Genomic DNA, 60,948 nt, shown 5'->3' on the forward strand with positions numbered 1-60,948 from the left:
TCAGTGCCGGCCCCCCAGTGCCCCCAGCCTGGGTGCAGGGGGGAGACCCAGCTTCAGCCTGCGAGGAAGGCATAGGGTGCCGTCTGCAGGCATGGATCTGGCTTTTTAAGTTACTAAATGATGCCCAAGGGGCACGCTCTTCAAGCTTACGGTATTTAAGTTACAAAGACGGGTGAGAGAGATTGTCGGCTCTGTTCAAAACACTGCTTAATTCTTCCCAAGCCTTCTGGAACCATTTGATGGCTAGTCCATGGACTTGGTGGGTGCAGGGTGGGCGGGTGGGCTCATGGGGGCCACTGCCCTCCCTCTGGGCCGGCCGCTACTGTTTCTTTAGGTTCACGCCCTGTTTTTTGGCTCCCGACCCCCTCTCCGCACGAAATATCTGAGCGGAGGGTCAGAGGCTGGCGTGTTGGTGGCAAGCAGTCATGCCTGGTGGGCGGTGGCATGTCGGAAGGAGCCCCAGCTGCATTGTCCCCCCGCACATGGGATGGGCTGGGCCACCCAGACCCCTAGGCTGGACCCTCTTCAGAGCCCACCGCATGGGCCACGTGCTGTGTGACGCAGGGCCCGCTGTCCCATCTGGGAGGGCGTCCACCCAGCCCCCGCCCAGCCCCCGTGGTCCTGCGGCCAGTGGGGCTGATGGGGCCTGGCTGTGGGTGCCCCTGGGCCCTCGGGGGGCTGGGGGTGCTGTCTGGAGGGCCGGCAGGGAACTTAGGTGTGTGCCCTGTCTCTCTGAGGACCAGCCCTGCATCTGTGGCTCCCTCCGCGGTGGCAGGGGACGGACTGATAAGCACATTTTTGAATTTGCAGATTCTGGCAGTCTGCCCTTAAAAAAAAAGCTTCTAGGCAAACATTTGTTAGTGCAGTTAAAACCGGCTTTTATGCCTGATGCCGGTCCAGGCCGTGGTCTGGGTGGAGGCTGCCCAGGTGCCTGGCTGAACACAGGAGGCCTCTTGCTGGGGCTCAGTGAGCTGGGGGGCGGGGTGTATTGGAGGTGTGGCCACAGCCCGGGACCTGAGTGGCCCTGAGGTTTCGAAGGCCTGTGCGCCCCCTGCCCCGGGCACAGGGGACTCCAGGACAGCCAGGCGCAGAGGCTGAGGTGGAATTCTCATCTCTGCAGCCGAGTCCTGGAGGCCCGGGGCAAGTCCAGGCCTCAGCGCCCCTCTGTCCAGCAGGGTCAGTCCCCACCCTCTTGATGACCTCGGGTGCCCGGGATCATGGGTGTTGCAAGCAGGCAGCGGGGGAGGGGGGTGCCTGGGCAGGAAGCTCATCCTCTGGGTACCTCAGCCTCCTCTTCTGCACCCACCTGGAGGGGGTGGGGCTGGGAGGCGAGCACGCACGTCGGGACCGTGGGGAGGGGCTCCGAGCAGCTGAGACCCTACCCTGGAGCCCTGGTTCCCTGCCCGGGGCCTCCCATTAGCAGCCTGGCCCCCTGCCCGCCCAGCCCTGCTTTGTGGTGTATTAAAAGTTTAATGCAAACCTGAGGCTCAAGCAGGCCGGTGCCTCGCCCAGCTTTCAGGGGGCCTGGCACGCCCGAGCCGGGCAGCCTTGCTTCAGACAGCCACCTGGACCTCCGAAGGGTCAGCCCCCAGACCGCTTCCCCTTGCCCCTCGGGGGAGCAGCGCTCACAGCTGGGCCGGAGCATCGACGGGGGACTGCAGGTGGGGGTGCCAGAGAGCCTGGTAACTGGAGCCTGCGCCGGAATCGGAATCGGAAAGCAAGGCCGTCGCTCCGATGGCTGCTGTCCAGAGCGACACCCCGCCCCGCCCACGCTCTCTGGACAGCCTCCGCGGGGCAGCCTGGGCGGTATTCCTGACGCCCCGACAAGCCCACGTGTGTTCGTGCTGACTCAGTAACCTGCCCACCTCCCTGCAGGACACGGCCCTGGGGGATGTGGCCGCTGGGGCCTGGCTCCAACTCCGGAGCGCCCTGCCTTTTAGGGGGTGGCCTTGCTGCCAGGCCGGCTTCTCCCGAGGTCCTGAGATGGCAGGGCTTGGCGGCCGGGCAGCGGGGCTGCCACGGGGATGGGCCCCCAGCTGGGGGCTAGGTGCTGGGGGGTGAGAGGGGCTCCTTCTTCTGCTGCCAGAATGTTCCCTGGCACACCTGCCCCGTTCTTCCCCTGCGGTGGCTGTGTTTAATGGCTGTGCGTTTGCCGAGGTCCAGTCCGCTTATTAGATTGGTAAAATTAAATCCTGCAAAATAATTTAATTTAATTTAATTTGTCTCGCCTCCTTTTCCCTCGCTGGTGGTGCTCCTGCAGAAATTACACGCTGCGTTCCCGCGCGGCGCCGTGCCCCTGCCGTAGCGGGCCCTTTAGGATCGGGGGTGGGTGGGGGAGGCTGGACTCTGACGCCCCCTGGCCCCTGTGTGCATGCGTGTCTGCAGCTCTTGGGGATCATAGCCCCACATCCTTCTCTCGGCCACCCGTGGGTGCATGGCCCGCCGGGGGCTGGGAGGCATTCTGGTGGACAGCCCATAATCCCAGCCGTTCCTAAGGGAGGGTCCACAGAGAAGAGACAACCCCCCCCCACTGTTCCTGGGGAGGTCTAGAGTCTGTGTGGAACAGGCCTCCCCTGAGGCTAGCACAACTGCAGGGGCTGGACTCTGGCTTTGTTATGTCCCAAAGTGGGTTCGCTTCTGAAGGGCATTATGAGGGGGAGGGTTCCGTGGTGCAGTGGCTTTGAGGATGGCCAGGATGAACAAAGATAGGATCTCGGATGCTCCCTCCGGCTCTTCAGGACCTTCCGTGAGTGGACGGCACAGGAGTCTTGCTGTGGAGGGAAACAGAAGAGGTGGTGCTGCCTGGGTAGCAGGGGGTGGGGAAACAGAGGCACAGAAGGGGAAGGAGGTCGTGTAGGGCTGGGCAGGGGAGGCCAGCTCAGGCCCCTGGCCCCTCTCCTCTCCAGCCACTGCCCATGGGTCAGCCCTCGGCACGTCCTGCTTTCACAGTCCTGGGTGTGTAAGCCAAGCCTTTATTTTATTCTTTTCTCCTAAAGTTCAGCTTTGTTCTCGCTCCGGCCGAGGCTTCTAAGAAAGCAACCTGAAACCAGCTCGTGCTGGGCTGTCCTGGGCTGGGCCGTGGGGCGGCGGCCTCACCCGCACAGGTGGCTTGAGGACACGGCAACAACAGGGCTGGTTGTCCCCATCCCCGGGGCCAGACAGCCCCGTCACCTTCCAGGGGGAGGATGGTCCCCTCTCTGGGTGAACGGTCTGGCCACAGCCCCGGGGGGCAGACCCATGAAGCACAGACGGGGCCTAGGCGGGCGCCGGTCTCTAGCCGTGCGCCGGTCTCTAGCCGTGTGCCGGTCTCTAACCGTGTGCCGGTCTCTAACCATGTGCCGGTCTCCAGCCGAGCGCTTTCCTCATAACATCGTCTGCCTCGACCCTGTGGTCACCACCGGAGGGTGAACGTGACCCCCCTCCCAGGCGGGCATCCCAGACGTGGAGTCCTCTGCTGGAGGCCATAGGACCTGCATTTGAGGAGGCTGGCTCCAGGCCTGGCATGTGGGGTGGTTCCCAGCGGAACCCAGGAGCTGCTCTTGGAAGGGTCGGCTCCGCAGACCTCGCTGTCCCCCGCCGCTCTCAGTTCAGATCCTGGCTGCTCCCTGCCCAGCCCTGGGCAGTTGGGACCCTCTGGGGGGCAGTGCACACTGCACCTTTGCAGCTTCCACCCACCCCAGCCAGGCTTGGTCACCCCCTCCCCTCTCACGGCACGAGAGCCCCCATCTGGCTCAGGAGGCCCCACCTCACTCTCTGGGAGGCTCCCGGTGGTGGGTGACGGGGCTCCGTGGCGGCCCGCCCCACTGTGCTGTGTCCCTGGGCCGCACAGGGTCTCTTGCGGCCCTCCCTGGCTGAGCCCAGCATTGGGTGAAACGCCCGTCAGGCATCGGACAGACTTTCCCAGCCTCAGCAAGCTCCCGTGTGGCACCTGGGGGACTTCCCTGCAGAGCTGGCAGTGAAGTAGGGGCCTGAAGGTGGCAGCTCTCCTCCACCCAGGGAGGGCCTGGGTGCAGCACAGCAGAGGGGAGAGCTCGTGTAGGGCGGTGGAAGGCGGGGTGTCCTGCACCCAGGCCAGGGCTGGCCCCTGCCCTTCCCTACCCATCACGGGCCCCACTGTCCTTGGGCCTCTGAGTGTCCCGCTGTGTCTCCACACTGGCTCCATGTGTGCCCAGTCTGCCCCCCTTTATGGCTGGGCAGGCACATGGGACTGTGCCTGCACCACCCCCCACCGCCCCCCGAGGCCCCAGTCCCTCATCTTGGGGCTAGTGGGCTTCTCCTGGGCCCCAGGAAAGGGGGACCACCAGGATGACACAGCCCAGTCTGGGGGGCCTGGCAAGGCTACCCAGTGGAGGTGAGGGGAGGTGTGCAGACCCGGGCGTCCATGTGGACCCGAGAGTGCGGTGCGTAAGGGCCCTCGGTCCGTCACCTGGTGGCCGAGGCCAAGCCAGCATGTGAAACCTGGCTGGTGCTGAGATGGTGGCCGCCCCACATAGGCCTCGAGCAGGAGGAAGCCCGGCCAAGCCCCGCTCTCTCTCCCCACACAGCCCCCGGGTCCCCAGAGCACTGAGCGGGGACCATTTCTGTTAACGCTCCACGTGCGGGCCTGTGTTGCCATCACCCCTCGAGTCGTCAGCAGCCCCGTGCAGGAGGCACCAAGCCGCCTCTGCTGGCCGCTGCTCGCTGGGCGGCTTCCCTACACCTGGACTTCTTCCCTCTCTCCATTCAGCGGCTTTTTATCTGGTCTCGGAAGCTGAGCCCACGGTGTGTGAATGGGGAGGCGCCAGATGGCTCTTTCTTTCCGGATGCCTCGGAAGGGATGGTGGGGGGGTGCTGCCTGTAGCCCCCCCGCCTTGCCCCAGCATCACCTGATGGTGGCCGTGCTGGGCGCTGCAGGACACAGACCTTTCTGGGCCATGTCCACTCTCAACCCTGCCCCTTCTCGCAGGCTGCCACAGTTGGTGGCAAGCAGGGAAACTGAGGCTGGGCAGGCCAGCGGTTTGCCCCAGGGCCCACGCTGTCCAGCAGGTGGGGGCTTGAGCCTAGAACAAGGTGCCGTCCTCTGCAGCAAAACAGGCAGTGCGCACCGCACGGCCGCCCCGCCCAGGAAAGGTTCAGTAGACTGCGGACACTGTGGACCCCGCACCAGTGGCCCGGCCACACGGGTCACCTGAGGGCAGTGCCTTTGCTGCCACCTCTCTGGGGCAGGTCCATCAGGGACTAGGGCGGGTCCTTCTGGGGCTCCTGGTTGCTGGTCACCACAGGCCTGGTCCCCGGTTGTAATCACAAAGTTGTACTTCTTTAAGAGAGCTGCCCCGGCTGGGGAGTTGGGGGACAGGGTGATTACCTGGGGTTTTAGGGCCGGACTAGCTGGGTCTGCTGCTCTGGGACCCCAAGAAGGGGGGCACTGGGGCCCGCAGGGCGCTGGGGGAAGGGGGGCTGGGTCTCTTCCTCCCTGGCCCCTTGCTCTCACCTCTTTCTGCCTCATTTTCTCATCTCCCTTCTTTTCCTCCCCTGGTCACCCAGCTTCTGCCCTGTCTGCCCCGACCCCCTGGCCTCCCTGCCCCCCTCGCCGGCCCCCACCCGGCACACACCCCCCCCCACCTTGCACTGCAGGAGTTAGGCCGCTCTGCCAGCCCTGCAGACTGTTTGGCATAGTTTAAATGCTTTGACACTCGGGCTGTACTGGATGGCAGGGTGGCAGTTTACTGGGTAATTCATATGCAAAACTGCACTATAAATTTCCAGGCTGTCTCAGTTGCCGTGGCACCACGAAGCGTCTCTCCACGTACAGTACAGTATTTCTGCCATCTTTGTTTGCATTGCAGTGAGTCATCAAAAGTCTGTCTTGTACCAACACCCGGAGCCGTGCATTCCTCTGGCACCAACACTCCACTGTTTTTAAAGCCGGGGCTGGGAGCTGGCATTTACTTCGGCTCCCAAATCAAAGGCGGCTATTCATTCCCCAGAGCTGCCTGAATGTCCGTCTGCATCCGGCCTCTTCATTTAGATGCTGTGCGCTGCCCCGGAGAGCCGGGCTGGGTGCAGCTGAGCCGCGGCCCAGCCCAGCCGAGACTCTCTGTCCCCCTCCTCCCCCCATCCTCCTCCCCCCCCGCCTCCCCCTCCTCCTCCCCCCGCAGCTCCTCTCGCCCTCCCCACCCCAAGGGCTCCCGCTCCGTTTGCTGCATTCCCGGAGCAGCTGGCGGCTGCGGGCGGCCGGCGTGCGGGCGAGCCTGCCCCTGCCAGGCTGAGTGGGCAGTGCCGGGGCCACGGCGGCAGCGGCCAAAGGTAGGTCTCCCCTGCCGCCGGTGCCACCGGCCAGGCCGGCAACTTCTCCGCAGCGGGGGCACTGCGGGCCCTCCCCCCGGGCGGCCGCCCACCTGCTCAACTCCTGTCGGCGGCCGGGCCGGCGCTCCGCCCTCCTTCCGCCGGCCGCCCGGCGCCTCTGTGGCCGCCCGCACTTTCCTACCGCGGGACCGAGCGTCCCTTTGTACGGGCGCCGGCTGCGCGGAGTTGGGCCGGCGCCTTCTCCGGCCCGTCCGTCCCGGCCCCGCTTCTCTGAGTCGGACACCAGATCCACAGCCCGGGAGCCCCATCCCCAGACCCGGCGGGCCGGCAGCATCCCGACCACGGCCAATCCCTTGCTCGGCCCTCCCCTGTCTCCCCACGACCCCTTTAATCACCTGGGCTGGGAGTGAGCCAGCAGGGATCGGCCGGCATCGGGAGCTGGGGGCCCGGGAGGGCGCGCAGGTGGGGCTGCGACAGGCTCCCAACTCCGGGGCTGGCAGCCGGGTCCCCGAGGCAGCTCGGGCTGGGGGAGCCGGGCGCGGCTCGGAGCCCCTCTGGCCCGAGGTCTCCTTTGCCTGGAGGGCAAGCAGAGGTGGCGGAGAGGCTGAGTTCTCCCAGCTTCAGCTCACTTCCCTGGGCAACCACTCCTGCCCGCCTCTCCCGAGGGCCGAAGGGGCGGCTTCTCAGCCGGCGGGGCAGAATGCCCCCCCTGGCGGGCCCTCTGCACAGCTGCTCTAGGGAAAAGGGGAAAAGCAAACCGAAAGCAAAGCCTCCGAGAAACAGCCCGCCACCACGAGACCCCGGCCACACACACCGCGGTGCCCTGCCCCTCGCTCTGGGTTCGGGCCCCTCCCAGGGACAAGCGGCAAGGGGCTCCTTTGCTGCTAACTTTTTCCTGGGAGAAGAGTTGTGCAGACGCGGGCCTGCCGCCCTCGCCCCTCCAGTGCTGTGGGTGGACCGCCCCGTCCCGTCCTCCCGTCCTCCTGTCTGTCTGCCGCCTGCAGGCCTGTTCTCGTCTTCTGCCAGGGCAGGGTGTCTCCCGGCCCCGAGGGCTTACGCACTCTGCTGGGTGGACTCTGGGAGCGTCCCAGAGTGGTGTGGGCCCCCCGCTACCCCGGCTGGAAACCCAGCTGGGGCTTCTAGCATCCTGGGCGGCACTGACGGCCCTGCCAGGGTCCCACCGTCAGCCGGGTCTGCGGCGACACCTGGTCTGGCTCGTGGCGGCTGGAGGGTCTGGGGTGCCCCGGAGGGGGGCCCGGGCACTGGGGCAGAGCAGGGTGGTGCGGGGCCCGGCCCTGCCGGTGGGCCGCTGGACGTCCGGGAGCCCGAGCCTGACCGCGGCGCCCTCTCTCCCGCAGATGCGCCCCGCGCGGCCGCTCCCGCACTGAGTCTGAGGCCCACCCGCCGCCCCCGCCCGCCATGTCGCAGATGCTGCACATCGAGATCCCCAACTTCGGGAACACCGTGCTCGGCTGCCTCAACGAGCAGCGTCTGCTGGGCCTCTACTGCGATGTGTCCATCGTGGTCAAGGGCCAGGCCTTCAAGGCCCATCGGGCCGTGCTGGCCGCCAGCAGCCTCTACTTCCGCGACCTGTTCAGCGGGAACAGCAAGAGCGCCTTCGAGCTGCCGGGCTCCGTGCCGCCCGCCTGCTTCCAGCAGATCCTGTCCTTCTGCTACACGGGCAGGCTGACCATGGCGGCCAGCGAGCAGCTCGTGGTCATGTACACGGCCGGCTTCCTGCAGATCCAGCACATCGTGGAGCGCGGCACGGACCTCATGTTCAAGGTGAGCTCACCCCACTGCGACTCGCAGACCGCTATGATCGAGGACGCCAGCTCCGAGCCCCAGAGCCCCTGCAACCAGCTGCAGCCGGTCACCGCCGCGCCCCCCTACGTCGTGTCCCCCTCTGTGCCCATCCCGCTGCTAACCCGCGTCAAGCACGAAGCCATGGAGCTGCCGCTGGCTGCAGGCCCAGGCCTGGCCCCCAAGCGCCCGCTGGAGACGGGGACCCGGGACGGCGCGACAGTGGCGACGGGCCCCGCGGTGGCGGCAGGCACGGCCCCTCTCAAGCTGCCCCGGGTCTCCTACTACGGGGTGCCCAGCCTGGCCACCCTCATCCCCAGCATCCAGCAGGCGCAGTACTCCCAGGGGGAGCGGACCAGCCCGGGCGCCAGCAGCCTGCCCACCACCGACAGCCCCACCTCCTACCACAACGAGGAGGACGAGGAGGATGACGAGGCCTACGACACCATGGTGGAGGAGCAGTATGGCCAGATGTACATCAAGGCCACGGGCAGCTACGCAGGTAACACGTGGTGGGGGCCTGTGCCCACGCCGCCACTGCGGCCGCCCGCCTGCGGGCACCGGCGGACCTCCCAGCGCCTCCTGTGTGGGCACCGAGGCTAGCCTGGCCTTACCCCGTGGCATTCACAGCCTGGCAGGGAGACGGGCACGTCCGGGGGCCAGGGCACCCCGGGGGCACAGCTCGGGGTGGCCGCTGTGCTGCAGGTGTACGGGGACAGTCCCCAGCCCAGACTGGATGAGCTGGCAGGAGCTGACGCCCGAGGCAGGGGCAGGACCCAGGTCCGTCTTGCAGGGCCTTAGCTAAGGACTTTAAACTCATCCTGGGTGAGATGAGTGGCCACGGGAAAGTTCAGCCGCAGTGTAGCGTGTGGGACAGACCCCTGGCTTGCACCGGACTGATGAAGAGACTGAGGGCCTCAGTGGACCAGGGACCTGCCTGAGGGCTCACAGGGCAGTGTGTGACCCAGACTGGTCACTCACCTGCTTGAGGCCTCAGTGTCCCTGTCGCTGAGGTGCCTGCCCCGGCAGGCCCATCTTCGCTGCCTTTGACCTCAGCCCTTTCCCCACCCATGTGCTTCTGCCTTCCCTCTGACTCAGGGAGGCCAGAGAGTCCCTTGGGCCCCTCGCAGTCGCGGCCGTCTCCCTGGGGCCAGCACCAAGCGGCCGGCCAGAGGGTGCCTCTTGAACTGAACGTGCTGCCCCTCAACTTGTTTTGGGGGGGACTCCCGCATTTGGGATCTGTAAACCCAACACGCACTGATTTGCGATGCCTGGTGTTGCCTGTAAACTGCATCACGATCGCCAGAGACGGTTCAGGATTTGCTACGTGAAGGGTCCCGTAGTTGAGGCCCCAGGTCAGGTGTCCCCTTGCCCTCTGTGTTCCCCGAAAACTGGCTGTGTGCCTGGGCCCGCTGCCTGTCCTGATTTGCATGCGGGGCCCGTGTCCAGTGACTGGCCCGGATGCGTGCTGCCAGTGGGAAGTGGCATCCCAGAGCTGGGGCCCCAGAGGGCAGTCTGGGGACTCTTTCTGTCCCAGAGACCCACCACGTCCTCGCGTCCTGATGGGGCCGACGCTGCCCCTCCCCCCTCCCCCTCCACTCCTCCACCTCCAGGCGGGCGCTGGTCTATCAGTCCTGGGGGGCGGGAGCAGAGGGAGCCTGGTGCACTGGCCAGCTCGGGCTGCTGGGACAGCCGGTCCCCATGTGGCACTGGGCGGCTGGGTTTCCGTCTCTGGTCTGGCTGACGTGGGCCCTTCTCAGGGTCCCTCTCAGAGCTGCGGGGGAGGCACTGCCCTGGGCAGCTCCCCTGCAGGGGCCCTGGGCCTTGGTTTTCCCAGGGCTCATGACTTTATTTGAATGCGTTTTGTCATATTTGTATGAATTGTGCAGGGTATTAGCACACAGACCACCTCCGTCTGGACTGGGTTTTTTCCTCTTAGTGGTAGGGGGGAGGGCTTGGTGTTCCTGACACCAAGAAGCCCGCAGCTCTGGTGTGGATGAGGCCTGGCCGGGACCCTGGGAACCACCCGTGTGCAGTTTCCTCTGCCTGACCCCGCCATCTCCCTGACAGCCCCCAGGGGGTAGAAAGATCCGTTGGCACCCAGACAGACTGGGCCAGAGGGAGCTGGGGTGGCTCCCAAGCCCCTTCCCCAGGAAAACAGGCTACATGGGCTCAGGGCAAACCCTGCAGGACCGCCCCCCCCACCCAATGCCAGCAGCTGGACGGCTCAACGGAGGAGTCAGGGCAGAATCTGCTGAGGGCCCAGGGGCGGGGCTGCCCACTGGTGGTCCCTGGTGGTACAGTGCCGAACCAGGAGAGGACCCTAGTTAAGGTGTCACCCCCGGGTCCTCCCTGTATGGCCCCCTTCCCGCCAGTGTGGCCTCGGGCCTTGGTGTGTACGAGATGGTGAGAGACACCACAGGTGTTGGGATTGCTGGGTGTGGGTGCAGGGCGGTAGCCCGTCTGAGGGCACCTGCCCCTCTGGCTGCATGAGCCTGGACCCTCTCCTCACCTGGACAGTTGTGGCCCACCTGCGCCCTTGGATTTTCCAAGGAGCCAAGGGAGGTGGCCGAGGACAGCCCGGGGTGCGGCTTGGGAGACCGAGCTGCCCCACTGCCTTGACTGTGACTGCGCTTTCTCACCAGCCCCTCCCACACTGAGACCAGCTGCTGGGTCCTACTGGGGCCGGGCACAGGTCAGCCAAGGCCTGTGAGCCCCTCATCCCACATCCCTGGGAGCGTTGGAGGTGGGACGGGGTGGAGGGAAGCTGCGAGACTGGGGGCGGTGGCCTGGGAGCCTGTCTCCAACAGGACTCTGGAGGCTCTGGTCTGGGTTTTCTCCTCCCTGAGCCCGTAAGTGGGGCAGGGAGGGGGGGTGTGATTTCTTGGTTAAAATCTAGGTTATCGGCAGTGACGTTGCTGGCATCACTGGGCACCGGGTGCGCTGGGAAGAGGGTTGGGGGGAGGGTCCGTGGGGGCCGGGCAGGCAGAGAGGGGCCCGTCCCCAAAGGCTGGCTGCTCCTTGGGCACTGGCTTCCCGTACCCCAGGCTCCCTCTGTGCTGGCCTGGTCTGGCCAGGGGGCATCCTCACACCCCGCATGGACAGCTGAATAGCCAGGTGCCCCGTGCTGGGGCCTGGACAAGGATTGGGCAGGGCTCTCGAGCTGGTGGAATCGGAATGTTTCTAAGGTGAAGTGGCGCATAAGGGTTCTCAGGAGTCCCTTTCCTTTCGGTTTTCCCACCTGCCAGGCGAGGGGTGGCCTGAGTGACCTTCAGGGGTCTTCTCTCCAGCACGCCGTGTGCAGGAAAGCGAAGGACGCAGAGCCCTGCACTGGAGACCCCGTCCCCACCCTCATCCCCGTGAAGAGCTGTTAGCAGCTCCCATGTGATGGGCCTCTTGTTGTGGAAATCGAGGAATTGAATATTACAGATGAGTGGACGGACTCCTGATCCCTCCCCCCTGCAGCCCCCGCGTGGTTTCCCGTTTCCGTCCTGTGTGTTCCTCCATTCTGTCCAAGTCCTGTGTCGTCGTCCGTTCGTGGAGATGCCGTGGTTGATTTATCCACTTCCCTGTTGGAGGATAGTGGGTGGTTTCTAATTGGTTAGGTTAGGAGAGGTGCCACTGGGAAGGCCCTAACAATGATGGGGCCGATCAGACTCACCCCACGTCGCAGTGGGCTCAACCCCCCACCCCGGGGCTCAGGGCAGCTCGCGCTTCAGCTCCGCACGGCCCAGAGCCGGTGGCATCTCTCTGCACATCGGCCTCTAGCCGGGAGTGGGGCAGGAGCCAGGGGCCGCCCCGTCAAGGCAGCGCGGGTCTGGGGGCCTTGGTGTTGGTTCCGGGGGCGGGCAGGGCACAAGGGCACCCCGCCGTGAGGGGTCTGCTCCCACGGTCTCTCCTGGTTCACGCTCTTTGGGCACATCTGTACCCACAGGCTGCGAGCAGTGGTGGCCAGGATGGGCGTAGTCCCTGCCCTCGCCCGCTGTGGACACAGAGAGACACCAGACTGGACCCTGATGTGGTGTTTCATCGTGGCAGGGGGCCACCGTCAGGGCAGGCTGCCCCTCGGCCTGGGAGTGAGGCTGAGGGGTGCGGGGAGGAGCCCCCTCCCCTGTTCTCTGCGGTTCTGACCCCCTTCTGGCCTCCAGGCCCGCCCCCCTCACTGGGCAGATGTTGAATCCCGCAGGCAGATGTGCTCCCTACGGGCTTCTGAGCCACAGGCCTGCCTAGGTGTTTACGCACCAGCCCCGAGCTTTCACCTTCACCCTTTCTCAGGAAGGGACTGCTGGGGGGTGCCCTGCTGGTGGCCAGTGAGCTGGTGGCCCTGTGTGGCCCTGCTCTCCCTTCCCCTCCGGGTCTGCCCACTGTCCCCACGCCTGGACGTGGGACGGACCCTGGTGGTGCGCGGGAGGGGGTCCTGGCATGCGGCAGCACGTCTGTTCCCGGGTTCCGCCGCTCTGAGCAGAGGCCGCAGGTGGCTCCTGCACGCGGGAAGATAGAGCCCTGCCCCGGGCCAGGCCTTCGCAGCATGGCCTGTGAGGTCAGCGCGGCTGCTGTCCCATCTTACGGGGGGCGGGCCAAGCCTGCAGCGTTCCCCCTCCGCACGGCAGGGCGTCCCTCCAGCAGAGCCTCTGGGAAGCCTGGTTGGCGGCTGCTCCCACCCACAGCTCAGAGCTCATGAGCTGTCGCTTGGGGGTCCCACAGAGTGGGAGCAGTCAGGATGGGTTCTGCAAGCCCCACTCCCCGCCTCCCACACTGCCTCCTGCCCTGGGCCAGGGGCGTCTGCACCGTTAGAGCCCAGCACAACCCCTGGCCTGGCTACAGTGGTGCCCAGGTGGGGACGGCCTGCCCAGGCTCGGGGGGTTCCCGCTCTTTTAAGGCAGTATCTTGGCAGCTCAGGCCAGGCAAAGGAGGTGCCTGCGCCAGTGTGTCTGTCCCACTGTATACCCCGGAGGCTACCCTGAGGGCTGGCCGGGCACCCCAGGCACCATCTGGGGCTCATCCCTGAGGGCCTCCAGGGGCGGCCCCCCTGGCTCCCTGGCTTCAGCTTCCATGCAGTGTCACGTTTAACCCTCACACCCCCAAACACCCTGAGATTTCTTCTTAAACCGGTTTTATTGAGGTGTAACTTAAATACCTCGGTGACACGGGTATGAAATTACCCATTTGAGATCCGGGTGTGGTGCCATTAGCACAGTCAGATGGAGAATGTGTCCGTCACCCTGGGGGCCCTTGCGCCCCTTTGCTGGCATCCCCTCCCCCAGCCGCTGGCAGCCTCAGATCTGCTTTCTGTCCTCTGGATACTTTTGTCCGTCACGTAAACAGAATCAGGCTGTCTGCACTCTGGTCCGGCTGTCTCGTCAGCAGAATGAGTTTGAGACTTCCCTGTGCTGGGTGGGCAGTCCCGCCTTTTTCTCCCTGTCTTTTTTATTTATTAAAGTGTTTACATACAATAAAATATGCCAGTTTCAAGTGTACAGGTGATGAGTTTGGCCATTGTAATCAGTCAAGTACCATGGTCAAGATACACAACAATTTACTTCCCTCACATGTTTCCCCGCGTCCTCCCCATCCCACCCCACCCCCGCAGCCCCGTTGCTTTCCATCACTGTCATTTTTCCTTAAGTGGGATCACACAGAACGGAGTCTTTTATTTTTGACTTTTTTCATTTACTGTATCTTGAGATCGATTCATCCGTGTGGTTCTGAGTGTGGGTCCTTGGTCCTTGTGGTTGATGGTATTCTCCCATGCCATGGACATGCCACCAGTGGCAGTCGTGTGTGGCCGTTATCGTGCTGCTGTGAACATCCACGTACACGTGGGACTGCTTTTCTGTTCATCTACTGAAATTATTATGTGGGTTTTCTCCTTAATTTTACTGATGTGGTGTATTGCATCAGTTAATTTTTAAATGTTGAACCACCCTTGAACTCCTGGGATAAGTCCCACTTGGTCATTATGTTTTATTGTTTTATATATTGCTGGATTCAATTTGCTAATGTTTTCTTAAGGAATTTTGCATCTACGTTCATGAAGGTTAATTATCCATAGTTTGCCTGTAGTATCTTTGTCTGGTTTTGTAGGAGGATATGCTAACCTTATTGTCTCTTCTCCTTAATTTTCTGAAAGAGTTTGTATAAGTTTGATGTTATTTCTTTCTGAAGCATTTGATAGAATTCATTCACCAGTGAAGCCACTTGGGCCTGCAGTTTTGTTGTTGTTTTTGTTCCTCATGGGAAGGTTTTCAATTATACATTCTGTTAGTTTAGATGTAGAACTGTTCAGATGTCTCTCACATCTTGCTCGAGCCATGGTAATTTGTGTCTTTCAAGGAGTTTATCCATTTCTGATCTATGCAGGTATTAATATAGCCGTGCCAGCTCTCTACTGTTTAGTATTTACCTGGTGTTGGCTGTTTTCATCCTTTTACTGTTAACCTACCTGTGTCTTAAAGCTCAATTCTTACAGGTAGCACATGATTGAGATCTGCTTTTTTATCCAGTCTGACCATCTTTTATTGGGAATCTTTCGACCGTTTACGTTTAGTGTAATTTTCAAGGGGGTTAGGTTCAGGTCTGTCATCTCACTATTAGTTTTTTATTAGTCATGTTTTCTTCTTTTCCTCTTTTCCACCACTTTCTGATAGAATTTTTCCAGAGTTTCTCTTTAGCTCTGCTGTTGACCTAGTGGTTAGACATCCCCCCCACACTCCCTCCATGCTTCGGTCGTCTGGAGCTGACTCATGAATCTTTGACTTATCCCATCAACCTTCTCAGGTATATCACCCCCTCCTGTGGAACTCAGACTTTCAAAACAGTGTGTTTTCATTTCCCCGCTCCGGTCCTTAGTGAAATTGTTGTCATGTATTTTACTTCTTCATAGGCTATAAGCCTTATGATGATGTTATTGTTTTTACTTGAAACAGACAGTTGTCTTTTTTCCACTTTTAATCACTTTTAAAATTTAAATAGAGTAGAATTTACTCTTTGGGGCAAATTGTTCTCTGAGTTTAAACAAGTGTATATAGTCATGTGATCACTTCCATAATCAAGATACAGAGCAGTCACCTCCCACATTTTATCATCCCCTGTGGCCCCTTTGTAGTCTTTTCTTCCTCTCTCCCAACTCCTGCGACCACTGGTCTGTTTTCTGTCTCATCAGTGGAATCACACAGTGTGTGGCCTTTTGATTCAATGCATTTGAGGTTCATTCGTGTTGTGTGAGTTCGTGGTTCTTTTTTTTTTTTTTTTGACTGCATAGTATTCCCGTGATGGGTTTATCTAGTTGCCAGTCGAAGCACCTTTGGTTTATTTCTAGTTTTTAGTGGTAATGGATTGAGCTGCTACAAACGTGGCATCTAGGTTTTTGTGCACACTTGAATTGTCAGTTCTATTTGGTAAATTGGCCTAGGAATGAGATAGTGGGTCATATGGTAAGTGCATATTTAACTTTATAAGAAATTGCCCAAACTCTTGTCTAAAATAGTTCTGTCACTTTATATCACCACCAGCAAAGCAGGAGAGTTCCTGTCATTCCATGATCTTGTCAGCACTTGGTTTTGTCTTTTTTTTAAAAGCCATTCTCATGGTCTATAGTGGTGTCACAGTGCAGTGTTAATTTGTATTTCTCTAATGTCTAATGATGTGGAACACCCTTTGTGTATTTATTTGCCATCTGTATACCTGCTCTGGTCAAGTGCCTCTTCGAGTCTTTTGCCCTCTTTTTATTGGGTGGTTTGAATATTGAGTATTGTTGATATGGTGTACTCCTTATACATTCTAGGTGTGAGAGTCCTGTGTTGGGTATGTGACTCGTAAACATTTTCTACTAGACTGCAGTTTGTCTTTTCTTTCCCTTACTAGTGTCTTTCATAGACATTTTAATATTTTGTTGAAGTTTATTTTTAAAATTTTTAAGTCTTATTTTTGGCTGCGTTGGGTCTTAGTTGTGACACATGGGCTCTTCTTTGCAGCAAGCAGGCTTCTCTCTAGTTGCAGCGTGCGGGCTCAGTAGTTGTGGTCCGCGGGCTTTGTTGCCACACGGCATGTGGGATCTTAGTTCCCTGACCAGAGATCGAACCCACGTCCCCTGCGTTGGAAGGTGGATTCTTAACCACTGGACTGCCAGGGAAGTCCCCTGATGAAGTTTAAATGGTCAGTAATTTCTCTTACAGATGATGCTTTTGGTGTTGTATTTGATTCTTTACCTAACAAGATTATAAGAATTTTTTCACCTATGTTTTCTTCTAGATGTTTTATGGCTTTGGGTTTTACATTTAGTCTGTGGCCCATTTTGAGTTAATTTTTGTATAAGGTGTGAGACATGGATCGAGGTTCTGATTTTTTTTTTCCATGTGGATGTCTAATTTTTTTTAAGAAATTTAAAATATGAAAAAAAGCCTATTATGTTTACCCACATATTTACCTTGTCCAGTTCTTCGTACCTCGTATAGATTAGAGTTTCTATCTGGTGTTATTTTTCTTCTGCTTAGAGAATTTCCTTCAAGCTAGTGATGGACTAGTAGTGAATTCTGAAAAATTACAAAGAGGTCTTTATATCACCTTTTTAAAAATCTGCCTTATTGAAGTATAATTTATGTATAATAAAATTAGTCAGTTTTCATTGTACAGTTGTCACCTTCATTCTTGAAGGGTATTTTTGCTGGATGTAGAATTCTAGGCTGACTGTTACTTTCTGCTTTCAGTAGACGTTCTCTTGTCTTCTGCTATACATTTTTTTTTTTTTTTTGCGGTACGTGGGCCTCTCACTGTTATGGCCTCTCCCGTTGCAGAGCACAGGCTCCGGACGCACAGGCTCAGCGGCCATGGCTCACGGGCCCAGCAGCTCTGCGGCATGTGGGATCTTCCTGGACCGGGGCACGAACCCGTGTCTCCTGCATTGGCAGGCGGACTCTCAACCACTGCGCCACCAGGGAAGCTCTTGTCTTCTGAAATGCACTTTTTTTCCTCGGGAACTCATAGTCATTCTTCTCTGAGTTTCTCTGTATGAGTTGTGTCTTTTCTTTTCAGGCAGCTTTTATTTCTGCTTACATTTTGTTGAGCTTTTTGGACGTGTGCGTTTATACCATTATTCCTTCGAATATCTTGTGCCCTTCCCCCCACAACTCCAATTAAACATGTTTTTGTCCCTGAGGTCCCAAGGCTCTGTTTATTTATTCGTTTTTAGCCTTTTTTTCTGTTTAGGCTTTAGATGGAGTGGTTTCCATTGCTGTTTCTTCATGGTTGCTGATCTTTTCTGCAGTTCCCGTTTTGTTCTTATTTGTATGTTCCATTTCTGCCCTCATTGAGTTCCTGCTTTTACATTTTTTTAAAAGTTCTGATTGTATTTTATAGCTGGTTTTAAAGCCTTTGCCTGCTAATGCTGTCCACTTTGTTATTTCTTGGTCTGTTTCTACCTACTGATTTTTCTCCTCTTTAGGATCACCTTTTTGTGGTTCTTCACGTATCTATTAATTTTGTAACAGGTGCTGGACATCGTGGATGTTGAGCCCTAGCAGTCTTGTCCTGAGTCTCTCATGGTGGAGTTAAGTGGAATTTCCATAATGAGTAATGATTTTGAGTGCTTTTTCATACTCTTGGCAGCGTGTCTGTCTTCCTTTGGGAAGTGCCCATTTAAATCTTCTTTCTCACACTTTTGTAGAGTGAGTTGTGTGTCCTTTTCTCACAGCTTTTCGTGAGCTTCTATGTACTCTGAATAGACCTCTTCTGTCAGACAAGTGTCATAAATATCTTCTCCCACTCTGCAACTTGTCATCTTCTTAATAGAATTTTGCGGTAGTAAGTTTATTAACTTTTTTCTCTTTATCAATAGCTATTCTTATATCTTGTTTAAAGAAATCTTCCTTTACCTCCAGATCAGTGTGATGTTCTTCTGTGTACCTTAAAGTTGTCTTTTTGGTTTGAAATCATTTTAAATTGACAGAAATGTTTCAAGATAAGCACAAAGAACTACTGTATACCTTTCCCTCAGACTCACTAGCTGGTAAGAATTTGCCACATTTTGCTTTATCATTTTTTTTCTTTTTTTATGTATAGGTTTTTTTTTTTTTCTCTGAACCATTTGAAGGCAAGTTGCAGATTCTATGCTCTTTTACCCCAAAATACTGAGCATTGCTTACAAACGGGACATTCTCTTGCATAAACACAGTACAGTGTTCAAAACTCAGGAAATTCAGGGTTTTTTTTTTTTGTTTGTTTGTTTTGTTTGTTTGTTTTACTTTGGCTGTGCTGAGTCTTTAGCTGCGGCACGTGGGATCTTCATTGCGGTATGTGTGCAGGATCTAGGTCCCTGACCAGGGATCGCACCCAGGCCCCCTGCATTGGGAGCACGGAGTCTTAGCCACTGGATCACCAGGGAAGTCCCCAGGAAATTCACTTTTGACCCAGCACTACTGTATAATCAACGATGCTTAAATTTCCATGCTTAAATTTCTCCAGTCGTCTCAATATTGTCCTTTGTGGTCATGTTGGGTTTTTCTGATCCAGTATTCAGTTCAGAATCACACATTGCATTTCTGGTTATTCTCTTTAGTCCTCTTATTCTGGAATAGATTCTCAGCCTTTATCCTTCATGAGACTTTCCTTCTGAAAGAGCATGGGCTGGCTGTTTTGCAGAAGGTCCCTCTGTTAGGGTTTGCTGGGTTTTGTCTCACGATTGGGTGCCTGGTGTGCGTTTCTGCTGAAATTCCACAGGAGCAATGCTGTGTCCTTCTCCCGCCACGACCCTGGTCTGGCTCAGTGTTGGTGATGGCCCCTCAGGTCATTTGGTCAAGGTGATCTCTGCCAGGTGGAGTCACTGTGAGAAGAGAAGGTGTGTCATTAGCCTTTCACCCAACCCTTTTAGTGTTTATTGATGATTCTTGCCTGGATTGATCACTACTCTGATGGTTGCAAAGTGGTGATCAGAACTCCATAACTCCTACATCTATTAGTTAGTGGTCTTTTGTAGGGAAGAGCTTCTCCAGACCCCCTGCTTATTTATTTTATTCCTTCACTCATTGTTGTTGTTTATTTGGTGTTAGTATAAAGTTGCTTTTTTTTTTTTTAAGCATTTTCATATTGTCTTTTTCAGCAAAATATCCCAGGCTCATCGTATGCTTTCTGTTCCCCAGCCCTGGAGTCAGCTCTTTTCCCTCTGAGTGGGGAATGGTATTTAGGAACCAAGATCTGGGTGCTACATTTGCTTATTGCTACTAGGGTGCTGTTTTTATACCCTTTTAGTAGTCAGAGCTAGGGATTTATATACTTAAAAATCACGAGTTTGTACTGATATCTCTAAATTTAACTCAATGTCCTAGGCTTCTCCCAGCCTCCTCTCTTCCTTACGTCTGTTTTCCCCTCTAACAGTCAAGATTCAGACTCTCCTGCTTTCTTATTAAGGATTTTCTCTCTGTAGTATATCTGGAATTGATTTGTTTTTTAATGTGGTGTGATATGGGGCTCAAGATTTACTTTTTTTTTTGTAAAGGGGATTTTTAAATTATTTATTTATTTATTTTTGGCTGCATTGGGTCTTTGTTGCTGCCTGCGGGTCTCTTTAGTTGTGGCGAGCGGGGGCTACTCTTTGTCGCGGTGCGCGGGCTTCTCATTGCAGTTGCTTCTCTTGTTGCAGAGCATGGGCTCTAGGCACGCAGGCTTCAGTAGTTGTGGCACGCGGGTCAGTAGTTGTGGCTCGTGGGCTCTAGAGCACAAGCTTAGTAGTTGTGGTGCACGGACTTAGTCGCTCTGTGGCATGTGGGATCCTCCCGGACCAGGACTTGAACCTGTGTCCCCTGCATTGCCAAGCAGATTCTTAACCACTGTGCCACCAGGGAAGTCCCATGAGTCTCTTTGCTTTTTCTTTTCCTTTTAAAATTTATTTATATTTATTTTTTGCTGCGTTGGGTCTTCATTGCTGCACCCCGGCTTTCCCTAGTTGCGGCGAGCGGGGGCTACTCTTTGTTGCGGTACGTGAGCTTCTCATTGTGGTGGCTTCTCTTGTTGCGGACCATGGGCTCTAGGTGCGCGGGCTTCAGTAGTTGTGGCTCGTGGGCTTAGTTGCTTCGCACGTGTGGGATCTTCCTGGACCGGGGCTCGAACCCGTGTCCCCTGCATTGGCAGGTGGCGGATTCTTTTTTTTTTAATGGGACCTTTTATTTATTTATTTGTTTGTTTATTTTTGGCTGCATTGGGTCTTCGTTGCTGTGCGCAGGCTTTCTCTAGTTACAGTGAGTGTGGGCTACTCTTTGTTGCAGTGCGAGGGCTTCTGGTTGCAGTGGCTTCTCTCGTTGCGGAGCACGGGCTCTAGGCTCACGGGCTTCAGTAGTTGTGGCACACGGGCTTCAGTAGTTGTGGTGCATGGGCTTCAGTAGTTGTGGCGCATGGGCTTAGTCGCTCCACGACATGTGGGATCTTCCCGGACCAGGGCTTGACCCGTGTTCCCTGCATTGGCAGGCGAATTCTCAACCACTGCACCACCAGGGAAGCCTCAGCCTTTTCTTTAAATATTGAAATGGTCATATAGTTTTCTCCTCTTCTGCTCTGTTAATGTTATAAATTGCTTTTTCGAATATTAAAAAACCTTGTGTTTCTGGAATAAGCTCAACCTAGTTGTGATGTAGTATCCTTTTTACATACCTCTGGATTCAACTGCCTAATTTTTTTGCCCTTTTTGGGGGGCTCTCTGGAGCTGTGACCACTCCCAGTCAGTGTTCATCTCCTAGAAGGAGGCCTCAGGTGGGTTGCCAGGTGTCCAGCAGTTGCTGAATCGAGGGAGCCACTCCCATCTGGCCAGACCCTGAGTGTGGAGCCCCTGCCTCTGCTGGGGGTGCCCCCCTGCCCCCCACAGAGCTTCAGCCTAAACAGGGAAACCTGTTAACTGCATACCCCCCACCGACACAAGGCACACACAGTGTGGGCGCCAGTGTAGGTACCCCAGACCCACATCAGAGGAGCGGGAGTTTGGACCCAGTGCCTGGACCACCGGCTGTGTGGGACAAGCCCGTGCTTTTCATATTGCCTCATATTTTCTCTAGGATTTTTGCCACTATGTGGACGAGAGAGGGTGCCTTCTAATTTTCCTTTAGGGTAATCTCTCCCTTTTTCGCCAGCAAGGTTATCTGGCCTCATAAAATGATTCGAGAATTATCACCCTTCCCCCCACTTTTAAAAATGACCTGGAAGAGTTTGTATAACATTAGTCCATTTCTTAAATATTTGAAGTAATGCCCAGATGAAGCCACTTAGGCCTGGAGTGTTTTGCAGGACAGTATTTATTAGATTCATGTCTTTATTAGGTCCAAGTTCAAATTTCTTTTTCTTCTTGTGTCAGTGTTGGTAAGTTGTGTTTCTCTTCAAGCTTATAGGTTTCATCTAATTTTTAGATTTATTGGCGTGAATCTGCTACTTATATCCTCTTAAAATCTTCCTAAGGTTTATTGAAGAAAGCGGCAAACTGTGACATGGGGCAGATCTGCTCCATGGCCTGTTTTGGTACAGCCCACAAACTAAGGGTGCTGTTTATATTTTTAAAGAGATGTGTAAAAGGAAAAAAAGCAAAAACGAAGGACATTCAACAGGACCCAGCCTAAAAGATTGACCCTCTGGCCCTTTACAGTAAAAGTTTGCCAACCCCTGTTCTGTAGAATCTGCTGTGTCATGTTAATATAATATTAACAATTAATATTGTTAATTTGTGTCTTTTTGCCTCATTATCCTTCATTCAGTCTTGCTAGAGATTTTCCAACATATTAGTCTTTTCAAAGAACCAACTTTTGGATTTTTCTCTCTTATGTATACAGTTGACCTTGGAACTGCATGGGTCCACTTATACACGGATTTTTTTGCAATAAATACAGTACCTGTAAACAAATATGCATTTCTTTTTCACATTTCCGTTTTGATGTCTAGTGCTGGTAACACGTATAATACCTACAGCGTTCCGTATCACATAAGACAATATTGATGCAGGTACTGAGAGACAGATGACCCATCTTGTAAACAGACGATGTAAACTTACGATATTCGGTGAATACAGTCTAGTACTGTAAATGTATTTTCTCTTCCTTATGATTTTCTTTTTTTTTTTTTTTTTTTTTTTTGGCGGTACACGGGCCTCTCACTGTTGTGGCCTCTCCCGTTGCGGAGAACAGGCTCCAGACGCACAGGCTCAGCGGCCATGGCTCACGGGCCCAGCCACTCCACAGCACGTGGGATCTTCCCGGACCAGGGCACGAACCCGTGTCCCCTGCATCAGCAGGCAGACTCTCAACCACTGCGCCACCAGGGAAGCCCCCTTATGATTTTCTTAACAACATTTTCTTTTCTCTAGCTGACTAAGAATACAGTACAAATACACATAACATACAAAATGTGTGTGAACTGACTGCATATGTAAGGCTTCTGGTCAACAGTAAGCGCTTAGTAGTTAAGTTTGGAGGGGAGACAGAAGTTATATGCAGCTTTTCGACTGCTCGGGGGGTCGGCGCACCAACCCTCACATTGTCTAAGGGTCAACTGTACTTACATATATATTTTTTAAATTTCAATTTATTTCTACTTCCTCTGAGTTAATCTGCTATTCTTTTCCTAGTTTTTTGATCGATTGATTTCTCAGCCTTTTAAAATATATGCCCTTTAGGGCTGTCCATTTCCTGGTCAGCATAGCTTAATTCTATCCAACACATTTTGACATGTTGTATTTCCATTATCATTCAATCAAAAATATTTCCCAGTGCTTTCGTGATTTTTCTTTTCTTGACCCTTGGGTTATGTAGTGGTGTGTTGCTTAAATTTTCATCTATTTGTTGTAATTTCTGAATTAAATTTCCTGTGGTCACAGAATATATTCAGACCACTTCATTGCTCTGACGTCTTTTGAGACTCTGTGCCCCAGCAAATGTTCCATATGCACTAGACAGAAACTATGTTGCACCAATAACTAAATCAAATCTTGCACACTCTTTCAGATTTGCTTTTATCTTCTTATGTTGGCTCAAGAGGTGGGGTGTTCAGATCTCCAGATAGGCTTATAGGTTTGCCATTTCTCCTTTTAGTTCTGCCTGTTATGATGAAGTTTTGATCTGGGTGCCTGTCAATTGCAGGCTTGTTTCATCTTCCTGATGAACTGGTCCTCTTATCATTGTGAAATATCCTGTAGCACCAGGAAAGTTTCTTGCTTTAAAGTCTGCGTGGTCTTACATCAGCAGAGCTGCCCTGGCACCCTTCTCTTTGGTGTTCACCTGATGCACCTTTTCCACCATCTTTCGCTTTCAAACTTTCTTTTGTTTAAGATTGTCTCTTGGTGTTTTTTTTTTTTTTTTTTTTTTTTTTTTGCGTTACACGGGCCTCTCACTGTTGTGGCCTCTCCCGTTGCGGAGCGCAGGCTCCGGATGTGCAGCCTCAGTGGCCATGGCTCACGGGCCCATCCGCTCCGCGGCATGTGGGATCTTCCCAGACCAGGGCACAAACCCGTGTCCCCTGCATCGGCAGGCGGACCCTCAACCACTGCGTCAACGGGGAAGCCCTGGGGTTTTGTTTTTTTAATCCAGACTTAACAGCTTTTCATTGGAGTGTTTAGTCCACTTACATTTCATGTAATTACTGGTATCTTTGGGTTTCATCTACCATCTTAACTATTTTCCCTTTGTCCCCTCTGATCTTCTGTTGTTTCTCCATTTTTTCCCCCTTCTTTCAGGTTAATCAAGCATTTTACTCTGTTTATTTGCCTTTCCATGCCTGTTGTAAGTTTGTCCACTGGTCTCTTAAGGGTTGGAGGTTTCAGCATTCATCCTGACTCATAGCCTTCCTTCAAGGAGCCTCACAAAGGCCTCCATCACTTCAGCCTCTTTGTGCCCTTGTCACGCTGCTTGGGGTTGTTGGCATGTTTTGAGCTGCACCAGCCCTTTTGTTGTTGTCATTTTAAATAGTTGTGTTTATACTTAGCTGCACATTTATTTTTTCCACATATTCCTGCTTTACCCTCGCCCTCTTTTTTTGGAGGGGCCGCACCACAAAGCTTACAGGATCTTAGTTCCCCAACCAGGGATTGAACCTGCGCCCTCAGCACTGAAAGCGCTGAGTCCTAACCATTGGGGACCACCAGGGAATTCCCTACCCTCTCGCCCTCTTATCTGGGATCACTTTCTTCATGTGACTTCATGTCTTTAATCAGTTTGGAGTTCTGGGTCATGATAGCTTCCCACACGCACCCGCCCTCCTTCCCGGGCTCCCGTGACACACGTGATGTGCATTCACCGCGTCCTGGGAATTCCAGGTGACTTTTATTCTGTTTTATGACTTTTCTATTTCTTTTTTCTTCTGCTGCTTTAACCTGGAAGTTTTGGATTGAATTATATTCCAGTTCACTAATCTTCTCATCTGCTCTGTTTAATTTCCTTTTCAACCAATCATATTTCTAGGATTTGATGGCTTTTATTGATTCTAGTTTTCTGGTGAAATTCTCCATCTTGTACATTTCTTGCACAAATTAAGAGTAGTTATTTGAAAGGCAGTGTCTGCCTGTTTAACCTGTTACAGATCGCCCGTGGGTCTGATCTAATGTCTCTTTGTAAATTGTGGGTGGTTTTTTTTAATCATTTGGCTCTGCTTTCTTGTATTGCTGGTAATTTTTTATTGAATGCTTCACAGTGTGTGAAGACATTTTGGAAGCTCTAAGCAGAGCTGCTCCAAAGAGGGTCTGGGACCTGTTAGAGGTCTGCCTGAGCCGCTGTCGGATTTATCAAGCAGTGATGTGACCTCCTGGAGTAAGTCAGGCTGGGCGCTGCTGGTTGCCCTCCTCCTGGGCCCTGGCTGTTCCCAGGTCTTGGCTGAAAGCCTGGGTGTTCCCCAGAGCACCGCCTCCTCGGCAGGCCCCAAATCTCAGTGTTTGTCCAGCCCATACATGGGACACCACATTCTTTTTTTGATTTATTTATTTTATTTTTGGCTGCGTTGGGTCTTTGTTGCTGCACGCGGGCTTTCCCTAGTTGCGGTGAGCGGGGGCTACTCTTTGTTGCAGTTCATGGGCTTCTCATTGCAGTGGCTTCCCTTGTTGCAGAGCACGGGCTCTAGGCGCACGGGCTTCTGTGGCACATGGGCTCAGTAGTTGTGGCTCACGGGCTCTAGAGTGCAGGCTCAGTAGTTGTGGCTCACGGGCTCTAGAGCGCAGGCTCAGTAGTTGTGGCTTGTGGGCTCAGTAGTTGTGGCACGCGGGCTTCAGTAGTTGTGGTGCACAGGCTTAGTTGCTCTGCGGCATGTAGGATCTTCCCAGACCAGGGCTCGAACCCATGTCCCCTGCATTGGCAGGCGGATTCTTAACCACTGTGCCACCATGGAAGTCCCCGTAAGTTTGTTTTCTGTGTCTGTTGAGTCTGTTTCTGTTTTGTAAATAGTTCATTTGTATCATGTTTTAAGTTTCCACATATAAGTGGTATCTCATGATACCACTTTCTCTGTCTGATTTACTTCACTTAGTATGATACTCTCTACTGGGCAACTTTTTTTTTTTTGCTGTATGCAGGCCCCTCACCGTTGTGGCCTCTCCCGTTGCGGAGCACAGGCTCCGGACGCACAGGCTCAGTGGCCATGGCTCACGGGCCCAGCCGCTCCACGGCATGTGGGATCTTCCCGGACCGGGGCACGAACCCGCATCCCCTGCATCGGCAGGCAGACTCCCAACCACTGCGCCACCAGGGAAGCCCTGGGCAACTCTTTTTAATGCAGCTTTTAGAGTTGTTCTTGCCGAGGGGCTCAGTCCACTGTTGGCTACTGCCTCCTATTCACAGTGGGCGTCTCCGGGGTATTTTACAAGTTCAGTGCATTTATTTTTGTGTAGCTAACGTGTGCTCGTTATCTTAAAGAATGTAGAACGACCATACAGTGAAAAGCCGTTCTCCCGCATGGCCCCTCCGCCTCCCACTCTGGTCCCCAGAAGCATCCACAGTCGGCCTGGCATCCACGGGTGGGCAGGGAGGCTGCAAGCTTCTCAAGGTCGGCACTGGACAGGATGGAGAACAGAAAAGGGACATGGTCAGACTGGCGATAGAAGAGCTGTGGCATCACTGTGGTGGGGGTGAGGAGACCAAGTAGGGGACCAGTGGGGTCTCCTAGGGCCAGATTTGGGCGCAGGAGACAAAAAAACCCAGAACCCTGGGCCTGGGGAGGGGCAGCACCAGGTTTCATTGGGACGGGCTTTCACTCAGGGGAGTGGGAGCTGCCCAGAGGGAGTTGCAAGTGTACCGAGCTGCGGCCCGCGGGGCCGGTCACCAGGTCGGGTGGCCGCTGTGCAGTCTTGCACTGGCCGCAAAGCCCTGCTGGAGCACCGTCCAGGGTCTGGTCTCTCGGCCCTGTGTCTTCCCCAGCAGCTATGCCTGTAACTTCCTGAGCACAGGGCCTGGAGACCCGCTGTGTCCCTTTGTGTCCTGGCAGCTGGGGTTTACACACAGGTCCTCCCGACTCTTGGCCTCGTGTTTCTGTTTCCACCTTTATTTTTCTTTCTGACTGGCTTTCCCTGCCAGACTTCTGCTATTTTTTACCCCACATGCCAAATTGCATTGGCTCTTGGATGCATTTCGTGCCCCCGTTTTAGATCCAAGAAATGGGATGCATCTTACAGTCGGTGGTGTATCACAGTTACGTTGGTGTCACGTAAAATACAAAATGATGCCTGTGGTGACCCCCCCAGCCACCTGGCCCCAAGTGCATCTGTAGGAACCACCACCTGCCCTGTTCCTGGGATGCTGATACAGGTGTGTCCAGTGCACAGATGTCCTTCACGGGTGTGGCCCTTTCAAAACTGCCAGTCTGGGTGGCACTGAGCTGGCAGCTGCAGAGATGGGCTAGATCGCCCACCCGTGGTGCGTTTGTCATGAGTGGAGGCCACCCGGAGCTGAGTGGGAGGGGACTGGGGAGGGCTAGGCGGCCGCCTGGGCATGGGGTGGTGTGGCCTGAGTGTCCACCGCCCAGCACAGCTCCATCAACCACCCCCCAGGGCCCCAAGACTCCACCGTGCTGCTCCGACAGTCACCCCCCAACCCCATCCCCTGGCAGCCACTGTTCTCTGTCCCCATGGTTCTGTCTTTGGAGCGTGTCCGACACATGGACCTGCCCAGGAGATAACCCTGGACACTGGCCCCTCTGCTGGGCGCAGTGAACCTGGGATCCATCCAAGTTGTGCATCAATAATTTGTTCCTTCTTGTGGCCCTGTGGTGACTGTCATGTGGATGGCTTCCTGGCTGTCCCTTCCCCTGACGCAGGACATTGGGTGTTTCCAGTTTGGGGCATCTGTGTGCAGAACGGGTGTGGACATTTCTATACGGGGTTCGTTGCGTCCAGCCCTCATTTCTTTCTTCTCCTGGGTGAATACCTAAAAGTGGAATTGCTGGCTCAGCTATGCATATGGTTAACTTTATAACAAACTGCCTCCTGGTTTCCAGTGTCCTCACCACCAGGACGAGCATTCCAGTGGCTCCGTGTCCTTGCCGGCATGTGCCGCGCTCAGGTCCCACTGAGCCGTCCTAACATGAGCAGTGGTGTCTCAGCGTGGCTTTAATTTCCATTTTTCTAACGGCTCAGGATGTTGAGCGTCTTTTCATCTGCTTATTTGCCATCTATGTGTTCTCTGGCGAAGTGTCTGTTCAGATCTTTTGCCCATTTTTTTTTTAGCACCTTTATTGGAGTATAATTGCTTTACAATGGTGTGTTAGTTTCTGCTTGCCCATTTTTAAAATTGGGTTTTTCGTTTTCCTTCTGTTGAGTTCTGAGAGGCCTCCCTGGAGACACGTGGTTCGCAGATCTTTCCTTGGTCGGTGGTAGCTGGCTTGTCTTCTCGTCTTTTATAGACAAGAGTTTTTCATTTTGATGAAGTTTAGTTTCTCATTTAATTTCTTTTAGGGATTGTGCTTTTGGAGTCATGTCTAGGCTTTTAGCTGAACCCAAGATCACAGATTTTCTGGTGAAAGTTTTGTAGTTTTGTGTTTTATGTTTAGATCTGCAACCCACTTGTGTTCATCTTCACATAAGGTGTGAGGTTCGGCTCATGGGTTTGTGCCTGTATGTGACCTGTGACTTGGCACCGTTTGTTGGCAGACTGTCACTTTCTTCTTTGGGTGTGTGTGCATCTTTATCACAGATCGGCCAAGTGGACTTGTGTGGGTCTGTCTCTGGACCGTGCATTGTGTGTCTGGCAGGCCTGGTCACCGTGCTTTGTGGGCAGCCAGTGTTGGGTGGTGTGGTGCAGCATTTTTCTTTCCATTTTGTTTTCAGTTGTATTTTTCTATATAATTAAGAACTAGGGGTTCGGTTTCTTACGCTGCCATCTGAACAAATGGCATACACTTTTGTGGAGTGGGCATCACCTTTTTTGTCCCCTGTCCGCCCCACCCAACCTCAGCAAAGCTATACTGCGGCTGGACCAGGGCAGCTCGGGCACCTGCCGGTGGTCACCCACATTGCCGGGGCTCCCGGGGGCGGGGACTGCTTATGCTGTTTCTGATGGTGATTCCCTAGGACACACTACGGATTTGGGGATGGGAACAGGGGCCCTTTGGGGCTTCCTGGACATGACAGCATCCTGTGGTCGGGTGTCTTGGTGTGTGTTGCCCAAGGAGAGGGTCCAGTGATTTCTTCAGATTCCCAGTCCTTGACCCTCAGGAGGTTGAGGAAGTTCAGAACTGAGGTCAACGTGACCCTCCCGGTTTCCCTCCTTCCATTCATTTTTTTTGGCTGCGTTGGGTCTTCGTCGCTGCGCGCAGGCTTTCTCTAGTTGCGGCGAGCAGGGGCTACTCTTTGTTGCGGTGCGCGGGCTTCTCATTGCGGTGGCTTCTCTTGTTGCAGAGCATGGGCTCTAGGCGCACGGGCTTCAGTAGTTGTGGCACGCGGGCTCAGCACTTGTGGCTCATGGGCTTAGTTGCTCTACGGCATGTGGGATCTTCCCGGACGAGGGCTCGAACCTGTGTCCCCTGCGTTGGCAGGTGGATTCTTAACCACTGCACCACCAGGGAAGTCCCCCATTCATTCTTCTAAAAAAAATTTTTTTATTGTGGTAGAGTGTAGCTAATATAAGATTTACTGTTAAGACCACTTCTGAGTGCACAGAATCAGGTACATGCACATTGTGCCACCATCACCTCCAGAACTTTCTCATCTTCCCAAACTGTCCCCACTCGACACTTGCTCCCCTCCCCCGGCCCTAGCCCCAGGCCCCACCGTCCACTTCTTGCCTCCATGGGTTTGACTCCTTCCGGGACCTCACACGAGTGGGTCCTGCAGGCTGTGTCCGTCCGTGTCGGGCTCACCTCCCTTGTGTGATGTCTCCCCTGTTTGGGTTCAGGCAGGTGTCATGGTGGGGGCAGCAGGACCCTGAAAGCACAGCCTGGACCCCTTTTCCTCTCTATTTAGAGACCCTGCAGGGCCCACCATGCACCCTGTGGACACACTGGTGTTTTCTTCGGCCCTTGTGGTCTGAGGGAAGCTTCTGCCTGCCTCTGTCCCTACTGCCCGTTTGCCCAGATTAGCTGCTGTTCCAGATCGTTCCATCGGGACCTTTACGACCGTGACTCACCTTCCCTACACACAGAGCGATTGCTCACCCCCCGATACAAACAGCTAATTGCTTTCACGCGCTTCTCTCCAAATTTCACGGGGCCTAAATATTTAGAGCCCAAGATCCTAGAAACCAACATTATAAAGGGTTATAACCGGGGCCGTTGATGATGCAGGCGGCCGCCCCGGTCCTGGGGCAGCAGGAGGCCGCCGGGTCCCCCTGTGCTCAGGGAGACCTGGGTGTGATCCGAGGGGTCTCTGCAGGCTTCCACACCCCTGCCCACAGCCCGCCGAGGGCTCTCCCATCGCCCTTGCCGTCAGGCACTGGAGTGACCCCGCCAGAGGCCACCAGGGAGACTGGAGGGGCCCCGTCACTATGCCCTGGTGCACAGACTCTCCTGGGTTTCCAGAACCTGTTTGTAACTCGGCACCCCTCCCTAGAAGGAGGCTGCTGGAAGCTCGGGCTGTGGTGGGTAATTTGGGACTGGGGAGGGATGGGGGCACGTGAAGCAATTCGGAGCACCTTTCCAGATGAGCCGCCACTCTGTTGAGAGTATTTTTAGCTGGTGCAGTATCCGGCACATGGCAAAGCAGAAATAGAAGTGGCTCTTTTGGTTCTTCTGGATCCGACAGCCTCTGGCTCCTGGGGGGCCGTGCTGGGGCTGGGGGGGGCGTCGTGCGGAGCGCAGACAACTTCTGCTGTTTGGAGAAACATCGTGGCCGAGGAGTTGTAGATGGGGATTATTTCTGCTGGTGAGCGCTCTTTATGTAAATGCCACGGCGCCAGCGTTGGCGCCCTGCTCCGAGTCTGCGTCTGCGAGTGTAATCACAGCAGGCTTGTGGGGGGGTGCGGGCAATTATGTTTTAAAATATCATCCGGGCTGTTTTTCCTGTGCTCCCTGAGCCCCTGGGTAATTCCGGGTTTGGAAGATTCTGGCGGCTCTCTGCCCATCTGCCCCCACCCACTGCCAGCGTTACCCAAACATGCCAGGTGGGAAATGCTGCCCGAACCCCCCGAGTGGCCACCCTTCTGACTTCGGCCCTGAGCTGTGCTGCAGCCTCGCCCAGGGCTTGGCTGATTCAGGAAAACTCCCTCCTTTGAACTGGAACTGGCCGCCGCCAGGCCGAAGGCACTGCATGCCACCTTCATCCTGTGCATGCTGGCAGGTGCCTCCCTAGGAACAGCTGAGCCCCGAGGGGACAGGGGGACGGGTGACCTGGGGGTCCCCTGGTGGGGACTGGGGCTGACTCCGGAGTGGGTGATTCCAGACCCAGGCCGGGTGGGCTAGAGCAACAGGTGGGTCCCCAACCCATCCTCGGGGCTGGAACTGACCATCCTGCCTTCTCCCGCAGGACTCGCCCTGTGGTTTGGGGTGCTGGCCCTTCAGGGACCGGGCAGCCCTGACCTTTTCCCCACAAGAGCTTGGTGCAGAGATAACTAGGGGCTAATCAATGCTCACACTGTGCCAGGTCTTGGGGCTTGGGCACCCTTTCTTGCCAACCTCCCCCTCCTGAAGGGCTTCCAGGTCCTTCTCCCAGCCCCACCTGGCCTCCCCCAGACTTAGGTGCCTCTGCTGAATTTCCCTGTGACCCCAATGGGGTGACACAGTGCAGAGGGGATGGGACACTGGCCAGCCCAAGGGGCTGCCTCTGACCATCTTGGAGTGGCCTCGGGACCTCCGCAACAGGCTCTGCCACTCGGCCCCTGCCCTGAGCCTGCTGGAGGGGAGCTTCCAGCCCAGCCTTGCCCTCTGGGTGTCTGAGCCCCGGGAGGTTTTACAAGCCGTGCTCTCCCCCACAGTGGTCACTGAGGCTGCCAATGAGAGCCGCCGTCCTCAGCAAGGAAAACCCAACCCCGGTGGCCATCAGAGCAGCCCGGAGCCTTTCCAACCTGCAGACCCTGCCTGGGTGCCCGCCGGGGGACGGGCCCTGGGGCCTTCACCTGCAGGTCTTGCTGCTCAGCCAGGTGTGTGGCGTGGGCCCGCCCTGGAGCAGCTGTGATTTCTCAACAACGACAGCTGCCGGCAGCAGGTGGCCCTCCCAGGAGTGACCCAGGGTCGCCACGTGCTGGGGACACAGAGGAGGGAGGCCGTGCCCCTGCCCTGTGTCTGACCGGGATGGCTTGAGTGTGGGCCACAGGGTGAGGAGTGCTGGACAGATGGCCGTGTGTGAGCCTGAACGGGAGGCCGGCCTGCGGTAGAGCCCGGCCGGGTACAGGCCTCCAGCTGACCCTGCAGTGGGAGCCGGGCATGTGATGCTGCCCGGGCTGCTGGCGCCGGGCAGGAAAATGAGGAGGGGGCGGAGGGGCAGGCGCGGGACAGGAAGTGGGGGCTGCCTGTAGGGTCTTGGGGCGCCGAGCCTGGTGAGGTGGGGTCCTGCCCACCATGGGGGCCTCCACGTGGCCGCTGCCCTCACCCGGCCTGGCCACCTGCTGAACCCTCTGGGCTGGGCACTCCCTGCGAGCAGGGGGCAGGCCCTCGGCCTCCCAGCACCTGGGGAGGCACCTGGGTGTGCTGGGTGCCCAGCAAGTGCCCGATAGACTAGCCCCCCCCATGAGCCTGAGAGGGAACCCCCAGCCCAGCCTTGAGCCCCTCCAGAGGGCCCGTGGGTAGGTGGGTGGTTAGGACGCCGGGCGGGGGGGGACGGGGCCGAGGCCATCCTTTGCTTGGTGTCCTGTGCGTGGTGCTTGGGCTCAGCATGTGACACAGGGACGTCAGAGGGTGCCTCCCCCACTCCCCATCCCCGCCGCCCCATCATAGCTGCAGGTGCTGGCGCGCCTGGGGGTCCCTGGATGACCCCCAGTAGTGGTTTGTCAGGAACATCCCCAGACGGCCCGGAGGCCCGGAGCCAGTGTGGAGACAGTGTCGGCGCTGCCCGTCTGTGCCACCGCCTGGCTTTACTGTTGGCGAATATTGATGGAGCTGCTCTTGGCCAGGAATGCATGGTGCAGCCTCTGGGGGCGGGGTGCCCAAGCGCAGGGGGGCTGCTTCCCCCCCACCTGTAGAACGGGGCTGCTGTGAGGAGACAGGCTGGGGAGCGGTTGACCGGGCAGGTCTGTTCCCCTCCCCCGCGTGCCCTCCCTCCGCCCGGTCCCCTTCGAGGGCCGCTCCCTCCCTGCCCCCACCCCCAGCCCTGAGCCCTCATTCCCGCTCACCCTGCAGGCCTCAGCCTGCTGGACACCCCCACCCTGGGAGCCTCCCAGGCCCCCAGCGACGTGTTCCCAGGCCGGCTGGGAGTCCCTCGCCTGCCTTCTCTGCTCTCCGGCTCACTCGGGTCCTCCCGGCAGGGGCAGCACCTGGTGGCGGGGAGGGCGGGCATGCAGCAGGCCTGGCCCGGGCCTGGGTGGGCAGGAGGGGAGATCTGCTGTGTCCCTGACTGGGTGGCCTCTGGGTCCACAGTGCAAGAGAAGCCGGAGCCCGTGCCACTGGAGAGCCGTTCCTGCGTCCTCATCCGCCGCGACCTGGTGGCCCTGCCCGCCAGCCTCATCAGCCAGATCGGGTACCGCTGCCACCCCAAGCTGTACTCCGAGGGGGACCCCGGCGAGAAGCTGGAGCTGGTGGCAGGTGAGGCCTCACCCCCACCGTGTCTATTGTATGCAGCTGCCCTGCCGTTTATTTTTTCTTCCGAGCTATAAACAATGGATCATCACCAGTCAGTCAAAAAAAGAACATCTTAAATTTCCTCTAATTTCCTTTTAGAAGAATGTGTCATTAAGAGGAGTTATTCAATTGAATTAATTTAGCATTTTAATTGAATCCCCTGGGCTGGTCGGGCTTCTGATTGGCAGGGGCTGCAATCATGATTGTGTTTTAATTTAGGTCGCGGATAAAACCAAGTCCCGTACAGTTTACAAGTCCCCCCCTGCAGCTCCCCAAGTGTCCAATTGCCTCGTTTGAGGGGTAATGACCAGAGCTTCCAAACGGCAGCTCCCGGGCAGCAATGGACTTGTTTCTTCTGTAAAAACAAACAACACGATGGGGTCCAAAGCCCCTTAGGGCTCGTGCCTGTCGGAAATATTTATCTTCTCAGTGTTGGGATTCATTTGGCCTCACAGCTCCTTGTAGTTTTTTTTTCGGCTGTGCTGTGAGGCTTGTGGGATCTTAGATCCCCAACCAGGGATTGAACCCGGGCCCTCAGCAGTGAGAGTGCAGGGTCCTAACCGCTGGACCACCAGGGAAGTCCCTCCTTGTAGACTTTTAAGGCTGTCTGGCGGGAAGCTGAGAATTGATGGGGCCTTCCTTGCCTCTTCCTCTGTGAGCTGCTGGGCCACCACTCCGACCGGCACCCGCCTGCCGCCCCCTGGCAACATCATGGGGTTCTTTCTGCCTGAGCCGTCCCCACTTCTGGAACCACGCCTCAGCAGGTGGCCTCGCCTTTCAGCCGACAGGAGGGCAGCTGGGCGGTGTTGGCTGGTCTGGGTGGACCTGGGTGGGGTGGGGACACCCCCGGCCATGCCCCGAGCCCCCCGCCCCTGCTGGCTGGCATCGTTCTAAGCAGCATCCAGCTCTTCTGTTCAGGGAGCACCAGCATCAGGCTGCGCCGGGTTCTCAGGACCCCGGGGATGGGCGTGGTCCCCAGGGAGGCCTGTCTATCAGTTTGGGGTTGGGAAGGGCGCAGGCCGGCCGCCTTCCCTGGCCAGGCCCCACCTGGCCCCAGGCCTCCTGCTAAGCCCCCCTTTACAGATCTCCCCACAGCGAGGGGGCTGTCCGGCCCGTGTGGCTCAGGGTGGCCTGCCCTGCTGTTGGGTTTGAGGCTCTGCAGACCTTGGGTGGGGTGAGGGCCTGCGGGACCCTTGGTGTGTCGTGGCCGGAGACGCCCGATGGTCTCCATCCAGAGTCAGCCACGTGCTTCTTAACCGGCGCCTGTGAGCTTCTCTGGGGACCTGGCTCGTGGGGAACAAAACGTTAAGCCGGGGAAGGCCCCCCGAAGCCGGAGTGGCAGCTTTCACAGGGGGTCCTCGCATCTCTGCCCTGCCCCACCGCTGCCCAGAAGGGAACACCGCCTTGTTCATGTTTTCCAATGAGGAGATTCAGTACGTGCCCTGTAAAAAGTCAGATCGTAGACAAAGGCCCAGATGAGGCCCTGCAGGCTCCCGAGCGGGGCCGGCATTCCCTTGCCCTTCGGTGTTCTTCACGCCGGAAGCTCCTCTCTCCACGGGCGGCGTCCAGGGTGAACAGAGGCCTCCCCAAGGCTCCTGTCGTCCCTGTCCTTAGTTGGCCTGAGCCCTGGTGGGGGCCCGACCTGGCCAGACTGTGGGGTGGAGAGTGCTGCGGGGCTCACTGGCCCCGTCTCTGCCCTGGGCTGGCTCTTCCGTCCCGGCAGCCGGAGAGGTCAGTGCTGGGCAGGGGGGAGCTGCAGCCCGACCCCCATGCTTCCAGTTCCCATCACTGCCCACGGCTCCTTGGTGTTCAGGGGGAACTGAGAGGCAAGATGAGTATTTCCCAAACCCAGATGCAGGTCAGCTCGAGGCAATGCCCTCGAGGCTGGGAGGGCAGTTTGGGGACAGCCCTTTGAAGCGTGTGACCAAGGCTGCCTGCTTCTGGTGACAGGGCCCCGGTGCAGCGAGGAAGCCCTGGAGCGTTGTTCCCCAGCCCCTCGGGGTCCCAGGCCTGGAGGGGGGCTGCCCCGTACCCTCCCCCACCGACCCCCTCACCCGTGGTCCGCCCATCCTGGCCCCAGCGGCCCCTGGGCTGCCCGTGGCCCTGGGTCTGGGGTTGAGGGCCTCCCTTTTGTGTCTGGCGGCCGCAGGCTCTGGCGTCTACATCACGCGCGGGCAGCTGATGAACTGCCACCTCTGCGCAGGGGTGAAGCACAAGGTCCTGCTGCGGCGCCTCCTTGCCACCTTCTTCGACAGGTAGGTCCCCCGCGGGCCCTGCGGTCTCTAGAATCTTCTCTAGACAAGGCCGTGCGTCCAGGGTCCCCCACCTTCCCGACCTCACAGGTGTCAGCCCGAGGCCGTCGGCCAGACCTGGGTCTGGGGAGGGCTTGTGGACCCCCCCACCCCGCCAAAGTGAAGAACCACACCGGCTCCACGCCACTGGGGCGGGGGGGCTCCTTCCCCTAAGGGGCGGGGGGGCATGCAGGCAGGGACCCCGTTCCCGTGCGTCCCCTCCAGCCGGCGGCCTCACGCTGCCCCCCTTCCTGTCCTCCCGCCAGGAACACACTGGCCAACAGCTGTGGCACGGGCATCCGCTCGTCCACCAGCGACCCGAGCCGCAAGCCGCTGGACAGCCGCGTCCTGAACGCTGTGAAATGTAAGAGGAGGACTGGGGTCTCGGGGGGTGGGGAGGCGTCTCAAGGAGCTCCAGGAGCCCCCAGGCCCTTGGATGTCAGCCTGGGAAAGGTGGCTTCTCCCCAGGAGCAAACCGGGCCGCAGGGTCGAAGGGGAGAAAAGAGCAGCTCGCGGGGGCCCGGTCTCGAGGTGTTAAGATTCTTGGTAGGTTTCCAAGCGTGATGAATTCAGCTGCGAAACTATTTTAATATGTGAAATAGATCTAATTTTCCTTTTGGAACAAAACCGCTTATTTACATTTTGGGGTTATTTTGAGCCTTTGCCATCTGCTCGGCCCGCTTCTGCCTCCCGCTGCTGGGCCCGTGGGGGTGGAGTCTGGTCCATCTCGGTGGCAGACCGCCGCCCCCGCACCCCCCAGACGAGGAGGAAGCCACCGGTGCCCGGCACGGGCCAGTGCAGCCAGGAGCACGTCCTCCTGTAGCTGTCGGCGCACGAAACACTGTCTTAGTTTTTTGGCTTAAAAAATCTCTCTTGTGAGGCTAATTCTGTTTTAGAGCAAAGAGGGGCCTTTGCAGCCAGTGATCGCATCCCAAAGCATGGGTGGGGTGCCGGCAGCGGCTCTGGGAAGATGCCGAGAGGGGGTGCAGCTGGTGCTGCCCCAGAGCAGGGCTCACAGTTGGGGGGGCTCACCCTGGGGGACCCGCCTCTGGGTTCCGTGCTGTTCGGAGAGCTGGATCTTGAGGCTCCTAGAGGAGAAGGGGGCGGAGGGCGTATTGTTATTATTAATGCTGCTGATGCCACTGCTGGGCTGGGGTCTCCGGGCCGGGGACTGGGCTGAAGACGGGTGTCAGCCGGCCCCCTCCTCACTCCTTGCCAGCCCTTTGATCGGGCCCAGAGAGACCCGAGCCTCACAGCTGAGTGGGTGCCCAGGCCCTGCCCCGATTCCCACTCCACCAGGGCAGGGATTCCCAAAGGCTTGTCTGACCAAGGATGCAAGGTGGGTGGGACAGGGTGGGAAAGCGAGGCCCAGAGCTGGGGGCCCACCCAAGGCCGCACTGCCAGCCAGTGGTCCGGAGGAGCCAGAGCCCCCTGGGCCCTCTGTGCTCCTGCTAGAGCCGCAGGCTGGGGTCCTGTTTGCTGTGACGGCCCCTCCCCTGGAGCTTCCCCCAGGCTGTCCCAGAGGAGCAGGGTGGGGCCTCCAGCAGTGAGAAGGGTGACCGCTGGTCTTCAGGCTGACCCAGGAGAGGCCTCGGTGGCCCTGTGGTCTCCCTTGCCAGAGAGGAGCAGGGTGGAGGAGACCCTGGAGGTGCCTGGCCTGCCCCACTGGCCCCGCGGTGGCCTCTCCAGCCCAGAGCGCTCTGCCTGCTGGCTTGTCCAGGGCATCTCAGTCCCACGGCCCCTCAGGAGGCGGAGGGCCGGCATCGTGGGGTTCCTGCGGTGGGTGGCCGCTCACGCCGCCGCCCGGCGCCCTGTCCTTGCAGTGTACTGTCAGAACTTCGCCCCCAGCTTCAAGGAGAGCGAGATGAATGTGATCGCCGCGGACATGTGCACCAACGCCCGCCGCGTCCGCAAGCGCTGGCTGCCCAAGATCAAGTCCATGCTGCCCGAGGGCGTGGAGATGTACCGCACGGTCATGGGCTCCTCGGCCGCCAGCGCACCCCTGGACCCCGAGTTCCCGCCCGCCACCGCGCAGGTGTTTGAGCAGCGCATCTACGCCGAGCGGCGGGGCGATGCCGCCACCATCGTGGCCCTGAGAACTGACGCTGTGAACGTCGACCTGGCCGCCTCCACCAACCCCACCTTCGAGGCCGGCTCGGAGGCCGACGGGGCCGGCTCGGGCGTCCAGGAGGTGGCCGCGCCCGAGCCGCTGCCCGCCGAGGGCCAGAGCCCCCCGCAGCCCTTCGAGCAGGGCAGCGCCAGCAGCAGCCGGCCCGCGACGCCGGCCGCAGGGAGGAGACCGGAGGGCCCGTACGCAGGGACCTTGTAGGGGCCTGAGGCCAGACCGGGCGCCAAGGCGGGTACTGAAGCTGCTTGCATGCGTTACTAATACAGACAAATGTGATCAAGCCACTTACCTACTGAACTGCTACTGTTGCCTGAAAAAAATGTGATTTTTATTCTGCTTGTATTTAAAATTCATGAAGGAAACAAATGCATTCGTTATACTGTAAACGATTAGGCCCCTGGCGACCTAGTTGCGAGGAAGGTCCCGGGGCTCCTTTTTGATATTCGAGAGGTTAGTCTCCACGTTGTAGCTTTCCCTCCCCCTGTGCGGGGAGGGGGCGAGAGGCCGCCAGACCCTGGTGCCCGGCCTCCTGCCCCCACGGCTCCCTCTGCCTGGGGCGAAGCCAGGGGCCTGTGGGGCAGGAGCACGTGTCTTGGGACCCTCGTTCCTTTCCCATGGGAACCCCCCCACTCCTCCGGGACCACGGGCCAGGGCTGGGCCCCCAGGGGCCAAACTCCTTGTTCTCCCTTCTTCCTGAGACTCGGGGCTCAGGCCCGCCGGGTCCGCCGTGCGTGTGGGGTGTGGGTGTGTGTGCGGAGCGTGTGTGAGCGTACGCGGGGGCGGTGGTGACGACACAGTGATGGGCCGTGCTGGTCACTGTGGGCAGTGGAAGCGATCGTGGCTGCGTCTGCTCTCCTGCCCTGCGCCCGTGGGGTCTGCCCGACCCCTGCGGCTCCACGGACCCTTGGTCCACCTGGGACCCAGGGCCTGGGCCGCCGGCCCCAGCACCTGCTGGCTCCAGCCTGGCCACCCGCCTGGCCACCTGCCCACCATCGTGTGAGGTGGGGCCTCTGCCCCGGGGCAGCCCACGCAGCCACGTTGGGTTTTATGTTTGTTTATTTGTTTTCGTCTTAATTCAGATCTATTTCATGTATGGTTTGGAAACTTTCAGACCCAAAAGAGCAAAAAAATTTGGGAGGATTGGGGTCCCTGCCCCAACCCACTACGGCTTGGGGGTGGGTCCACCTGGATACCATGTCCCCCTGCCCCCTGACCAGGTCCCACTCACCTCCTGTTGAAGTGCAGCCAGGGTGTGTTCCGGAGGAAGGGAGCCGGGGCCGGGCTGGGGCTGGAGCCAGGCCCCTCGGTGCTGGACTTCCCCGGATGCGCTCCGAGCCCTGCGGTATGCGCGCCTCTGAGGCTGTGGGTGGGTGGGTGGGTGGGTGGTGGGCACAGGCCTGAGCTGGGGCGGTTTGCAGGTGCATGGGTTCTGGAATGCATGGCGGGTGGGGTGGCGGGGGCGTGGAAGTGTTGGTTTGAGGCTGGAAAGCTCACTGTGAAGTTTAATTGCTGTTTGCGGGGAGGGGCGCAGGCTGTCCGAAGTGCTCGTGTCCAGACGTCCAGGGGCTGCCTTCCCCTCGAGTCCCAGGTAGCCCCCAGGCCTGGCCAGAGGCACGCCCCACCCCCAGACTTGAGCGGGCCTGCTGCTTCCCCCCACCCCCCGTCTCGTCCCCCTGTCAGGCAGGTGTGGCTCAACCCCCCTGACCCACAAAGTTGAGCCGCCCTGGTGTGAGTCCCAGCAGAGGGCAGCCTGGGGGGCAGGGCAGGGGGCTTAGGCTCGTCCTGCTGACTGCAGCCCCCCCTTGTGGAGGGCCCTTGGGGGAGACCTTGGGTGGGGTGGGGTGGGGGGCGGGTGTGCCTTCCAGCCAGGCCAGACAGGTGGCTGCCCTCCAGAGAGCACTGATGGCTCCGGGCCGGGGTCGGGGGACCCTGGGTGGGCACTGACGCAGGGAGGGCCGAGCCCTGTGGTCCCGGCCCAAGGGGCTGAAGCTCCTTCCTGCTGGGGCTTTGGACCAACCACCTGGTCCAGAGGTGGACCTCCTCTGTCTCGGGCCCAGGTGGGGCTGGAGCTGGCAGGGCCCCCCGCCGCCAGGCCCACAGCCCACCAGGGACCAGGACCAAGTCCTCCTGGAGTTGGGAGGAGGCCACACGCCCTAAACTGTCAGGAGGCTGCGGGGCGGGGCGTGGTGGGGGAGGCAGACCCCACCGTCCCCGCTGCAGACGGAGGTCCCTTCGCCTGTCCCTGCCCCACGTTTGCACTTTCATTCCACCACCCCTGGGGCCCTCTCGGGGCTGGCCGCCCGTCCTGGCCGTTGACAGAAGGGCTCGCCCTTCCCCTCCCCTCCACTCCAAGGTGGGCACGGCCCTCACCCGAGGCCAGGACAAGGAGGGGTGCCGCTGGCCCAGCGGGGGAGGCGGGGGCCTCCCAGAGGCGGCCTCACCGCCGCTCAGGCTAGCACAATGTCCCGTGATCTCTGTCCTTTAATTGTTTATGATCGCCGTCTGTTTTGTTATTCTGGGTAAGGAAGGCAAGAGCTACAGGTGAAACTTTAATAATAATCAAATGTGAATGGGTTCTGAGCTCCCCCTGCGCCCCGGGCGGGCCAGGCCGAGCGATTTGCACTAATGTGTCCCGCGGTGGACGTGGGTCGGGAGCGTTGCAGATGGGTGTGGCTGATGATTGTATCTGCCGGGGCGCTCCCTCTGCGTCCTGAATGTTCCTCGGGGTGGGCGGCGGCGGGCCTGGGCTCGGAGGGGCCTTCCAGAGTGCCTTAGCATCTTTTGATCATTTTTCCCAAGGAAAACCAATTAAGAGAACCGGACCCTCCCCCTCCTCTGTTTACAAGACGACTAATTCCTGTCCTGTGAGCGTGATCCTGACTCACCCAGATCCTGTAGACCGAGAGACAAGCCACTCAGTATTTATGAGATGTCTGCACCTTTATCCCTAAGCTTGACTATTAGCAATACGCATATAACTACATAGAGTCTATTATATAGAGCTAAGTCCTATCAGCGCCTTTGGAGGAGAGGAGGACTGGGCCAGTCCCAGCGGCTGTGGTGGGCGGCTGGCCTGAGCTCCAGCGGCCGGGATGTGCCGGGGAAGCAGCTGGGACGAGTGCAAAGGTCCAGGAGAAGGGACCGGGAGATGCGACATACTGTGAGCTCGGTGGGGCCGCCCGCCTGGCCGGCGGCCTTGGTACTTGAATCCCATCTTGCTTTCTGCACCGTGTCTGGTCTCGCCCAGAGTCCTCTGTGGTTGCTTAACCTTGCATTTGATTCGATCGGCTTTCCTTGCCCCTGAATGTGGACGAGAGGCGAGGGGAGAGGCCTCTGAGGTGCAGCCCTTGGCCCCTGCCCGCTGTCCCGGAGCCGGGCCTGTTTCTCCTCCGTGAAAACGCATTCCTCCGCAGCCTTAGAGGAAGGAGGAAGGCAGAGAGAGGCTCGGCCTGGGAGGGGTCTGCTGTGTGCCCGGCCCGGACCTGTCCCCATTTGACGGCCGGAACCCTCCAGCACTGGCCCCGTGCGTGCCACCCTAGCCGTTGACGGCTTAGATGCCCCTCCAATGGGTTATCTTTATGGAAGTATCTTGCTGCAAGTAGAAAAAGGCCTATGGCCCATTAACCAACTGAAAACTCAGAGAAAACCTCTGTTTGCCTCTGCCAGCAGTAAATCCTAAACACAGAATTGAGAGTTCAGAGCCGTCTGGAGCTTTAACTACTGTTTCCAAATGTTGCTGCTGCATAAATCTGTCATTATGTCATCCAGCCAGCTCCGGGCGTGTCACCCGCCGGTGGCCGGAGATCATGGGGGGCTCGGTACAAGGTGTTTCTAACATAGCAAGGGTTTCTGGGTTTTGTTTGTTTGTTTGTTTTGTTTATTTGAGAAAAACGGAAAGGAAAATGATGCAGCATCTAAAGCATTCAGATTGGACAACCTGCTTGAATTCTGATCAATGCTTCATTGTTAGCGTTTTGCACATGATTGTAATTTTTATGTCAAAAGAAGCCAAAACTTGCAATACTATTTTTAGCAGACAAAAAAATAAAAGAACTAAATATGAAATGTATAAATATTTTTGACTTGAACATTTGGATGGCACTGGGTGCAAATAGACCATTCATCCTTTGGACGGAATGTTTGGGAAAAAAGAGACTTTTGAAAAGGAGACGGTTGCTGTAAAGAGTCCATGGAGGGGTTATGTAGTACTGTAACTCACGACTGTTAAAAATAAATCAATAAATTGTCCTGTGCTGTATAAAGGAGGCCTGTTTCACAGTAACACTGAGTTCCATTTCAGCCGCAGAAGAGGCTGGCTTTTTTTTTGTTTTGTTTTCTTTTTGTTTTTTGGAGAAGAAGGAGGAAACCTCTGTTTGCTCCTCCGGCGCCTCCCTCTCTTCCGTGCTGCTAATTGGCAGAGTCCAGACTGTTGCTTTTTCACCACGGCTGACACCGTATCCTAACTCAGAAGACACAACGTCCGCCAGCGACCAGGAAACCGAGGGCTTGCAGTGTGCTCAGAGCCGTTTCAGGAGGTGAAATCCGTTACAAACAAACAAAAGGATGTGATCGTTCATTGTAAAGCGCTTTGTAAAATTCACATTTACAGAATAATAAAGTCAGTTCAAACCCAGGTTGCCTGCACTTTGCTCGCCCAGTGGCATTGGGGGGCGACATTGAGAAGCCAGGGAGGGGGTGGGCTGTTGGAAGCAGGGTGGTCAACCATCCCAGGGCACCCTCAAGACCCAGGAGCCCTGGGCGGGGGAAGGGCCATCCCCAGGCTCGCTGCCCACTGTCCACACCTGGCCCACTTACCTCCCCCTCCCCCCAGTATCTTGCAAGGGAAGGGGGCTGGTGGGTAGGGTGTCCTTCAGGTCCAGTGCCTGGGGGAGGGCCCTGAGCTCTGGGCGAACTGGCGAGGCTCTCCTTTTTCTTGTCTGCAAACTGGGGCATCCACCTCACCTGGCTCACCTGCCTGCCACTCCAGGTGTGCAGCTGCCTCCCTCCCCTTCCCTCCGCTGCTCCTGGGCTAGGTCTGCCCCCAGGTGGATGGACGGGGAATTGCACATGGGCGGAGCAGGTCACCTGGCTCGACTGGGGGCCCCCCCCGGGGCCAGGTCAGGCCGCTCCATCCCCTGACCATCCCTGGAACCGTCCCTCCAGGCCAGCCCGGGGCTGGGGTTCTCTGATTCAGGCCTGGCAGCTCTGTCCCCCCTGCGCTCCTCTGCTGTACCCACAGGACCTTTCTGGGCTCCCCTGGGCCCCGGTGGGCGAGGCCTTGCATCAGTGTGTCCCACAGACACGGGTCAGGTCTCGGGCCCTCACGCGCGATTCTGACGCTCGGACACCTGGGTGGTGGGCTCCTCATCTGCTCTGTCCTGCGAGGTCTTGTCCAGAAGGCTTACCTCTGACCTGCTTCTAGAAGTATCCCCAGCCTCTCCCGCTTTCTCAGGCTTTGTAGCAGCTGCTGTGCCCAAGCTAGGGATGGATTTATTTGCTCACTTGTTTATCTTGCCTCCGCCAGGGGCAGGGGTCTGTAGGTCTGCTTCGTGTGACTTTCCCAGAAGGGGGTCCCCTGGAGCCATGGCCAGCATGGAGCAGACACAGAGTCTAAAACGGGTGGGCGTGGTTTCCAGATGGGCCCCTGCAGCAGTGGGTCTGCTGGTTTGGGGCCGCCCTGAGCCTCCCCCTCCTGTGGGGGCCACATCACACACAGGGGCAAGCTTGGGGAGAGCCAGGCGCGCCCGCCGACCCCAGTGCCCAGCCCCGATGGCTGAGCGCCTCAGGTCCTGTTTTCAGAGCTGTGCCCTGCTGCCCGGAGCCCAGCTCACCCGCCAGCTGGGCCTGTACAAGCCCCTTCCCCTTCCTGCCCGGGACCTCAAAGCTCCTGAATCGGTGGATTCCAGGTCTCCCACCTGGGCTGGTGGAGACACCCAAACTCGGGGCCCACAGGCTGCACCCCTGGAAGGCCCCCAAACGCCATCATAAGCCTCCAAATGCCCCCACTCAGGCGGGCCCTGAGCCCCCGGCGGCGGGAAGAGCTGGGGCCTGGAGTGGGGCTGGGGAGGTGGGTATGTTGAGGAAGAGCTCCGCTCTGAACCCAGGGGTCCTGCCGGGTTCTTCTGGCTCCAGCCGCCCGCCCAGCCCAGCCCAGCCCCTTTCCCCAGGCGAGGTTCCCGGTGTCCTAGGAGGAGGGGATTCGGGCCCCTGCCAGCCTCCGTCCTTCAGCCGGCCTCCCTGCCCTAGTAGCCTCCACAGAAACTGGCTGAGGCATCAGAACCTTTGCATCCCACCCCTTTGTCCTGCTCTGGGAGGGGGTGCGGAGTCAGCAGGACCCGGAGGCTCTGCCGGGAGCCCTTTGTCCTCCGGAACAAAGGGTCAGAGCCCGGTGGGGGTGGGGTCCTGAGCCCGCAGGGCAGGAGGGATGGTGCCTGCCTCTCTGTGCTGCCCCGGGGCACCCAGCTCTGAGACCTTTCGGCCACCTGGGCCCCCCGCACACAGGTCAGGGCACACGGGACGTGGGAGATAAGCAGAAGGCGGACTCGGTGACATTGTGTCAACAGGACTCCTGCTGTGACAGAGTGGGGGGTTCAGACCACGAGGCCATCTCCCCCCTTGGGCCCGGCTGCTTGGGCTTCCCTGGGGTGTCTGTGGCCAGTGGCCAGGCCTGGAGCTGGGAGGGGGCCTGAGGAGTCTGTCCTGGGGTGGTGCTGGGGGCCTCATCCGGACCCAAAGCCCACCCCACCCTCGGGTAGCGGGCCTCGCTGAGCAGAGAAGCAGCCGAGGGGAAGCTGGTCCCAGCCTCCTGGGACCAGAATTTACTAACAGCTCCAGAAAGACAAGTGGGGCTGGGCGATGGATGGCGCATTGCCTCGCGGGGAGGGGCGCGGAAGCCCCAGTTTCCAGGAAAGGCAGCCTGATTCTCCAGGGAGGGCGGTCAGGGGTAGGGAGCGGAGAGGCCTTGACCAGGCGGGGGCAGAGCCCACCTGCCCTGGGCTCCGGGCCTCAGTTTCCCCTCCTGCCTGAGGACGGGGCTGGCCCAGGTGTGTGGCTCTGTCCCGGTTCCATCAGGTAAGGACAGAGTGGCCCCAGGGAGGAACCAGCCAGGTTTGCCCCGTGGCCTCCCCGCGATTGGGCTGGTTCCAGGTAGCACAGGGCCCCTTGCGCAGGGCGGCTAGGGTGCCACACCAGCAGGCAGCTCTCCTGGCCCAGGAAGTTCCAGGGCACCCCGCACCGGTACCCCAGAGAGGCCCCGGCTGCTGGTAAGCCACCCCCTCTCTGGCCCTCACTCCACTCAGGCCCTTGGCCTCCCTTCTCCTGGAGCAGGGGCAGGCGCAGCGGTCATGGCGCCCAGCTTGGGGGCTGCACTCGGGAAGGGGGGAGGGGAAGTCACTCCTAACGGCAGGTGTTCAAAGCTGGCCTCCGGCAGGATTACCTAGGCAGCCCCCCTGGGGGCTGCCCCTGAGGCAGGAGTGGGGAACTTGACCTCCAGGGAACCTATGGTCTGGGTCTCCTTTCTGAGCTGTCTCCGCCCAGCATGCCTTGGGTCTCTCAGGGATGGATGGAGCTTGACCCCAGCTGACCTCTGCCCGCCCACTGCCCATGCAGGGCCTCATTGGAGTCCCACCACAATCCTGTGAAGTGACCCTACTATAGCCCCATTTTTCAGATGGGGAAACTGAGGCTCAGAGAAGTTTATGAAGTCACCTGGACATAGCTGGAAGGGGGAAAAGCCAGCGTTTGAACAAGGCCCCTGCCTGGGCTGACCTCACTGACCATGCCCCTGGGCAGCACTCCCTGGCTGAGGGGAGGGAGCTTCCCCAGGCCGGCAGGTTGGATGGGCTCAGCCGGGACCAGCAGAGGGTGGTCCGGCTCCTCCCACCACCAGGTGCCACCTGTCCATTCGCCTCTCCAGTCAGACCGTGGCGTGCATGGCCGGAGCCTCGTCCCCACCACAAGGGGGGTCCCCGGCCCTCCCTCTGAGGTGACTAAGGGCTCTTGAGACAGAGGGGCACCACGGGGACAGGAGCCAGCGTGCGGCCAGCCTCACTCGGGACTCCTGTGGGGGTGAGGGTCCAGAGCTGGAGCCCCCTGCCCTGGGCGCCCGTCCACCTGGGGCGGGTGGCGCAGGGGGGGGCAGGGTCCCCAGCAGTGGTCCCAGACTTTTGCTGCAGGCCACACAGCCTTGCCCGCTCCTCTAGGCCGGGCTCCCGGGAGCCCCCGGGGTGCGCAGCAGGGGTGGGGGACACCCCTCTTACCAATACCGGGGCTCGACAGGGGGTTTCAACGTTCGCCAGATCAGTTAGGTTGCAAACCACTCTGCTCGCTCTAAAAATCTCAGGGTGTCGGCCCCGTTCACGTCTGTTGGCCACCGACCAACCCCCGACTTTGGTGAGGTGTCTCCCACCCCTCTGCCCGTTTTCTGAAGGGGGGGTTGCCTTGTCCTTGTGCATCCGAGGAGCCCTCGTGTAAAGGCTTGCTGGCCTGCCCCCAGCTGGCTGTGTTCTCTTGGGGGCGGGGGGGCGGGTGATGGCCAAACAGAGGCTCTGAACTTTTATATCCACTCGCCTTGCGGTCCTCCCCGACCCAGGACGGCAGAAACGTGCCGGGCGGCTTCCTCCCAGACTCAGATTCCTGCCATCCCAGTCTGCTGAGCTGGGGGCCCTTCAGGTGGGAGGGAGGACCAGGCACCCCGAGGCCCATCCTCCGGGGAAGGGTCTCCCCACTGGGCTGCCAACTACGGCAGCAGGATTTACTGCAGGGCTGGGGCCCCACCGCCTTACTTACGTGGCTGCACTAGAGCTGGTTCCGTAGACCCGGAGCTGCCTGCCGGAGGCGGGTGGAGGGCCGGCTGGTCCCGGGGACGGGCTGCCCCAGACCCATCTTAGTGTCACCACAGGCTGATCCATCTCTGGGGGCTTTGCAGGGACCTCGGGAGTCATGAACCGTCTCCTCCTGCAGGACAGGCCCGACGAGGCCACAGGGTCAGGGCCGAGGGCCAGGGAGGGCGTCTGGACCTTGACTCAAAGGGACATGGCACCCCTCTGCCCCAGGGTGTGGGGCAGCTCCGTCTCAGCTGGGACCCTGCACAGACGCCTGCACCTATTCTGCTTTCAGTTTCTGGGATCGGAGCTGAAGTCCCAGAAGGGAGCCTGGGGCCTCAGCTGAGGGTCAGCAGGGATGCTCTGAGGGCAACACTGCATCTGTTACAGAACTCTGGACCCTGAGCAATCCCTCTGGTGGGGGCCCTGAGGGCTGCCACTCAGCCCCCAGGGCCCCCATCAGTTCCAGGAGGTCCCCAAATCCATAAGTCACCCTGTTCCTGACAAGGAAACGATCACCTATGCTCACACTCCCCGTTACACCTAGCAGACTGGAGCCTGAGGCCTGCAGAGGGGCGTGGCCATAGCACACAGTTGGCCAGCTGTGTGGGAAGGAGGCCCATGCCCTTGACCCCTGCCCCGCCCCGTGGAAGCCCACAGAGCCCCTGCCGGCCACACCAGGCGTCCAACCCCGAGGTCTGATAGCAGGGTGGGCCGAGCGAAGGGGCTGCCTCAGGGCACCTGCGCCACCAGGCACCCCATCCCTGACGAGGGACACACGGGGTGGGGAGCTGGGCGGGAAGGGTGGCCCTGGGCCAAAACAGACTCTGACCCTCCGGGAGGGGCTCCGGGCCTTGGACTGGCCCACCCCAGCTGGGGGGAGATGAAGCCCCCTGAGGGGCGGGGTGAGGGAGCAGCATGGAGAGGTTGGGGCTGGTAAGGGCCCCTCTGGGCTCAGGGACTGGCTGCGGGGCTCCTGGGAGCTACAGAGGGCCGTGGAGCTCGGTGCTGGGCTCTGTCTCCACCCGGGCCCTGGGCACTCACTCGCGTCAGGACCTCGACCTCCACCTGCCCCTCCTGCAGACCCAGAGGCAGTCTGAGCTGGAGCTGACTCCGCGCCCAGCTCCGCGGCCTCCCCAGTGCTGGGCCCCAGAGGTTCCTCCAAGACCGAGTGGCAGAGCCCCTCCGGAGGGGAAGGGAGTCACGAGCAGTGGGCAGAGCGGAGGGGGGACTGGCCTCGGCAAGGCGGCCTGGCTGAGGGGCGGGGAAAGTGAATCACTCGGACCCCACCCGGATAGGCCGGGGTGTTGCTGCAGACCCACTCCGAGTGGGAACACAGAAGTGATTAGGCCTAAAAGCTCGGGCCATTTAGCTTTTATACGATTGGCATCGAGGCCCGCGGTGCCCTCTGCTTTTTGCTATTTGATTATACATCGGTGCTCAAAATACTGTTCCTGGAATGGAGGGGCCCGGCAGGCCTCACTGGAATGGAAATCAATTTGATTAGAGAGCAGTCAATTACCGTGAGGACGAGGCTGCCATCCAGCTCTGCAAAACATGGGAAACTCTCCAAGGAAATGCCCACGGGGCAGGGGGCGCTCCAGGAGGGAGGGTGCGGGGTGGGGGCAGGGCTGGCCTCCTCGGGGGCACCCCAGCCCCGCCCAGCACCCCAGGCTGGGAGGGGTGGAGGGGTCCCGAGCTCATTCCCTGCTTGGCCTTGGTAAGCGCTTGGTTTTCTCCTCCGTAAAATGGGATCATGCTGATGCCGCCTCTCAGGGTTTGGGGGCCTCAAAGGGCCATGCTCACAGGGTGCACACTGGTGCCTGGTGCACGGTGTATGTGCACTGAATGCTGGCCCGGGGGGTTCTGTGAGGGCAAAGCAGAAATTCAGCTCCCAGCACACACACACTCAGAGCCCTGGGGGATTTCAGCTGGTGATTCTGTACCAAGAATCCAGGGAAAGCCAGCCTCCCGCAGAGGCTGGGTTTGGGCTATTCTGGGGTCCAGGCCCTCTCGGGCCTGTGTCTGGCCTCCACTTACTCCCGCGTCAGAGATGAGCTGTCCCTGTGTCAGGGGGTGGCCCGGAGCTCCCTGGGTAGGCCTGGCAAGGTGTGGGCCCCCCCAGGACCTGCCCAGGCCTCCGCCAGACCTTGCAGTGCCTCTGTGCTGATCTCCAGGTGCCCGATGGAGGGGACAGAATGGGGACAGGAGACTTGCTCCGTCCATCCCCCCGGCCGGATGTCCTCGTGCAGTGAACAACCTGAAGGCAGGTACACTTCGGCTCTGCACTCAGGAGCCAGATGGGCCTGTGACAGGGTCCCAGCTCCATCCTCTGGCTGGGGGACTTTCTAAGTCACTTGTGTGAGGTTTTGTAAAATAGAACAGTTTCTATCTTGCTGCGGTGTCATGGAAATGAGAAATCACCCCTCCACTCAGTATTTATAGAGCATCTACTCGGTGCACCAAACTCAGTGGCTGGTGCATGGCAGTTGCCCCCAGACAGGAGCTCCAGTGTTCACAGTTTCGCTGGCCAAGGGGGACGCAGGGTCCACTGGGAGCACCAGCCCGGCGCATTCAAGAACAGGAGGCTAGCTCTCTGCAGGCGCACAGGGACTGTGGCCCCCGCGTCGGGGCCCCGTGCGGAGGGCCTTCCACGCGGCGGACACCACCCCCTCCTCACTCTTCCTGACACGCCCGAGAGAGAGGGAGGTGATGGTTTCCGTGTAACAGATGGGAAGATCCAAGGCTGCCAGAGCCTGGCTCCAGTCTCATGGCTGGTGACACTGAAGCGGTGCAGCCAAAGTGGAAAACAGCCTGGCAGTTCCTCAAAACGCCAAACATAGAATCACAATGTGACCCAGGAATTCCACTCCAAGGCTTACACCCCAAAGACTTGAAGACAGATGTTTAAACAAAATTGCACACCGTTGTTCACTGCAGCATGTTCACAGCAACCAAAAGCAGAAACAAGCCACCTGTCCATCAACAGATGAAGGATAAACAAAATGTGGTCCCCCCACAGGTGGAATATTATTCAACCATAAAAAAGAACGAAGGGCTGGTTCATGCTACCCCGTGGATGAGCCTTGAACACATGATGCTGAGTCAAGGAAGCCGGGCACAATATTGCATGATTCCACTTATATGAAACGTCCAGGAGAGGCAGGGCAGGTCAGTGGCTGCCAGGGGCCAAGGGAGGGAGGGGAGGATGCGAGTGACTGCTTGATGGGTCCAGGCTCTCACTCTGGGGGGAGAGGTTCTGAAACTAGATAGTGGTGTTGATTGCACAACATCATAAGGAATGTACTTAATGCCACTGAATTGTTCAGGTTACGATGGTTAAAAATGGTAAATTTTATGTTTTGTGTATTTTATTTATCACAATTAAAAAAAAATTCCTCATGGCCAGTGAGTGATGGAGCTGAGATGCGAAGCTGAGTCAGGCTGGCCCGGGCATCACCCTCCACCCAACACTCCCCGGAATAGGGGCTCACCTCGCAGGTGGGGCGCCTCACGAGTGCAGGTGGGGGTCCTGTCGACCCCAGGGGATGCTGTGACCAGGGGGACAATGGGTTACTTTGCTTCCCAGGTGGGCAGCCCAGTGGAGGTGGGATGTGCTTCTACACTAATTGAGCTCGTGTCTGATGAGAGGTCTGCTCTGCCAGAGCTTCAGGGTCAAAACAAAGGGCTGAAGGTGACTGGCCCCCGCAGGGGACACCGTTATCACGGGAGGAGCAGGAAGGGGACGTGTGCTGCAGTCCGGGGCTGGCCCAGGGCGCTCCGATCCCAGGAGGGGCTACCTGACCCCCTTCCAGACCAGGGGTGACCGGGACGCAGTGGGGGGGCTTCCAGGGCAACTTCTGGAAACCTGAGGGGCAGGCCAGGCCACCAAAGTGGAGGCAAGGCAGCCAGGCAGCAGGGGAAGGGGAGGAGAGACTGCAGAGTCCGCAGTGGGCCCACCCCCAAGCCCACGTCCACCCGTGAGCCTCAGCCCCCCAGACTGAGAGAGGAAGCTGCTCCCATCCCCATAAGCCCCTCAGCCGCCCGGGACGTGAGTGTCTTGTCCCCTTTACAGAGGGGTCTAAGCCACATGGATGTTTGGAGGAGAAGCCAAGACCCGACCCAGGGCTCTGAGTCCAGCGCCCACGGACACCCATAACAAGTCCCAGAGACACCCTGGCACCTGTGAGGGAGGGTCAGAGGGTCCGTGGGCGACCTGGACAGTGGCCGTGGGTCGGGAAAGGCTTCCTGCTGGCAGTGCCCCAGAGCGGCTCCGAAGGAGGTGAGGGCAAAGGCGCGGCCTCAACAAAGATGGGGCCCAGATCCAGCCGCTCTGGGTCGGTGGCCGAGTGAGCCTCAGCCCTGGAGGGACGGGACGCCCCTGCGGCCTTGCATGCTGGGCCTGCGACATCCGTCTCTCCCGTCAGACTCCTCAGCTGGCTCTGGGGCCGTGCCACCCGCGGGCTAGCCTGGGCGGGAGGAGGGGCCACCCCCAGGAGGGGCAGCTGTGCTGTCAACCCCAGCACCTTGGTGCACGTTGCTGTTCTGAGTCACGTGTTCCCTGCGTTTGTCCTGAGAGTGGAACAGACGGTGGGACGGCAACACTTTAAATTAAGGATTCCGGAAGCACATTAAATTTAGATTTAATAAGACAGTTATTGTTTGGAAATTAAAGACCCATTGATTATTCTCAGAGTATCGAGGTGAGGCCGTACCATGTCCAATCACTTACCACGTTAATTGCCTGGATGCTCAGGAGGGCGTGTAGGGACCGGGGGCGGCTTTCCCATCTGGGCACCCCATGACCCCCACTTTGCATGGGCCTCAGTTTCCGAAGCCCTGTCCCCCTGTCCTCACTCCAGAGCTGAGCACAGCTCCCGTGCTTGAGCCCCACGAGCGGCAGTTGCCACCCTTGGGCGGGCCTGGCGGATGCCATGGAATCCTCCAGAAGCAGCTCCCACTTAGTTCGTTTTGCAGGAAAGGAGACCGAGGGCTCAGAGAGGGAAAGGGACTCGGTTCAGGCCCCTCTGCATGGCTGGCTGGCTGGGGGAGGGACACGCAGTGGCCAGGAAGAGATGGGCCTGGGAGGGGACCTGCAGGGGGTTGGCTGGGTGGACACGGAGCCTGGTGAGCAAAGCTTTGCTGAGCACGGGCCACTGGGGGGGAGCAGGTCACCCCCAGCACCTACCTCCCCCGGCTCTCCCTCCCCCTGCCCACTGTGCTGCCCACCCCGTGGGAGAGGAAGGGACAATTCCGGGAGTACTCTCCCACCTCAGCCCCCAGAGCCCCCCACTGCCCCTCACACCAGGGGCTGGAAGCTGCTAAGTGCCTGACGATCTCTTGTGGCCGCAATAAATCTGGTCACTTCGTCCCTCCTGAGACAGAGGGGAGGGCGCTCCTGTCTCCACACTGGAGGATACTAGCTCTCTGACCTCCACCAGGCTAACGCCCCGCGCCACGTTTCCTGTAACTGGCAGCCACGCTGTTAATAATCTGTAATAATCTATCATTTGGCCCTAAAAGCGAACATTTATCACCTGCTTCAGGAGGACAGGAGCGGCCTCTGTGGGTGGCCCGGAGGGGAGGCTGGGGACGCGGGACCTACCTGAGGCCTGCAGCGGGTCCGCCAGTGCTGGCCGCCGGACACCTGGAGTGGGGCTTCCAGGGACAGAGTTAGGTCCAGCGTTTCCTCTGTGAAAGGGGCTGATTGGCTCGGTGCTGGCCTCTCGCCCTCGGTCCCTCCAAGAAAGGACCGTGGGGTGAAGGAAGCGGAGAGCCTGGAGGGAGGCAGCTGCCCTTGGTGTCTACCAAGCAGGACCCCTGAGCAGGGGCAAGATGTGGGCTGGGGGTCTGCCCTGCAGCAAGGTGGGCGCCCCGAGCATCTGTCTCCCCTGGCTGGGGTGGCCAGATTTATCAAATGAAAATACACAACACCTTGTTAAAACTGAATTTCACACTCACAAGAAATAACTGTTTTAGTATAAGTATGTCCTATGCAGTTTTGGGACGTACCTATACTTTATACTTTAAAAACTCATTGCTTCTTTGAAATTCGGATTTGACTGGGTTTTCTGTCTCTCTCTGCCTCCTCTGGGGCAGGAACGGCCGTCTCTGTGCCGCTAGCCCTTCACCCTGTGGTCTGGCCTCCCAGCCTCCCCCCTTCTGTCTTTCTCTCCCTCTTCCTCTGCTCCACACTCCACCCCCCACCCCCCCACCCCACACTGGAGTCCCACACCCTCTGGGCTCCCCAGGGAGCTTCAGGGGGTCCCCCATCCCTCCAACATTGCCGAGGAGGCTAGTGCTCAGATGGGATCCCAGGCAGTCTGAGGGTGCCAGAGCCACTCCACACCTGGACACACACACACACACACACACACACACACACACACACACACGGGCTGGAACACTCAGGGAGACTGAGGCCCCCAGGCACCCCCCTGCGCAGGGTGGGGGGGTCAACGGGCACCCACCCACCCACCGTGCAGAGCCATGGGGGCCTTGGTGGAGAGTGGTGAAGGCAGATCCTGGGACCCAGAGGGTCGGCTCTAATTCCTTCCCAGGACGGGGTGGTCAGCCCACCCCCGCCAGGGAACCCACCTGGGGGAACCCCGTCACAGGGCTCCAAGGCCCCCAGATCTCTCCCAGGTGCCCATGGTGATGCCCGGCCCCGCAGCCCAGGCTGGCCCCGCCCTCTGTCTCTGCCTGCTGGGGATCTGCTGTGGGCACTGCTCCCTTCTTCTGTTTAACCAGCGAGGTTTCAGCTGGGAAACTGTCGTCCGCAGTCTGCAAACATCCCTTCCCGCTCCTCCGTGCCGCCTGCCAAGTGCCGCCAGCCGCCAGCTTGGCTCACAGCCGGCTCACGCAAGCTGCCCGGCCTGGCACCGGGCTCCCGCCGGGCTCCCTGGGGGGCTGGCTGGGGAGGGCTGTCCCCACTGCACTCGGGGCCCTGCAGCCTCATGACGGAGCTCCAGCCCCCCCGTGTCCCCCCTGGGGCCTCTGCAGTCCCTAAGGCCCCACAGGCCCAGGAGGAATCCGGGACCACCCCCCTCGCTGGGATACACTGTAGGAGGAATTCCAGAGCTCTGGGGAGACGGTAAATCTGGGAAGCGCTGAGGGGCAGGTGTCACCGAGCCTTGGGGACAGGCTGCCTCTTGAGGTCAGCCCTGCGCCAGGGCCCCAGGTCCTCCGGCAGCCCTGATCTGCTCTCGGGTCCCCTCCACTGGCCCCTGGTGGCTGATCAGGGTCACAAGCACCTGGGGTTCTCTGGGGTGTCCCTTTCCCTATGCAGACACTGATACCAGGACCCACTTTGGCCAGAGGAAGGGGTGCAGTTCCGGGACCCTTCTCATCGGGAGCTCGGGCCGACCACTCCTGTGCTGAAGGGGCTTTCTCCATCCTTTTGGGAAAGGTGCGGCCTGCACGCCCGAGTTGGACCCAGGCGCTTGCTGGCAGGGCAGCCTCTGGGGGCCCAGAGCCCGGGCCCCACTGGCTCCCCTGGTGCCCAGACCACACCTGGTCCTGCAGACCCCATCTCCCCAGACCCTCTGCTGGCAGGAGCTTTGGGGTCCCACTGGAGCCCCCCAGCCTCTGAGCTGCTCCCAGGCCCCCAGGAGCCCCGCGGCAGCTCTCAGGCTCAGTCTTCAGAAATGAGTTGCACAATTTAAAATTAATAATCGTGCTGTCTCGTGGCCTCATAATTAAGTGTCTGTTCATCCCGATTATTGTCAGAGAGTGATTTGTTGCTCTCTGGGCAATAAAAATCAACCTGCTTTAGGCAGGAGCCGGGGGCAGCCGGTACCCCCACCCCCAGCTGCAGCCAGGAGCCCAGAGGAGGGGCCGGTGCCCACCTCTCTGGCCAGGGGACCCTCGGCCTTGGCTCCGAGGTGACATTTGGGGGCTGACAGGCAGAGCGAGGGGCAGGGGGTGGGGAACTGCAGGGGTTCAGGGTTCAGCGAGAGAGTGTGGGTGGCTCCAGGTGTGCCCCTGACTGTGCCCATGTGTGGGAACAGGTCATATTAAGACAGAAAGGCAGGGACTTCCCTGGCGGTCTAGTGGTTAGGACTGCGCGCTTCCACTGCAGGGGGCACGGGTTCAATCCCTGGTCAGGGAGCTAAGATCCTACAGGCCGCGCGGTGCAAAAAATAATTTTAAAAATTAAAAAAAAAAAAGAAGGCAGAAGGGTGGCTTTTGGGGCTGGGGGAGGTGCTGCAGGTGGGGTGAAGACGGGGGTCTTGGGCCTGTTAGTCTTGGCTCTTCCATCAGGAGCCCCACTTGGGCATCAGTTTCTCCACCATCAGAAATGGGGTGACGATCTCCACCCTATCCCGTCTCCTGGGTGGGAGGGACAGAGGGGGTTCTGCCCAAAGGTGGGAGGAGCCAGCGATGTGCCCTGCCCCCGCACAGTGGACCTTGTAGCACTTCCAGCCAGTGGCCGGGCACTCGGGGCCAGAGCCACCTCGCCTGGTCCTGCAGTCCCTCCCTGAGTGTGTCTGGGCGCCCACCTCCTGGGGCCCCTGGTTTGTGAGCCAGGTCACTGGGGAGCCACCCCGCAGGGCCCACTGAGGCCCACGCCTCCTGTGTGTCCCGCACAGGACGATTGCAGAGCCCCCTGCTCCCAACCAGGAGAGGATGTGACCGTTAGTTTTTTGCAAGTGTCGGTGGAGGACAGTGAGGCCCAGAGGAGCTGGACGAGGCGCTCAGGTCCTGGGGGAGACAGGCGGACCCTGCCTGGGCGCCAAAGCCGGAGGATGCGGCTGCTCGTCCCATGACCTAGGGGTCACGCCTCAACGTCCTCACGGACTCCAAGGGGCCCTGGAAAGGAGGAGGATCCCTGGGGGCTGACCTTAGTCCGTCTGCCCCCGATGCTCTCGTCCGGGCGAGGCCGGCAGGGGTCTGAGCCCACGGCCCGTCCCACACCCACAGATCCAGCCCCAGGCCCAGGGCTTGGCTGTTTTCCTTTGAGCATTTAAAAAATGAGGCCAAAACGGGCGTACAGAGATTTTTGCGAGGGAGGGGAAAATGTGGAATAATGAGCCAGCGGAAGGAATTCGGTCCAACGTCTCTTCTAACAAGAGCTGACGTTAAAGTGACGGTTATCAGCCGTGCTTCCTTTCAGGAGCAGTTAAAGGTGCCTCGGAAGGTGAGGCAATTAATTCTTAAGTTTATGCTGAACATTACAGCGCAGCGAGCCATTAACGAGGTGGAGGCATTAACCTCCCTGCACTTGGCAAACAGCCGCGGACACTCTCCACACGGCCCAGCACCAGACTCCACCTGGCGCCTGGCCTGGCCTGCGGGTCCCCGAGCCCCAGGAGGCAGAGGACGGGGTTGGGTGGGCTGCCCAGGCCTTCCTGTCACTGCGTGTCCGGCAGCTCGATAGACACAGGAGAGGGTCCAGTGGGATGCAGGGCTCAGTCTGGGGAGGGGTCAGAAGTCAGGTCGGAGGTCAGAGGCGGGCTGGTGGGCCCCTGCCAAGGCCCTGTCGCTGACCTGTTGACGGGAGCCGGAGCCGCAGTGCCCTGGCCCCAGGACCTGCATAGCTAACGTCCTGGCGCGGGAGGGAGCGGGGAGCACTTGGAATGCCTCCTCCCATCGTCCCGCCTTCCCGGTGCTGGTGCTGTGCTAGGCTCAAGGTCACGGGGCAGGGCCAGCACCCCCGCCTGTCTCTGGGCCTCAGTCCCCCCCAACTGGGGGTCCTCTCCCACCTTTACCTGCTGCTGGCATCAGCCGGGGCAGGGACGCTACTCCAACTACAGCTCAGGGGGCCCCGGGGGCCAAGGTGAGGGCCGCACGGGACTTTCCCTAGCCTCGCCCCCGCTCCTAGAGGTACACCCGGTGCTCCCTCCGCAGGCTCTGTGCCTGGAGGGGGCCGGGGTGGCGGGAAAAGGGGTGTGAGTGAGCGTCTCATGGCCGCACGGGTGATGGTGTCTCAAACCCTGACGCCTGAGCAGGAGACGGCCTTGACGTGAGGATCAGGCACAGTTTAACCAAGAGGGCAGCCCGGGGCTCGTGGTCTGGGCTGGGGGACAGGCCTGCTCCTGGCCGGGTTTCTTGGCCTTTGGACAAGTTCTCTGGGCCTAGGTGGGAGGGATGCCCACCACCCGAGGTGAGCACTGCAATCACCCTCACGCAGTTCTTAATCTGGCATCGTCGGGTTGGAGGGGCCAGCATTAGGGGTTAGTGCATTTCCTGAAACGTGGCCCCTTAAAATACTAGACCCTGGGAAACTGTTTTTGTTGGAGGCCCTTCTAAAAGCCGCCTCCTGGTGCCCTGCCTGCGCAGGAGGGCCCGCTGAGCACCATGGACAGGTCACCATGGGGCAGGCCCAAGTTCCAGCTCCTCGGTCCCTCCATCTGTGTCCTGCAGCCCCCTCTGCTCCTCATCCACGGGTGGGCGCCCAAGCCAGAGACCTAACTCAGCCTGAGAAAGTCTCTCGGGTGTGGGCCGGCCCTTCGCCTCACATCTCTGGCACTTCCCGCCTGGAGCCCTGAGGCAAGCTCCCCCGTCCAGGCCCTGCTTCCCGAAGCAGCACCCAGGCCCCTCCTCCCCACTAGGGTGGCTTCCGGTGAGGCTGTGCACACCCAGGACATGCTTCGGCCCCTCCTCCCTCCCAGGGCAGGTGGTACGGGTGGAGGGGGGCTCCCGGGGGCCCCCAGGGTTTGCCATGGGCTTCTCCCAACAAGACTCAGATGCATCTGAGGTGAGCCTGCAAAGTCTCGTGCCTATAACTTTAAATTTAAAAAGCCGTGTGCTGTTTATGGGTTCTCCCAGCAGCTCAGCGAGGCAGCCCCATAAAGATCGTATTATAGTACAAGCCATTATGCGCCGAGTTGACTATATATACTTTTCTAAATGGTTCGGCAAACGGCAGCCTACTTATGGGCAGAGAAGGAGAACTGGTTCATTTGGGGTAACAAATGATCCTTGATTTGATTTTAAATGCAATGACAGCCAAATTTATTTCTTATTTAATCACTTCTCTGTGCTGTTGAGAGCAGGGCTGATATTAAACTCTACAACGCGGAGCAGACTCTAGAATCAGCCGAAAGAGGCAAGCGAATAGATTATGTTTATAGGGCAGAGGGAGACTGTGGAGCGAAGCCCATAACCAGAATGGGTATTTTTGTCATTTATACAGTAGGTTGTATCATCATTTCTTCCTGCTTCCAAGTTTTCAGTAATAAAAATATAGGCAATGTGATTCTCTTTGCATTACAGATAAACCATCTTGATTCTTTATTAAATATTTTTATTAATCTGAAGGACTGCAAAGCATTCCTGCCGATAAATCAGGCATGGAGCAGTCATCTCCCCTCCGCTGGCTCTCTGAGACGCAGCCTCGTTTAAGAGCCTGCAACCCCAAGGAAGCAGGTTTCCATATTCATGGCCCAGCGCCCCTCTGTCCCCGTTTATGGCCATGTGTGCCCGGCAGAAGTGGCGCTAACAGGATATTTGTTCTTCAATATCCAGTCAGTTTGGGTAATCGCTCCGCAGTCCTCAGTTTTGTGCCTGTTTAATCGGGAATTACTACTCTGGTGTCACTTGCAGGCGTCAGCTGGGGCAGGAGGGCCCTTTCAGCCCATGCTGAGGGCTGACAGGAAGCTGGGGGGGTCTCATGGGCTCCGGGAGAGGCGTCGGCCCGGGCAGCTCCCAGCAAGTGTTTGGGGCCCAAGAGACCACGGAGGCCACCTGGGCGTGAGGTGGAAGACAGGCCAAGGGTCAGCTGCAGCGGGAGACCCCGGTCCCAGGGCTGGGGACAGCCAGGGTGGGGCCCCTCAGGAGCGGAGGGCCAGCTCCGGCCCGATCCCCCTTCCTGGTTGGCCCGGGCTGAGCTTGCCTGTCCTCCCACCGTGGTGAGGGACATGGGTGAGAGTGGACTGGCTGGGGTCACCAATGCAGGCAATTTCTTGCTGGAAAGTTTTTTTCCCAGCCTCTGCTGTGGACCCAGCCGGAGCCGGGAGGGTCACCTTGCTGGGAAGCTGTAGGAGGTGGTGGTCCCTCGGCCCCCACCTCGCATGTCCTCCGTCCACCCCCCAAGACTTGCTCGCTCCCCGGGGGATGGTCAGCTGTGCTTCTGGCTGCTCAGGCTTTGACAAGAGCACAATGGTAGGGACCCTTCCTAGGGGTCCTGAGGGGTGTCTGGTCTTGGTCTGTCCCAGCTCAGGGTGGCATCTGTGAGGGGTGGTGGCTGGGCCAGAGCCTGAGGGGACTCCAAGAGTCTCCCAGGCTGGAAGGGGGTTCAAATGGCTCTGGGGACGTCATGAGGCTGCTCAACGGCCGGGGCGGGAAGGCCAAGTGGACTCGTGCTGAGACCGCGATGCTGCCTGCTGCTCGCGGGCCACGACGGAGTCGCAGCCGTTCTCCCCAATGCCTGGGCCCTTCCTGTCCAGCCACCGCACCCTCGCCTCCCAGCCCACCCCAAGTATGAGGAGGCCTGGCGGCCCTCGCCTGCGGGTCCCCTGGCTGGCTGCAGCCGGGGGCTCTCCAGTCTCCGGCCCCTGAATCCTCCCTACAGAGGTCAGGCCGACTGACCCCACATTCAGGGCCTGAGTAAGGCTTGGGTCAGGTCCCAGTTCTGCCAGCCAGGGTCTGGTGACCTCAGACAAGCCCACACCACAACCTCCACACCCACCTTCTGTCCTGGCAGTGCTGCTGCGGGTCATGGTGAGCACAGGTAGGGTGAGCCTCTGCGAGGGAGCCCTGTCCCCTAAGCCCTGGAAGGACACGCCAGGTCCACCTCGGCCAGGTGATGCTGGAGGAGCAATCTGGGGAGGCTTCATGGAGGAGGTGCTGTGGAGAAGGCCCTGTGCCCAGCATGAGCCAGGGCCGGGGAAGGAACAAGCCTGCGGGGATGCAAGGACCGGGTGGTTAGGAGCAAGATGGAGAGGAGCCCTGGGAGGGGCAGGTGGAAGAGGCCTCAGCACGCGGGTTGTGCTGGGCCCGCAGCTGCCTGAGGGGCCCCATGCGGGCGGAACAACCCCGCAGCGCTTACCAAGCACGGCCTGGGGATGGTTACATGCGGGTGCCCAGCACTGGACATTCAAAATGACCAGTGTCCCTGCGAGAACCTGAGACGTGCAGAAGGGGGCAGAGCCAGCACCAAACCTGGGTCAGCCCTGAGACCCGAGCCAGCCAGACCCAGAGGAAGGAGGGGTGGCCTGGAACCACTGCCCAGTGCAGCCCAGGCGGGTCGGTGGGCTCCTGGCACCCCACTGTCCAGGACAGGTGGGACCCACCTCCATCACCTCCTTGGCTTACAGGCCGGCTGGGCGTCCGCGGGGCCTGTGCTGTGGACAGTGCGTGTCTGGAGGCGGGCAGTGCCCGAGAACTCGGCAGCTGCTGCTGCAAGTGCCCTCCCGGGGGGTGGGGAGAGGGAGGGCAGGCGGGCTGCCTGGCCGGCCACCAAGGGAACGCCGTGTTCCCAGTGCCTTCTCGGAGGGGACCCTTCTAAATGCAGCGCGTGTGGTCCACAGTGGCTGGAGTCCAGTGATGCCCGGCGGGGGAGGGGAGGGAGAATGGGGTTGGCTGTGGGCTCGTCCGTGACTGTTCCGAGGGGCAGGGGCGCCCCTCATGGCAGCGTCATCTGACTGAGGTGGGGCCTCTCGGAAACCCGCCCCTCCCTGAAAGTTCTGGTGTTTCTGGAAGAACAGGGGACAGGTAGGGGTGGGAGGTTAGCCAGTTAACCTTAAAGAGCCCCCTCTCTGTGCTGCAGTTTCCCTTCCTCTTAGCGGCCTGGCCCCCCGAGGCAGGAGTGGGGCCGCGTGAGTGGCAGGGTTTTGCGGGTGCAGCTGCATGTGTGGCACCGAGGTCACAAGGTCACGGCACTGTGCCCGCCCCGCCCCCAGTTTCCAGCTCACTGCCCACCCGGACGGACGTGGCAGGGGGGCGCCCTGGTCTTGAACAGACTTGCTCCACTCTCGCACCCCACATCACAGAGGGCCCCCCGCATGCAGGGACGGCCTCACTTCAAGCCCCACCCGGCCTGAGTGCCGGCTCACCCCAAAGGCTCTGGTGCGGGACAAGGGCTGGCGGCCTGGGCCTCCGCTCAGTTTTGATTTTACGTTATGAGACATTCTGCCCTTTACAAGGCGCACCCACATCCTTCTCCTGGGATCCGCACCCCCTACAGCCTGTCGGGGAGGCGGGGCCAGGCTCATTCATCTCTAGTTAAAAGGTGGGAAGACAAAAGTCTGGGCGGAGAGAAGCATCAGCTGGCGGGGCGTGGCCCCTGCAGCCTCCGGTCCAGGCGCCTCTGTCGGAGGGGAGCCCTCTGTGGAGGGCAGACCCCTGGAGGGCCACCCTGAGTGTGCATTGGCCCCGGGGGGTGGGGAGAGGGGAGAGCCAGCACCAGGACCGTGCTCACATCCCTTACCTGGTGACCGAGAGCCCCTGGGGACGCCCAGCTTGGCCTGAGGCCGCCTGTGTGTCAGCCGAGGTGGCAGAGGCACAATGCTGGCTCTCCTTGGTCACCCTCAGCGTG

General features: G+C 58.8%; 1 protein-coding gene across 1 annotated transcript; it reads left to right on the forward strand.

The window, feature by feature from the left end:
* Window positions 1-7,689: 7,689 nt before the first annotated feature.
* On the forward strand, window positions 7,690-37,954 carry NACC2 (NACC family member 2). Its single transcript, XM_079706313.1, has 5 exons — window positions 7,690-8,590; window positions 33,028-33,192; window positions 35,378-35,483; window positions 35,786-35,883; window positions 37,343-37,954. Exons 1-5 carry the CDS (start codon window positions 7,705-7,707, stop codon window positions 37,846-37,848), a joined length of 1,761 nt encoding a protein of 586 aa, XP_079562439.1. The 5' UTR covers window positions 7,690-7,704; the 3' UTR covers window positions 37,849-37,954.
* Window positions 37,955-60,948: the final 22,994 nt, after the last annotated feature.

The sequence above is a fragment of the Hyperoodon ampullatus genome (assembly GCF_949752795.1).
Source record: "Hyperoodon ampullatus genome assembly, chromosome: 6".
NCBI lineage: Eukaryota > Metazoa > Chordata > Mammalia > Artiodactyla > Ziphiidae > Hyperoodon > Hyperoodon ampullatus.

Bases quoted from the DNA above. Each gene is read 5' to 3' on its own strand.
- NACC2 (XM_079706313.1), top strand. From the start codon at position 7,705: ATGTCGCAGATGCTGCACATCGAGATCCCCAACTTCGGGAACACCGTG. The intron at 8,591-33,027 runs GTAACACGTGGT...CTGGGTCCACAG, and splicing joins GGCCACGGGCAGCTACGCAG to TGCAAGAGAAGCCGGAGCCC. The intron at 33,193-35,377 runs GTGAGGCCTCAC...TGGCGGCCGCAG, and splicing joins GAAGCTGGAGCTGGTGGCAG to GCTCTGGCGTCTACATCACG.